At 43.9% G+C, this 72089-nt stretch overlaps 1 protein-coding gene across 1 annotated transcript; it reads right to left on the bottom strand.

Annotated features, from left to right (window-relative positions):
- Positions 1 to 18861: 18861 nt before the first annotated feature.
- On the bottom strand, positions 18862 to 67508 carry LOC136628883 (uncharacterized). Its single transcript, XM_066604976.1, has 4 exons — positions 67319 to 67508; positions 27052 to 27132; positions 22163 to 22275; positions 18862 to 19344 (listed from the first exon to the last, which is right to left on the bottom strand). The coding sequence occupies exons 1-4, from the start codon at positions 67506 to 67508 to the stop codon at positions 18862 to 18864; spliced, it is 867 nt and encodes a 288-aa protein (XP_066461073.1).
- Positions 67509 to 72089: the final 4581 nt, after the last annotated feature.

Here is a 72089-nt window from a genome sequence, read left to right as displayed (position 1 = left end):
AGTATAAAACATACCTGATCAATGAGGAATTACATAGGAAAAAGGACAGGAATAACTCCTCCAGCTTGAAAAGCGTGCATGCGCCGCTCAGAGTTGGGGAACGCCACGGGCATGCGCCGCCTGGAATGAGCGGATGCAGGGAACACAGTGCTGTGCTCCAAACGGCGACCACGAATAAGCTTTCATGGTGGACTTCGCCTAGATAGAGAAAAGACAGAGACAAATCAGAGAAGACGCCACCTGTGATCACAGGAGATAACAGCACTGTAATTGCTATCGCTGTGTAGCGCTGGTACCAGACTGTTATATGGTGACTGCATTATTTAGCGCTATACTAGACCTGTGTAATATATACTGTACAGCACAGTGTAATATACAGTATAGTGTAGCGAATGGTATGCAAGTGGCAATCCTGGCTGCAAGCATGTAATCTAAAAGACTTGCAGCACTCCCAGAGTATTAGCAAAAATATTTTTATTCATGCAGTGTAACGTTTCAGTCAACTAAAAAAAACAGTAAATAGGCTGAAATATCAACCTGGGAAATGCTCTGGGAGTGCTGCGATCGCTTGGATTATTTAAATAGATATACATGTGTATTATTTTCTTTGTGAATGGGGGCAACAAAACATACATTTTAGGACTAGTGCCCCATATAGTTTAAGACTCTAGCAACACATGATATCATTGAATGGCTGTGAAGGGTTAAGCAAGCGTTGGCTCTCATTGGCTGACGGGGCGCTCGATTACCCAATCAGAGCATTATCTTCCTGGAGGTGGGGTATTCAAGCTCTGCTTCCAGGAAGAACTGCTCTGTCGGCATGAAGGAAGATGCAGCAGCCTGCAGCAGCGACAGAGACCAGCGTGAGGACTGAAACACCGGCGGTAGGTGAGTATTATTAGACCCCGCGAAAATAAGACAATAAAAGACTTTTGAGGCAAAAATTAATATAAGATGGTGTCTTATTTTCAGGGAAACACGGTATCTGTCTGGGATGATTTAGTGAATCCTGCACTGAGCAGGGGGTTGGACCTGATGACCCTGGAGGTCCCTTCCAACTCTACCATTCTATAATTTTACTTGAGACCCAATAATGCTGCATGAAGTTCTGAGTGGATTTCAGGCAGTCATGAAGATCGAGAGAGGAACCCAAGCTGAACTCTTTGCACCTGGGCCCATGGGCCTTCAGCTACACCCCTGTGCTATGGTGTTGATTTCAAAGCTACAGAACATATGCTGAGGGGAAAGAGTATTGCATGATAGATCTACAAGTGATCCCAAAGCTGATCCCTTTGAGATAAATAATGCCAGGAAACTGAACCAAAACCTTATGTAAATCTAAATTAAGAAGAAGACCTTGTCTATCCACACCCCTTCCCAATCTGAGCGCACTGCAGAGATGATTTCTATTACCTGTCTAGTCTGATCGGTAGCTTGACGCCTGGCATGAATCCTACTTAGTCAGGATGAATATACTGGCTAATTAAAGTATTAAGCCTAATAGCCAATATTTTAGTAAGACTTTTTAAATCATTATTAATTAAAGAGATAGGGCAATAGTTTTGCATTAGATATGGGCTTTATTAGGTTTGGGGATAACTTGGATATAAGACCGGTTAGCTGTAGGGAGAGATGTGGCTCCCAACGAGGGAAATGAAAAAGCCTATTAGAGGTATACCTAGGGCTGAAAAGGATATTTATTTAGGCAGTTTAATTGCTTCCCTTGCTTCTTCTATCATAATTTCCCTTTCAAGGAGCTCAAGAGGAGATGTGATCAGGGTGATTATGCAAAAAGAAATCCTCAATGGTGCGGAGGACCTAAATGTATATATATTTTTTAATAAGAAGGTACTGATTCAAGCACCAATATCTTGTAGGGGTACGAGTTGCGAAATATGCAAATGAGATTACGTTTTTTGCCTGATTTACTTTGGGGGTCAATTTGGTTCAAGTAAAAACCTGATCAATTCTTATGTACACATTATTTTGTGATCACTTTTTGTTACATTTTTCTGGGTTGCGCGGTAAAAAAAATTTGCAGTTCTGGCATTACAGCTTTTCTTTTCTTATAGCATTCACCATGCAGGAAAAATAATGCAATATTTTAATAGTTTACACTTACAGTTTTTTCATATTTTCATTTGTTTTATTAAATTTATGCTTCACTTTTTTTCCCCATAGGAAACATGAACCTGTGATCATCTGATTGCTTGTATTATATACTGCAGTATAATAGTGCAGTATATTGTACTTGTAAATTCAGCCTACAGGGGTTAACCAGCCTTTAAAACTTGATAGTCCTCAATATCTGATCAATGGTGATCCTATTGAGTTGATTGAAGGGACCGAAGCATTCTTGGAAGTGCCACAGTCTCTTCAATTTACATCCATCTGAGCACAATTCTGTTCATACTCAGAATGCCGTATTATTTATAGGAGCTGTTCTGAGTACTACAGACTTGTCCCATTGAAGTGAATAATTGGCAGGGATCCCAAGTGTTGGACCCAACCGATTAGATATTGATGGCACATCCTGAAAATAGGTCATCATTTTTTATAGGCTGGATAATCCCTTTAATAGGCTGAGATCCATAGCCAGCCCTAGACCCTTCACAAAAGTCCAGGCTGCCATGGAAACCCATCGGCATCCCTGGATCATGTTGCAGGGGAACCGATGGGGTACCGGTGGGGCCCCCACTCTTTGGCTAGCTCCTCATGCCGCAATCAGCCTTTACTGCGGCATCTAAACCAATAAGCAGCCATGTTTTGGAGCTTGCCAGCAGCTGTAAGTTGTATGAATCATCTAAAAGCTACTGGGTATAAAGCTGGCTCAACTCCTGAGTCCAATCCATACTGAACCTGCAGACCAATGATGTACATGCAGAACACTGGTTATTAAGGGAATAAAGAAGCCCCTCTCCTCTTACCACATATCATGCACCGTTCCTAGTAGACCACTTTTCAATGCAACTTTTGGTGGTCGTCACAATGAGGTTTCACTGCACATGGATTCAAAATAATTGTATTTATACTTCATACATAGACATAACCACTGATGTCTGCAGTCATCAGGGAAGGGGTTTTAACATCTTCAGGACCAAGGTATTTTCAGGCTTTAGGACCACACCAAATATTTCATTTTTGCATTCCTGAACTAATAACTTGATTTTTTTCATCAAAACAGCAATATTTCTAATTTCCTTTCTGGTGAATATATAAGTGGGACCTGATGGGGTGACAAGCAAATAGACTCATTCTGACATTTTCTTTTTTATGATGTGCGATTGCTGAACTCCGTGTAGTTATGTAACTGGTGCCCCCCTGCTGGCAATCGCTTGGGCATAGCGAGTTTACAGTTCATGTGCTGTTGTAATAGGTAGTATTAGTTGAAATAGTAGAATAGATTACATGATGATTTTTTTTGTAGACTAGCAGGGCAATATTTGTGCAAAGCACAAGTTCAATAGACTAAAATATGTTAGTAAATACTTTACTTTTCCAACTACATCTGTTACACTCTACATTAACATGTTTTGGCAATTAGTTGACAGTTACTGAATAAGAACATTGTCAACTGTAAAACACGCAATTCCATCTTATTATTCCCTCACTGCTTCTTCTCAAAGGGAGGGATATATTCTTGGCAGGAGTTGACTTACTTCCGAATAGTTACGTGAGCTGACTCAGCCAAGCCACTACCGCCTGACTATGTTTATGAAACCCACCAGTTTATGTTAATATGCTTCCAGACGTTATGCACTGACATCATTCATGCTTTCTTTTCTGTAGACTTGCTGTAAATCACGATTGATGTCCACTTTTGTGTGGAGTGAAGCATGTTTCATCCGATAAGTAAGCTGGGAAATGATTCTAAGCGTCTGATGACCTTACACAAAGCCAGATCTAAAGGACAAAGGGTTGCCAGTTTCCTTACTGATGTGTAATGCTATTAACACATTTCTTTTGTAGGCTATGAATCAAATATGAGCTTTCCACCAACTCTGTCTGATGTCCTTCCCTAATCTCTATCTCCACCGCATAAAATCGTGAACTGTTGGCTATTTTGGGCTACCATTTGACTGTTTAGTGTCAATCTGATGAACTGTATGCAGCTCCTATATGGAAGGACAAAAAGAGGCCCCTTGGTCCCTCTTATCTTCTTTACAGAGAGGCCATTGAGTACTCTCCTCTTAGTACCCTTGAGAAATCTAACCAGTGTGCAAATATCTCTGATTGAGAATCATTGGCACAGTCTTGTTAGCTTGTTCTTCCATATGGCACTTGTATAGTGTTCTTATAGCATAGTAGCATAGTATGTAAGGCCAAAAAAAAATTCCCTTCTCGACCCCAAATCTGACAATCAGAATAAATCACTAGATGAACAATCCTTCTGAAATAATCTAGTGGCTATAACATGTAATATTGTTACACTCAAGAAAGACGTCTAGACTCCTTTTGAGACCTTACAGTGAGCTCACCACTACCACCACATCCTCAGACAGTGAGTTCCATACTCTCACTGTTCTTACAGTAAAGAACCCCCTTCTATGTTGGTGATAAAACCTTCTTTTCTCTAGAGGCAGAGGGCGCCCCCTTGTTACAGTCACAGTTCTGGGTATAAATGGATCATGATAGAGAGATCCCTTTATTGAACTCTGATACATCTATACATAGTTATTTGGTTGCTCCTCAGCCTTCTTGTTTTCTAAATAAAATATCACCAATTTTGATAACCTCTCTGGGTATTGTAGTTCACCCATTCCATTTATTACTTCAGTTACCCATCTTTGTACCCGCTCAAGTTTTGGTATGTGCTTCTTGAGTACTAGAGCCCAAAACTTTACACAATGTTCCATGTGTGGTTTGATCAGTTATTTGAAAAGAGGAAGAACAATGTTCTCCTCATGTGCCCCTAGACCTCTTTTGATGCATCCCATGAACCTATTTGCCTTGGCAGCAGCTGCCTGACATGGTTGCTCCAGTTACATTTACAGTAATCTAAAATCTTCAAGCCCTTTTCCATGTCAGTTTTACCCAGTGGTTTCCTATTTAGCATGTAGTGATGACACATATTTTCCTTGCCCATATGCATATCCTTACATTTATCACTGTTAAACCTCATTTGCCACGTTTCTGCCGAAGACCCCAGCTTAGCCATAATCATCTGCAACCGTGTTCTGTCCGCTTGTGTTAATTACTTTACATAATTTTGTATCATCTTCAAATATTGATATTTCACTGGGCAATCCCTGCACAATGTCGTTAATAAATATAATAAAAAGAATAGGGCCCAGTACTGACCCCCATGGTACTCCACTAGGAGCGGTTACCCAATCAGCCCATGTATCATTAATAGCCACCCTCTGCTGTCTATCACCGAGCTAGTTACTTACCCACTTACACATATTTTCCCCCAGATGAAGAATTCTTATTTTATATACCAACCTTTTATGTGGCACAGTATCAAATGCTTTGAAAAAATTAAGCTATGTGAGAACTTACCTCCTTGTAGAAGCTAACCAGATTGGTTTGACAAGAGTGACCAGTCATAAACCCATGTTGATAGGGAGTTATACAGCTATTTTGAGATACTCCAGGATAGCATTTCTTAGAAACCCCTCAAATATTTTACCCACAATAGAAGTCAGACTTACCGGCCTTTAGTTTCTAGCTTCACTTTTTGACCACTTTTTGAACATTGGCACTTTATTTTCTATGCACCAATTTAATGGAATAGACTCCATCCTTAAATATATGAAACAATGGTCTATCTATCTTAATTCCATTAGAACTCGGAGGTGTATGCCATCAGGACCCAGTGATTTGTCTGATTTAAGTTCTTTAATCTGTTTATGGCATTTCTATGGCGTTTTTGATGTGCATGTTATCTGTTCATGTAAAGTTGATCCAATCTGTGCATTTTTGTTGAGCTCATTCAGAGCCAAGATACAAACAAATCACTGAAAATGGGGTCAAATCCATTCAAAAACCACTGAAAAGGCCATACTTACTGATACAAAAGTACATTGGTAGTGATTGTTCATCAGTATTTTGCATCTGTTCTCTCTTCCATATAGCATTTTGCCTGTTCTGCATACTACTGGGAATTGTATTTTGTAGCTGACCATGTACCTTTGTATCAGTAAGGGCTTTTTCACATGGGTGTATTATCCCTCATACGGACCCATTATAGCTTATGAGCCCATTCAAACAAGCGATTTCTCAGACAGACCAATGGTCTGTGTAAAAAAACAAAAAAACATTGTGTATTGTACTGGACAAGAATAGGACTTGCAATGTCCACTGTCCACGCCAATCAGACATTACACGAATGGGTGTCTGTTTGCTGTCTGATACAAGTTGCACCTCGGGCATAACTCACACATGGTTATCTGACTGAGGCCTAAGTTTGACCATTTTCAGAGCCCAGATACAGGAACAGCAAGAATCAAGAACAGGAACTACAAGCGGCAAAGCTACAGCCTCACAGTCATGGTACAAGGTATTGGCTGCAGAGTGTCAGAGTCAACCAGATACCAGAGCCACTGGTGGCAGGTAGAGCTCATCGAAGCTCAGGAACAGACATGCAACAAGCATTGCTGACTCACAACCCCATAACAGACATTCACAAAAAAAGGGCACCTGGTGTTTGCAGAGGCTAAATACAAGGCAAGGTAAAAGAAGTAATCTCCCAGATAAAAATGTTTATGTAACCCAAATTACGCAGTTGAGCTGTTCTGATCTTGTCATCAGTGTAATTAAAGGGGCTCGCTGTTGAATCATTATCACTATCCCAATAGCTGTTGTGAATAATGTAAAGACGGTTCCAGAAGTATATACAAAATGCACTTGAAGCCTGTTGTCACAGTTTAAATTCGTTTGCCATATTTGCTTGAGCAGATAAAGACTAAGGACTTGTTCACTCTTTCATGACAGCCCTGTGTTGTTCTGCTCCATCCTAGGAACTCAACAGTGGCAAAAGTGAAAGTGCCAGACCTAGCACATGCTGGACCCGAACTGTGCTGTATGGAATCCCTTGACTATAATGGGCTCCGTTCAGTACCATTATGCACCCCGGAATTTTTCTTCATGCAGCAATATTTTGTCTGGGACTTTTGTGGAAGCTCTAAATGGGGTCTTAAAGAGGTTGTCCCGCGAAAGCAAGTAGGGTTATACACTTCTGTATGGCCATATAAATGCACTTTGTAATATACATCGTACATTAAATATTGGCCATACAGAAGTTATACACTTACCCCCTCCGGTGCTGGCGTCCCCGTCTCCATGGCGCCGACCGAAGCCTTCTTCTGCCTGGATTAGACGCGCTTGCGCAGTCTGCTTCTTCTGTCCCGCTGAAGGGGCCGCTCCGGCGTGCTCGCGCCGCACAGGTCTGCTCATGCGCAGAAGACCTCTGCGGCGCGAGCACGCCGGAGCCGGACAGAAGAGGGCAGACTGCACAAGTGCGTCTAATCCAGGCAGAAGAAGGCTTTGGTTGGCGCCATGGAGACTGGGACGCCAACACCGGTGGGGGTAAGTGTATAACTTCTGTATGGCCAATCTTTAATGCACGATGTATATTACAAAGTGCATTAATATGGCCATACAGAAGTGCTTAACCCCACTTGCTTTCGCGGGACAATCCCTTTAAGTGTAACCACAGTTGTCTGTTTATCACCTCTCTAACTGCCCATTTCACAATCACATAGCAATCCTCTGTATGACCCCAAACTGTTTCAACTACAGCTTTTTGAATTGTAAATTATGTCTCAGATGTGTAAAGTTTTGCAAGTTTGGATTATTGAATATTTTTGTTTCTACAAAATTTGGATTTGCATAACAACATTGAATTGATAATCTAAGGCCTCATGTTCACTTACTGCTGAATCCCGCAGTAGAATCCGTGCGTGCCTGCGGCCATGGAGAGGGAAAATACATTTTTCTGACCTCTCTAGACGCTGTGGGACTCTCCTTTGTGCAGGCCGGATCTTCTTCCTCCTGGCTTGTGAATGTGCTTGGCACGCCGGCAGCGTACCACACGCATGCGCCGTGCACAGCTTTTTTTAAAAAAAATCTCCTGCTCTCCCGCGTATCCGCGGCACAGCACAAAAATGGCTGTGGCTGTGCAATGGATACGGACGGCTTCCATAGGCTTCATCCGCAGGAAAATGGAGCATGCTGTGATTTCTTCCCCTGTGTGCGACTAAAGCATCCCTATGGGCAGCAAGATGCACGGATCCCCTGTGTCGGGGCCACACGCTGATTTTATAAATAAAATGTGCACGTGGACATTGGGCCTAAGGCTGCTTTCACATCTGCATTAGGGTGACTACCCACTAGCGTCTGCGAATTTGCTACGTTTTTTTTTCCAGGTGTCTATGGAACTTTCTAATGTTAAAAATGCATTGCAGCAAAATCGCAATTTACCGCGAAATTGCAATTTTGCGTGATGTGATTTTAACATTAACTAGTCCCATAGACCCCTGGAGAAAAAAAAACGCTGCGAATTTCGCAGTGAAAAAGAACTGTATTGGGTAGTCACTAGAGATGAGTGAGCCTACTCAGTAAGGTAGTTACTCAAGCGAGCATCGCTCTTCTCGAGTAACTGCTTAGTGATCCGAGCAGGCTCGGGTGGGCTGCGGGGGGGGGGGGGGGGGGAGCCGAGCAGGAGGAAGAGTGAGAGAGATCGCCGGCCGCAGCATGTTCATTTTTTTTCTTCTTTCGCTGCGGCTACGGCTAAGTGCCGCGGGATTTGAAGCGTTTTTCCCAGCAGAAATCTCACGGTTTTTCGCTGCGGCCAAATCGCGAGATTTCTGCCGGGATTCTGGCGTGTGCGAGCCCAGCCTTACTGTTAGTCAAGGGCTTAGCAGGCATTGGAAAGACCTTTTATATGGTTTTAATTTTTACAGCTCTAAGCTTTATGATTTTCTAGATTCCATCTGCCCCCCAGTGGTAGTTTATTAAATCAGTTAATTGTTTACTTTTATAATTTTGGGACCTTATTGTGGATGTGTCTGGATTATAACCAAGGCTCTTTAACCCCTTAAGGACAGCTAGCGATGTTTCACTGCCAGGAAGCAATGAGGAGAGCTGTCAGGTCTCTGCGCTGAGCCAATCTGACAGATAGGCTCACCGCTGAGAATCGCGGAATGCCACAATTTGAATCCCGCGAGCGGAGAATCGCTATAATTCTCCGCTCGTGGACTTTGGGACTGCACTTTCCATAGCAACGTTATGGAAAAGCGTTCACTGCGTTACCTGCAGCCAGATTATCGCTGCGGATAACGCAATGAACTCTCGCCCGTGGGCAGGAGCCCTTCAGGAACAAACCTTATTTTTCAACTCTGACATCTGTCACTTTGGTGATAACTTTAGAATTTTTAAAACTGTAATCAGGAGGCTGGAACCGGCACACATCATGGGGCGGAGCTACGCGATGACGCGTACAAGGGGGCGGAGCCAAAACGCTGATGCTTCCAAGACCAGCCGAAGGGAGAAGATCCATCTGCGCAAGCGCGTCTAAAAAAGCAAGAAGACACCGAAGTTAGACGGAACCATGGCAACGGGGACGCTAGCAACGGAGCAGGTAAGTGAATAACTTCTGTATGGCTCATATTTAATGCACGATGTATATTACAAAGTGCATTAATATGGCCATACATAAGTGTATAGACCCACTTGCTTTCGTGAGACAACCCCTTTAATAGAGTCCACTTGCGGACCTAATATTGTGGTACGTATGTACATCTAAATAATACTAGGTAGTTCTGACCAGCTTTATTATGCAGATGTTCTATTTTGTTTGTGGGCATCAGTTCCGTCTTTCTGCCTTGTTTATTCTGTGCGCATGCGCCACCCCCTGATAATCTATTATTATAGAGTCGCCGTTTAGGTTCGGCACATAGTGGTGTAATTCATCTTCATTTTGTGCATGCACCAGATTTTTGTATGGTACACTGATATCTGAGCCTCGCAATAGTTCGGGCACTTCCCGTGCATGTACTATATTCATTGGGGATTCAGTCTCGGGCAGTGTGCCTGACTGAGGGAAAGCGCTCGCGATACGATTGTTAACCTCGCGTATGCGCATTTTGAACTACTGGCTTTGGTCTCCTCGGAAGCCCAGAGGAAGTGTTTTTTTTTCACACATGCGCAGTCAAATCATAAGACTCTATTGCACTTGGATGGGAGCCATTTTCGGGACGCCTCTCCATGGATACACTTGTGAGTTTTATTTGATTTGTAGTAATTGGTGTTTTTGTACTATTTAAGGGGTGTTTTATCTGTTAGTATAAGCTTGATAAAGACCATAAATAGATGGTCGAGACGTCGTCTGTGAATATGTCTGATGTCTGGAAATAAAGTATGGGATTTTCTCCAACTCCTGCTTGGTTAGTCCGCTGATTCCCTAGTGCTGCCTGCCCTCTTCTCTTTTGGACTGTACATTTGGGATCCTTTTGGTGTCCGGGTCCTGGACGAGGCATGCACAAGTTAAGTACTCCCAAACTTTATTAGTGTTTGCTATATGGTGCTGCTGAATTTCTATATTTTGGATTGTTCAGACCAGGTGTCTGCACATCTACGGAGACAGAGAAATCCCACCCAGAACTTCATGCATGCATATATACACCAAAACAAACATAGTTTAGGGCAGACTATCAGACATTATCCATCTGAAGGAGAAGAGACAAAGTGTCAGACATCACCCATCTGACAATGTAAAGGACATCCAATGTCTGAAACACCTGACAGAATAGTGAGGAAACAGGGGCCTTGCAAACCATTCTAAGGCCGGCTGCACACGACCATGATGGGCTCCGCCGCGGAATATTTCGTGGCGAAGCCCGGCACGGCGCCCCCAGAGACCCCATACTTACCAGCGGATCCGGCGTCCTGGGTCCCGCATGATGCTTCGGCGTGACGCACCGGCCACGTCACAAGACACGCCCACAGTGTCACGTGACGCGGCGGCGGTAGGCAGAGAGGCGATTTCACGCTAGCACAGCGGAAGATAGCGTGAACGGACGGCTTCCATTCACTGCAAGGCCTAAGGCCTCCTTCCCACGGACGGATTTTCGCCACATTGCCCGCAGCTATTAGGTTCTATTGAACCTAATAGCTCAATGCTCACGGTGCGGAATTCCATTGCGGAATTCCGCACCGTGAAATTGCCCGTCCCCACCCGCGGCATGCTCTATTTGCCGCGGGTGTACGTGCGGCCGGCTTCCATTGCAGTCGCCTCTTCGCCTACCGCCGCCGCGTCATATGACACGGCCGGCCGCATCATGTGACGCTGTGGGCGTGTCACGCCGAAGCGTCATGCGGGACCCAGGACCCCGGATCCGCTGGTAAGTATGGGGTCTCTGGGGGGCGCCGTGACGGGCTTCGCCACGGAATATTCCGCAGCAGAGTCCGTCACGGCCGTGTGCAGCCGGCCTAACAGGGGAATCAGGTGTCCAGACAGTCTTCAGAGAGTATAGGAGAATGACACAAACTAACCTTACAGTATGCATGACTCCAAACACCAAAGTTTTGTGAGGGAATGAATAATGACCAGCACCTTTTGGCAGGAGGGGCTGGTACTTATATATACAGACACATGGTGATTGGCTGGAAAACTCCACACCATCAGCCAGCCAAATCAATCTGACTTGCAGCAGTATGCTACTGGAAACCCATAGAGCTACAGGTTCCAGGAGCACAATGTGACTATGTGAGGTTTTACATCTCCAGGACATGTGCATGTAGATTAACACCACATGACCACAGTCATATTTTTTTCATTGATGTCAGGGAATCTTGAGTTCTGTGAAAGTTAGGAAGTGACACTTTTCGCAAAAGGAAGGAAATACTGTGCTACTTGCAATAGCTGTTAAAGAAATCACGTATTTGTTATGTCACATGTGGAAGAGCTAAAATTAAGTTCAAATACTTAAACATTTGGGCGCCTTTCACACATTTTCTATTTAATCTGCTGATACTAATTTTTTGAATGCAAATGAATTTTTTTGTAAAACATGGAACGTAATAGAGAAATATGAAACTTTCAATAATTATAGAGTCTTCACTATATTATTCCTTCCTTTTACATTGCAACTTTGCTTTTGAAATGGAAATGCCAACTAGTGCTGTAGGCCTCGTCATGACTCAAAGAATACTTGCATCAAAATTGGTGTTTCTTTCATCTCAGTGGAGTTGTTTTGGAGATTAAGGCCGCCTGCAGACGGCCGGGTCGGATCCCGCTGCGAGAATTCTCGCCGTGGGACCCAACCCGCGTCCCTGCAGGGAGTAGTGTGGCTCTTACCTCCTCCCACGGCTCTGGCTCTGTGATATGCCGATTGCCGGCCAACCAGCGCATGTGCAGAGCGGAGCCGGCCCGGCACTACTGAAATTTCTGTGCGAGCCTCTGCGAGACCCGCACAGAAATAGAACATGCCGCGATTTGTTTTCCGCGTGTGTTTTCACGTGGACAAATTGGGGCCATCTGCATAGTATTGCGTTTTGCAATGCAATCCTATGCAGGCGGGCACAGGCGGAAATTCTGTAGGAAATCCCGCCGCAGAATTTCTGCCCGTGTGCAGGGGGCCATAGGCATGCAAATGGATTTCTGTAAGCTCCATTTAGAGAAATTTCTAGAAAATTTTGAAACAAATCAGCAAGAGCCGCTAAAAAAATAAAGGTTCAAAACTAGAACTAAACCTTTACAATTTCTAATTACTGTTCACAGCAGAGAAAGAAATGTTTTTTCTTGCAATTTTCCTTGCATTTTTGTGATCTCACATATAACTGATTGTTCCTCTTTTAAGGGGTATTTTGTGACATTTTTAACTTTTTCTGTTGATGACTAACAGATCATTAATAGATGATCATTGGGGACCCGCCGCTTGGATCCCTGCTGATTTCTGGGGCCGCTGTCACTGTGGTCTGGGCAGAAAACATTGACCATAGCGCAGCGGCCCAGGTTGGTATTGCAGGTGCAGCTCCTGTTGAATTCAGTGCAGTACAACTGCGTTATGGTCAGCGTTTTCTGCATTCTGCACTGACCCACAGTGACAATGTCTCCAGGAATCAGCTGATTGGTGGGGTTCCAGGTAGCGAGTCGCCTGTCAGTTATCAATAAAAAAGTGTCCCAGAATATCCCTTCAGGCTGGATTCACACAAAGATATGCATATTTGCGAATCCCATGCTTTCACATAAGAGTTAATTCACATGTGCGATGTTTTGTAGTATGCGACATCCCGACACAAAAACCTTGCGGGTCCGGCGATATGCATGTGACTCGTGAGGTTTTGTAGCCCATGTTATTTTCGTGCAGTGCAATGCAACTTTGACAGTAGGAAATCCTACTGTCATAGCCATAACCTAAGCCCTAGCTGCAGGTAAAAATAAAAATATAAAAAGTATACATCAACCTTAGAAGAGCTGTCAGCCCGTCCGCATCTTCTCCCCGGCACTATTCTCCTTCATCTCTTCTGGCCAGGGTTTGAAAAATCCCTGCCTCCTGGAAGCACTGCCTCTGATTGACTGATGCTTAGGCAATCACAGCCAGTGCTCGATGAACCAATCACAGCCATTCATCAAGCACTGGCTCTGATTGGCTGAGTGTCAGCCAATCACAGCCAGCGCTTCCAGGAGGCGGAAGATGCAGTAGAGCCCCAGACAGTGCTTTTAAGGTGATGTATTCTTTTTTAAAATTATTTTTTCTGCAGCTAGGGTTAATTTTTGGGGTAGGGCTTATATCTCAAGCCCCCCCCCCTGAAAATCCTCATGACTTCGTAACGCCGCATGCGACTTTGCAGTGCTGCAAAATCACCGCACATGGACCAGCAACGATTTTCTCGCAGTGATGCCGTGTCGCCCGTGTGAACGAGGCCTTAACAATCGCACTGCTTTTAGCTGCCTTGCATGGTGGCGGTGTTTTAGTTACATCTCATCCAAAATGTTTCAGTTTTATCCCATTGCTGCCGGGGGCCCCATTGAAAGTAATGGCCTACCAGCAATCCCTGCAGTGATTTTCGGGGAAGGGCTTTAAATATTAGCCGTTCCCTGAAAATCATCTTTAGCTGTAGTAAAAAATATATATATATCCACCTGTTCACCGCTGCTGGTGCTCAGGCGTGTCTAGCTGCTGCTTGTTCTCCAAGCATTTTTAATCCCCGCCTGCTGAAAAGCTTTAGAGCAGTGCAGGAAGAACAAGTGGCGGCTAGACGCGCCTAAGCCCCGGCAGACAGATAAGTATGTTTATTTTTTTACTACAGCTAGGGATGATTTTCAACCAGGGGTGCCGGTGTCCTATTGCTTTCAATGGGGCAACGCCATCCCCATTGAAATCATTGGGAGAGTTTCATGTTCAGATTAATATCTTTTCCATTCATTTCAAAGGGGAACATTTTTTTAAATTATGAGTGTTTTGGGTTAAAAGCTCTGTCACGGAACAAATTAAACTCTTAACCCAAGGCACCACTGTATACCCAAGTCTTTTTCACATGTGCTGCTGCTTAGCCCAATTCCTCCCATTCTGTATGTGCTTTTTTCATTCTTCTTGCTTAGATGTAGGACTTTGTATTTCTCCTTGTTAAATACCATTCTGTTAGTCGCCGCCCACTGTTCAAGCTTTTCTAGAGCTTTTTGAATACTCTGTCTTTCCTAGTGTTAACTATCCCTCCTAGCTTTGTGTCGTCGGCAAATTTGATCAGTTTCCCCTCATTTCCCTCCTCCAAATCATTTATTAAAATGTTGAACACCACTGGGCCTAGGACAGAGCCTTGTGGTACCCCACTTGATACATTCTTCCACTTGGATGTGCAGCTACAATAATTGTTCCCAAATGAAGTAAGGCAATAATTTAGGAAAACTCAATATGATTTATTTGGTGCAAATTGTTTAAATTAAATAATCCAAATATAATAAATAATTAGATAAGTTGAAAATAATAAGAATGTATTCCTATGATAAATACTATATTACATCACAGTACATAATTCGAAATCGTAACATAAAAGGGATAATTTATAATATAAATAATAGTAATTGAAATACAGTACATATTACTAAATTCTAATATAAAAAGCTACATGTATAATTTAAATAATAGGAATCACAATTACATCAGGTAAAACTAAATACATTCAATTATGTCCAAGAATTATCTCAAGCAGTATCACAAATAGTTGCCTAAGGGCTCGTTCACACGAGCGTGATTGTAGTGCAGAATAGGCGCGTGAGAAGATAGTGGCTATACTGCACTAAAAATCATGTGAACAGGCGATTACCAGCTATTAAGTCTGGAGCTTAATTTGCAGTGAAATTGCACACGCATGCTCTATCTTTGTTAGGTGCGAGTTTTATGCGCGTCTAAAATTCCTTTATGTGAACGTTTCCATGGGAAAGCATTGGTTCTCATACACGTTATCTTTTCACATGCCTATTCTTTGCTAAAATCACGCTCGTCTGAACGAGCTCTGATGCCACTGTCTCATGGGCACCTACGTGCGCAAAAATCACGCGCCTAAAAAACTTGGAACCAATGGTTTCCTATGGGAACGTTCAGATGAAGGAAAAAATCTGACTGTTCCCACAGGAAACCATTGGTTGTAATAGGGGCAAGTTTTTTTTACATGCGTGATTTTTGCGTGCGTAGGTCCTGTTGGGAAAGAGGCTTAAAGAATTTATTTAAAAAGTGATTAATACAGTCACTATCAATTCTTTGCAATAGGACTAAAAACTTTAGAGCTAATTGCTAGTATAGAAATATAGTAACAATCTGTGATTTTCCATGAAACAGCATTATGCAACCAAGATAAAGTCCAATTCTATAGATTTGAATCATGAAATATTGGGTCCTATTTAGCTTCCAGGAGGATGTATAGGCATAGAGATGATCGAGTATACTCGCTAAGGGCAATTGCTCGAGCGAGCATTGCCCTTAGCGAATACCAGCCCGCTCGAGACAGAAGGTTCGGGTGCCGGCGCGGGGGAGCGGTGAATAGCGGCAGTCACCAGGGGGGAGCGGGGGGGAGAGAGGGAGAGAGAGATCTCCCCTCCGTTCCTCCCCGCTCTCCCCCGCAGCTCCCTGCCCGCCGCCGGCACCCGAACCTTCTGTCTCGAGCGGCAGGTACTCGCTAAGGGCAATGCTCGCTCGAGCAATTGCCCTTAGCGAGTATACTCGCTCATCACTAATAGGCATCTATGTCCTTAGCTAGCCATATGGCTAGCCAGTGTAGTTGGTTTTCAAATCAATCAGGTAAAAAAGGCAAATAATCCCCTTTTTATGCCAAGTTTTGAGTATTGCTCAAGGACTACGGCTGAGAACTGCAGGCACCAGAACTCTGTTTCTGCTAGATAGGATTGGCATCTGCTACAAATCTGGAAGCACTGTAGAGAGAAGGAAATGGGTCAAGCTACACAACCAGCTTGAGCCCACGGAGGAACTGCGCAAATATTTTTCTGCCAGTAGATTCTATTTTAAATTTTATATATTTAAATTGCAAGATTTTCTACAGATAGGACATGTCACAGATTATAATACCTGGATCCCAGAAGGATGTATTGTGAAATATATTGGAACATGGTTTGTACACTAATAAAGTTCATAGTAACTTTTACAAATCAGACAAAACTGGGTGCTCCAGAGAGATTCAGAGGTACTATCTTCTATAGACCAATTCTTCATCGTTGAGTTCCTCTTCAGTATGACTTCCTTATAAAGAAAATTCTGGGAACAACTATCGGATGTCTATACTATTGCAACACTATCTCATCCGTTAATGCATTGCCCAGCAAGACCTATTTACAAAATAATACTCATCAAAGAATTCAAACCGTTGCAGATACATGGCTTATGAAGCTTCAAGGTTAAATAAAATATCCATTATCCATGGCTGCATACATATTAGAAAAAAGGCCTAACTAATAGCACGACTTGCACAGGCAAAGGTAACCATTTTGTCGGATATACAACAAGCATATAGTCATTAAAAAAAAAATCTAGAAAAGGCATAAAAAACAATATTTAAAAATCCTAATACTTCCTCCATTAGTCTCCTCACTTAATTTAATTCTAATTTGTCTCATATTGCAATTAAAACTGAGACATATTTAAAAGGGAACCTGTTACCCAGGACAGGTATGTACAGCGCATCCATGTAAGTTTAATTCTGAAATGCTGCGCCATTTCAGAACATACATGCTTTGCAGTATGACTTGGAAGGGAGCTGGAACGGAACTTAAAGGGGTTGTCCCGCGAAAGCAAGTGGGGTTATACACTTCTGTATAGCCATATTAATGCACTTTGTAATATACATCGTGCATTAATTATGAGCCATACAGAAGTTATTCACTTACCTGTTCCGTTGCTAGCGTCCCCGTCTCCATGGTGCCGTCTAATTTTCAGCGTCTAATCGTCCGGTCTTCTCCGTGTTGAATGGGGCCGCTCGTGCTGGAGAGCTGCTCCTCGTAGCTCCGCCCCGTCACGTGTGCTGATTCCAGCCAATCAGGAGGCTGGAATCGGCAATGGACCGCACAGAAGACCTGCGGTCCACCGAGGGTGAAGATCCCGGCGGCCATCTTCGCAAGGTAAGTAAGAAGTCACCGGAGCGCGGGGATTCAGGTAAGCACTATCCGGTTTTATTTTTTAACCCCTGCATCAGGTTTGTCTCGCGCCGAACGGGGGGGCTATTGAAAAAAAAAAAAAAACCGTTTCGGTGCGGGACAACCCCTTTAAAGCCAAAGAAGCGGGCCTCTGCTTGCTCACAGAGTGCAGATTGACAGCTCTCTCCCTATACACAAAAGGAGAGAGAGCGGTCACTCTAGATCAGTGTTTCCCAACTCCAGTTCTCAGGGACCGCCAACAGGTCATGTTTTCAGGATTTCCTCAGTGTTACACAGATGATGTAATTATTGTCAGTGCCTCAGACATTGCCACAGGTGTTCTTACTATAGGATATCCTAAAACCATGACCTGCTGGGGGTCCCTGAGGACTGGAGTTGAGAAACACTGCTCTAAATGATTTGGGTAGGGAAAGGCTTTCACAGCCCACCCCTTCGACTCAATTCCAGCTCCCTTCTGAATCATATGGCAAAGTATGTTTATTCTGAAATGTTTCAGAATAAAACATACATAGACTCTGACAAGGGCTTCAGCTGGCTCGTTTTAGCAAAAGGTGGGAGTTTTAGCACCTGGACCCCCAGCGACCAAAACATTTGACATGTCCTTATGGCATACCAAAAGTTCTAGAAAGCGCAGTTACATGGGAAATAAATAAAAGTATAATAATTACCATGAAAAACGTTTTTCACATACAACTTACACATTGTGTACCAGGGAAACATTTAACTGGAAAGAGTAACGGTCTGCCGCATTGCTTCAAAGTAAATCTAGGTTAAATAAGTGACGGAAAGTATAACCATAAATAAATCCATAAAATATTTGCATTATGTTTCAGGCCAGTCTCACACAGGTGTTTGTAAAACGCACTATTTTACAGCGTTTTCGAATGGCATTTCAAATACGTTTAACAGCGTTTTTAACACACCCCATCGTTGCAATAGGTGAGCCCCTCTCTTTATACATGCTTGGCCATGTAGAGTGCTTATTAATATCCCCTACTTTGCCAGTATCACATGCCTCACGGTAAGTGCTTATAACTGTCATGTGATAGATTCAAGTCGACATGATTAGTACCTTTCTCTTGGCGCAGGTGCAATTATTCTGCACTTGTGCAGGGAGATAGAAAATCAGATTTGTTTCCATTTGTGGCCATTAATTCATTTTATAAGCCTTCAACATTTTTTGGCCTACTGCGCAAAATTTGTAGTTCCAGTTTTCAGAAACTTTGTTGTATAGATGTGCAAGTCTATATTTCTCAGTTATTTGTCAGGGGCATTAATTTCTTGTGTACGGTCATTTGCTGTTTGAAACATTTTTTGGATGTTCCTTTTTTTGAAATTTTCTCAATTATATAACGAACAACTTTCAAGAACTCCTTGTAAACATTTATCAGTTGACAGCATTCATACTTTTGTTCATACCGGTTTTCACTGTGCGGTAGGTCATATTTAGTACGCAGTACTCTCTGCATGTTTGAAGTCAGCACATCCTCCAGCGATTTATTACAGGATTTTAAAAAATTTAGCAACAAATACTGCAGTTCTTCAATCTGTTGTTTTGCTTCTTCTAGCTTCACTTTATGCTTGTACTCTGATGTATGACTGAGGAATAGCAGATTAAAGGCCTCCCTGAAATAAATTAGAGCTTCAATTGTTGCATTGAGTAAATTTTCTGAATTCTTGTGAGTACTGTTTGGGTGCCTTTTACATCGGTTCGCAAAAACTTCATGTTCCGTGACCTAAAATATAGATGTATTTATTATATCGTGCAGGTTATAAAATATGTTGGAGTAGATTTACTATTAAAATTTGACAGTTTTTGTCTTACAAGCTTTATCCCACATTTACTATGTGTTTTAAGAAACTTTACATTCTTTCCAACTCATACACAAGAGGGGCATGGCCTAAACTGTGCCAAAAATTGCTGCACAATTTTTGGCATAAACAAAGCCAACTAATAGGCAGCATAAACTTAGACTAGATAGTCTTAAAATTCAACTTACTTACCATCCAGCATGATGAATTTGGCACATATTAAGATTGTCTGTCTTAAGGGCCATTAGTACCTGCCCGCTCAAGAGAAAAGGTTCGGGTGACAGGTGAGTTGCGGCAGTGAGCAGGGGGGGGGGGGGGGAGAGGGAAAGAGAGAGAGAGATCTCCCCTCCGTTCCTACCCGCTCTCCCCCGCCGCTCCCTGCCCGCCGCCGGCAGCCGAACCTTTTCTCTCGAGCAGGCAGGTACTCGCTAAGGGCAATGCTCGCTTGTGCAATTGTCCTTAGCGAGTATGCTCTTCTAAATGTAAAGCCATCATTTACTATTCATTTACTTTTCCCTTGTCACTTACTTTTAATCAGAATTTAAAAAATCATCGCTGGTTCTTTCACTTCTCGATGCGTCTAAACTCTCCTCACTCAGCATTTCACATAGGATGTGAAGCGCTGAGCAAGAAGTCAGCAACAAGTGAGTGACAATCAGCGGTGATCTGCCTGACTAAACGCTCTGCAAGATGACAAACAACTAGTGTTGTATTAGTAAATAACCCCTTTGTGTCAAATTCTATTATAATTATTTTCAGCATTTGGTATAAATCTAATATTTTTATGTTGAAAACAAATCACTGATGAATTTCTATTAAATTTGAATTCCCAAAATGGGTAAAAAAATTGACAATGTTATAAAAACAAGATCATTTGTCACTGCATGTGGTATTTTAATAAAAGCCTCCAATTGCAAAGACCTCTCTTTTTTTTACAAAGTAGTAAACTTTTTTATACACTGACATGCCAAAAGTCATGGGATCGGATAGCAATATGTAAATTGATTATGAAGTGCCATTACCTCAGTTTATGGCCTAGAATGCTCACACCCGTATATGTTGTGAGGTGTTATCTTGTAAGTTAAGTTGGCTTTGCTAGTGAGAGGCCTGAGATGGGGGTGAGAAACGCTATCTCTTCTCCTTAGGGAGAGTATCTAGACGGTGAGTGAGGAGACTCAAATTACCATGCACGCTTCTCTAGGTAATATGCAAATAAGGGAGATAGAATAATACCTCACAGTGCCACCTATTGGAAGGCAGCATTCCTTCAAGCCAAAATTACACTCTTTATACAAGCCTTGTAACAATGACTGGGAATTAAAAGCTGTCTGTACATGGAGTCTGGCTTTGCTTTTAATTCCTAGTCATTGTTACAAGGCTTGTATAAAGAGTCTAACTTTGACTTGAAGGAATGCTGCCTTACAATAGGTGGCACTGTGGAGGTATTAGTCCATCTCTCTTAGTTGAATATTAGCATAAATGGCCTTTTGAGTCTCCTCACTCACCATCTGGGTGCTCTCCCTAAGGAGAAAAGATAGCGTTTCTGACTGCTGTTTTCCCAGAAACAGTGCCATGTCTGCCCAGTAGCTCCTACCTGGTTTTGCAGTTTAAATCCATTCACTTGAAATGATGCTAATGGATAGCAATACCAGACATGGCACACGGAGAGATGTTGCACTGTTTCTGGAAACACAGTAGACCTTTTTCTAGTCCTGGACAAACCCTTTAAAGGGGTTGTCTCGCGGCAGCAAGTGGGGTTATACACTTCTGTATGGCCATATTAATGCACTTTGTAATATACATCGTGCATTAAATATGAGCCATACAGAAGTTATTCACTTACCTGCTCCGTTGCTAGCGTCCCCGTTGCCATGGTTCCGTCTAACTTCGGTGTCTTCTTGCTTTTTTAGACGCGCTTGCGCAGATGCATCTTCTCCCTTCGGCTGGTCTTGGAAGCATCGGCGTTTTGGCTCCGCCCCCTTGTACGCATCATCGCGTAGCTCCGCCCCCGTCACGTGCCGATTCCAGCCAATCAGGAGGCTGGAACCGGCACACGTCATGGGGCGGAGCTACGCGATGATGCGTACAAGGGGGCGGAGCCAAATCGCCGATGCTTCCAAGACCAGCCGAAGGGAGAAGATCCATCTGCGCAAGCGCGTCTAAAAAAGCAAGAAGACACCGAAGTTAGACGGAACCATGGCAACGGGGACGCTAGCAACGGAGCAGGTAAGTGAATAACTTCTGTATGGCTCATATTTAATGCACGATGTATATTACAAAGTGCATTAATATGGCCATACAGAAGTGTATAGACCCACTTGCTTTCGCGAGACAACCCCTTTAAGTCTTCAGAGTTTTTTTGTCCCAATAAATAAGAATAATTAAGGAATTCGTGTAATCTATTCTCCCATATGTCTTATTCAAAAGGAGGATGGGCTTGTGACATAAGGAAATATTACCTAAGGATATTTAAAACAGTTTTTCCACCTTGCTTGGTGTCAAGATCTGTTTCTATGGTGAAAAAAGAAATGCACAGGAGTACTGCTTTACAGAACATGGTGCAAAAGATGCTGCAACCTATTATGAATTTGGGGAAGTATGCTTTTTTTTATTAGAGCTGTCAGTTGCCTTTTCCTCACAGAATTGTAAAAATGTTCTAAAGGAAACAGTACAAGTCACATAGCTAAACTAGTATAGCATTCAAACATACAATAAACAGAATATGAACATAATGATACTTACTGATTCATTAAAGAGTATTTCTGCTTGATGTTGCATTTCTTTGGTCAGCTCAAGGACATCACCATTGCAATTAGCAGCTAAAGTAAGCAACAGTAACATTCCATATAGGAAACCTAGGTACAAACAATACAGTGTTTAATTCAAGGCTGAAGTTTAAACTTAAAGAAGTTCTGTCATTAATAAAATAAAGTTCTATACTCCCCTATTCCTCCCCAGGGAGCCTTCTTACCAGATCTTCACCTCACGGATCTGCTCCTGGCTCCTCCAGTCCCCCAGGGTCCCGTCACCTTCAGCCGTCCGGATCCTCTTCTTCCTGTGACGAAGCGTGCATTCCTGGCATTCTGCTTCCTGCAGGGCAATGTATGCTACATCACTAGTGACGTAGCATTCACTGACTAGTCCGCGACTGCGTGATAAAGCAGGCTGCTGAGGATCGGCATTCCCTGCTAGGCAGTGAATGCTGCGTCACTCATAGCGTTCATTGTCCTGCAGGTAGTGAACTGCAACTAATAGATGCTCCAAAACAGGAGGAAGAGGGTCTGGCCGGCTGGTGGTGAGGTGACCTGGTGGGACTGGAGGAGCCACGAGAAGACCAGCGAGGAGAAGATGCGGTAAGAAGACTGATGGGGGAGAAATAGGTAAGTATTTTTATTTTTTTTCTAATGACAAAACCCGTTTAACACCATTCTACTGATATCTGCATAATTAGCTAGCTTCCATTCATGGTTGGAAGAAGAAAATTGTACTGTAGATTCTAATATTTACTATACTATTTCAAGCTAATGTAGCGGCCCAGAGTTGGGGCCCCTCCAGCACTGGATCTGTTTGTCTTTATGTTTGTCTTATGTCACTGTTGAGAGTGTTGTTTGGTGCAGTGTTATCTGTATTAACGTAAACAGGACATAAAAGAGTTCATGTCTGGGAATTGTATCAGTCTAGTCTGGTTATGTGTATTGTCTGTCCTACCTTGTGTGTGCTGTGGAGTGCATCAGATGTTAGGGCGAGGAGTTAGGGAGAGAGAGGAGTTGAGAGGAAGATGAGAGAGTGAGAGGTTGAGAGAATGGAGATGGAGGAGAGATAGGCTGCTCCTGTCGGGGCTGAGCCAGGACCATGTCTCTCCTTGTGAGAGGTTTATCCCCTCCAGGGATTGGAATGCATGAAATGCAGGGAAGGAGTTGGTGCGAGAGTGCAAGTACGGCCCGCTCCCCCGCTGAACCGCAACTCAAAGAAACCAGTGAGAAACTAATTGCAGTTAGCAACAGATGTGAATGTGTTTGAAAGGCCGTGAAGCTTAAGACTGTTTGCCCCAAGAGAAGTATCCATCAAATAAGAACAACTGAGGATATGTGCGCCTTGGGAAAAGAACTGTTCGTTAATTGAATGAGCCAAGAGATGTAAATCTAAAAGTTATTCTGAAGTATTGAATGCCATATTTTGCAAAACGCAAGCAATTGTCTGTAACTGAAAAATTACCAAGTTAATCATGAGTAAAAGGAAAGCGCGTTTTGAAAAGTATTTTGTTTGTGGACTGATCTTTATTCAGGGCGGGTGATTCGTCACTTGTCTAGGGACACTAGAGTCATGACAACACTCAGGAACTACTCTGTGGTAACCAAGTTACACACCCTTATCTCCCCTGCCGGTGGCTGGCCTAGGTTACTCTTTGGCCATTTGGGAAAGAAGATGGTAGAGCCACCGTGAACTAGTGCCATATTGTACCCTGCCGTCCCCTCGGCTGAAGGCCTGGTTCCCGGTTGCTGAACTAAGTAGCTTCAAAAGTCTGCTCACCTCTCTGGCCTTCCTGGGGATTGCTTTATATGTTCAACTAAGGCAAATATGCATGGTAAAATCTGAATATCACCTGTGTTATTTGCCAGACAAGCTAAAACATTAGCTGCTTCACAGCATTGCTATGACCCTGCACATACATAAGCATGATAACTTCAAACTAGTTCTATCATAAGTTTATGTTGCATTAAAAGTTACTTAAAAAGTTGGGAAAGTTTGTAAACAAAATTAATGACATTTACTGATCTTATGTTACAGCCTGTGTTATAACTCAAGGCTGCATGTACAATTGTGTGTCTGGTAGCGGCTTATTTCTCTTGCAGTAAACATATATGCTTGACATGCTGGGTATATTTGAAAGCTTATTGTGGAGTCAGGGTAGATAACTAACATAGTTATTACTTTTTCCTTTCTAATGTATCATGTGAGATCAGCTATAATAGAGCATATAGACAGGGGGTCTCTTTTTGTAAACAATCCTTCTAAGGCTTCTTTTCCACAAGCGTATGTCACGGCCGGCCGATATACGCTGTGATCTGATGCATTGGATCCCATATTCTCGTGACATAAAAGGGCCCAGCCGACCAATATAGCGCTGGGCGTTTTTACATCGGGCCCAAAAGATAGTCCTGGAACTATCTTTTGGGCCGGAGGTGGGAGGGAGTTTAGCAGCGCGGCTGCAAAACTCCCTCCCTCTGCTCTCCTCCACGCTTGCTCTTTGCAATAGAAGGGAGCGGGACAGGGGCAGAGCTAGGAGGGGAAAGGGGTGACGGCATGGTAGCCTCGGCCTATATGCGCCAGGGCCCATGCCATGTGAACGAACGCATAAACATTAGATTTGTGCGTCCGTTCATAAGCTTTAGCGCCACAGATGGTAGCGTATATTGGCCGACCGTGAAAAGACAGCCAATATACGCTCGTGGGAAAGAAGCCTAAGGCTATACGCACAGAACTTGCACGGATATGAACTCCATTCTTTTGAATGGAGTCATTCACCCGAGCAATTTTTTTTAAAGCGATGCTGCAAGGTTAAAAAAGATCACTGCATGTACTATTTTTTCACATTTCCTCGGAACACATCGCCCATTGTTTTCAACGGGATAGTCATATACATCGCAAGTGTGATGTGATGTTTGTCATTGAAATCAATAGGAAACACTTGCTGATCCTCTGACACATGTGATAGATGCACTGGAGGATCACAATTTGACAGAGGTGATGCGAGCCATTTTTGAATGAAAAATGTCCCACATCCACATGTAAAACGCATGTTGGAAAGCGAGATATTGGGTCGAGTTTCTCAGCCCGATATTGCGCTCGCCCGTGTGAATGTAGCCTAAGGCCTTATTCACACAGACAATTTTAAGATCCAAATATTGTCGAAGTTTGAAAATTACAGAACCTGAACCCACTTCTTCAGGAATTGATGGTCCATGTAAAAAAATAAATAAATCGCAGCATGTTATAAAATGGTGCAATTCTTGGACCAGAATCATCCATTCAAGTCAAAAAAGCGGAATGCACTCACGTGGCATGCATGTGTGCTCCATTTTTTATGCAGTCACTGTTATGCTGTCACAGCCATATTAAAGTTTATTGTATTTTTTCATGGCACTTTTTAAACTTTTTTTTGTCTAGGCAATTTGAACATGCAATCGTTTTGTTTGATGATTTGCCTAATACCCTGCAATGCTTCTGTATTGCAGTGTATTCTGCTGAGAGTGTTATTCTATGACGCTCTGCCTCTGACAGGGTGTAAAATGGGCTAGGATGGCAGACATGGGGGCCCTCAGCTGCCATGACAACCCCTGGTCACCCCATGATTATGTCACGAGGAGGGCTGATAAAATGACAAAGGGAGTGTCTAACGGTTTAGATGCAACTGTATCTAATGGTTTAAATAGCCAGGATGAGAGTTACTTCTGAACCCAGTAATTGTACTCATCATATGTCATGTCAGGAAGGGGTTAAAATATATTTTTCAAGGTGATGGAAGATTCATAAGAGAATAAGGTTAAGAGGAGATGTAGAAAGAGCTAGAGAGTATGAGTCAACAACTTCCTTGCATGTTACAAAATGTTAACGTGAAACTTCAAAGTTATTGTTTCTCCTCTTGCACCAATCTGATCTTTGAGCTACATAGCTATATTGTGAGTTTTGAGGCAGTTGGTCAGGTGGGGATGTGAATAGAAGAAAGAGTTTAAAAAAAAAGGGGATCAGGCTTTAAGGATAATATATGACCTGCAAGTAATCACCGGCACAACTCCTTTTCATATCTGTTAGGTCATATAGACACCTAATGGGAAGGGGTTTCTCTGCTAAGACCCCCTTCTATAGACCAAAGCTGAGGACCACTCAAAAGCGACTCCAACTCTAGTGTTCTTTGCACAAGGATATATAATATGTTGTACATGGTCGCCCATACATTTTCCACTCAGGATGAATCATGTGGCTTCTCCCTTGATAACAGCTGATTGCCAGGCATTAGAGAAGCCAGTCCTTTACACTGGTAGCATTTATGGCTGCTGTAGTCTTCTACATTTTAGAATTGTTCTTTGGTTATCCTACTAGGTTTTTCAAATTCGGTTTAACTCAGGAAAACCACAAAACCAATACGGTTTTTACATGTAAGACTATAACACTGGAGGTTTTCCACTTTGCACCTTTAGAGAGGGGTTTTTGTTCTGAAAACACTTCCAGTAAAAAAAATGCACATATTTTAGAGACTCGGTGTCTTTAACGGACTAAACTAAAAGGGTTATATATAACTCATGAAAAAACCCTGTGACTCAGTGGTAGCAATCAGTGCAGATTGTTTTAAATAGATCTTTAAAGTTCCGAGAAGACAATTTTTTTCCTTTATACACCTTTAAGTTCCCTTCCCTTCTAGATCTCTAGTTATAAAATACCCGTATGTCTCTTGAAGGTGGCAGGATGCACATTTACAGCACTTTAACACGTGTCATGTGAAGTGGCTTTTGCCAGGCATTCACACATTTAAGAAACTCTTCTAGCGTCGCAAGATACTTACCGTAGGTTACATATGGCACTTAGAGATTACAGCAGAGATACTATGCACAAACCAAAGAAGCAAGACTTACCTGAAAACTTTTCACACTTTCTAAATCTCCCCACCATGCTAAGGAACACAAGACAGTCCTCTACTTCTGCGTGTGCTATCACTGTCTCAGAAAGAAGAAGTTGTCTTTTTATGGTGCATGTCATCTCCTCCTATCTTTTTCAATCGCATGGAAAATATACACTAATACTGTGATTGCCACCAGTGAGTCTTCCGCAAAATAGGAAGTGACGCTTGTGTGTGTGTGTGTGTGTGTGTTTTTTTCTTTACATCAGATGCAAAGATTCTGGAGTAAACCTTGACTGAAAAGGCTATGTACAGGTGACACCAAAGAACTGCGCGGTCCTCTGATGACATTGCGGTTATGACATTTCCATAAGCAACTCTCTAAATTACTGGTGATTTAAGCTGCAACTGTAAGGGTCCTTTTACATGAGACAATCACTGGGCGCTTCATTGCCCGACAGTTGCGCCAGCGATAATCGCTCCTGTGCTTTCACGTTAGCCAGAATATGGTTGGTATTCTCACTCTAGCCCTATCCACAAATTTCTCCTCCATTTACCACCTCAAGGCTGTCATACATATACACTTTTAAGTTGTGCATGTCCCTAATAAATTTGGAGCACATTACAACTTATCTAAGTCACATCCTTTGTTCTAGACTCTTTTCGAAACAGTTACAAAGAATTTAGAAAACTTTTTAGGTATGTGCACAATATGTGTAAAGCATATAACTTAGTAGATCTCCCCACTACAATTTTGTTTGTGCCATTACTGATCCCCATTGCATTTCTTCTAAAGTGCAGTAAGTTCCATAAATGGTGTCTGCTTTAGACCTGATCAATAATTCCGACTGCCTGTGTGACTTGTTGTACTTTCTGGAGCATCATATATCCTTATGATGCTGTGAGTTTAGGTCAGTAGACCTGTGGTTGGGTCTGGACGCAAGGCACGCCCATAATACGCTTGTCTGAAAGTGGCCTTAGAATGTGTGAAGGAGGCAGAGAGAGGTGGAAGCTCAGTTCCTGCTCCTGGCTCTTCCAGCCTCCCCACCTGCAGATGAGGACATCGTATATCGTCTCAGTGTGAAAACCGAGCTGATATACGTTCGTCTGAATCCAGCCTAAGGCCTCCTTCCCACGAGCGTGACGGGGTCCGCCGCGTAATATTACGCAGTGAAGCCCGTCACGGCGCCCCCCAGAGCCCCTATACTTACCTGCGGGAGATAGCGTGAAATCGCTTCCCCGCCCACCGCCGCCGCGTCACCGCCCGTCACCGCCCACCACCGCCGCGTCACCTGCCGTGTCACGTGCACGGCCGGCCGTGTCACGTGACGCGGCCGGCCGCGTCATATGGCGTCATATGACGCGCGGCGGTGGGCGGGAAAGCGTTTTTTCACGCTATCTCCCGCTGGTTACAGCGGGAGATAGCGTGAACGGACGGCTTCCATTGACTGCAATGGAAGCCGTCAGTGCGTACAGCCCGTCCTCACCCGCAAAAAATAGAGCATGCTGCGGGTGAGGACGGGAGAAATCGCGGTGCGTAATTCCGCGGTGGAATTACGCATCGTGAGCATTGTGCTATTAGGTTCAATAGAACCTAATAGCTGCGGGCAACGCAGCGGATTTTCGCCGCGAATTACGCGGCGGAAATCCGTTCGTGGGAAGGAGGCCTAAGGCTGGTATCATAGTGTTTTTCTTTTTCCGGAACATGGCAGTTTTTGTAAATTTGACCCTGACATTCTTTGCCACTTGCAGCAAAAAAGTTACATTCAGATATTAGCTGTAGATAAATAGGGAATTATTAAACACATTACAAACTGTGCATTTCTTGTGACACTGCTCTTAAACTTTTAGTGCATGGCATTTTTCAAAATTGCAGCATAATCTAGGTCTGGCACTTTTTCTGGCATTTTTTCATAGATTTCTCCATAGGAAAAAAACAACAACAAAAAAAACTTTGACCAAAGAAACACAAAAGAGTTTAATAAAAGCAAGCACATAAATTAAATGGCTTTTTGTTACAAATCCCCCCCCCCCCCCAAAAAATGCCAGAATGTGTGCAAGAAGCTTTTAGAGGGGTTTCACATATAGCTTTTAAGAGCTTATTCAGACGACCGTATATCGGCTGGGTTTTTACGCAGAGCCAATATATGGTGTCCCCCTCTTCAGGAACTGAGCTCCCGCCCCCTCTCCACCCCTTGACACTATTTGCAATAGGAGAGGCGGGCCTGGGGCAGAGCTAAGTGATACTGCTTAGCTCCGCCCCTCCCCTACCATTGCAAATAGTGGCGAGGGGCAGGGAAGGGGCGGGAGCTCAGTTCCTGCTCCTGGCTCTATCACCCTCCCCTCCCTGCAGATAAGGACACCGAATATCGGCTCAGCGTGAAACCGCAGCCGATATACGGTCATCTAAATAAGCCCTAAGGAAAATAAAATATTTTTGCTTGGTGTATGGCATTTTTTCTGGCATTCTTCCAATAAGCTTTTTTGTAGGACTTGAAAAACACGAGAAAACACGTATTTGACAAATGTAACAAAAAATCACCACCAATATTTGTTTTAAAAAAAAGCGTTCAACTGGTGTTATTTTTTGTAGGCATTTGAAAATGCAGCTGAGTTACGGTTCTCGATCTTGGACTTGAACATGCAGTTGCTGCTGATTAGATCTGGATTAGCCCTTTTTCAATAGGACTAGTCCATCTGTGGATTTCCCGACGCAGATTCCTTGTGTGGATTCCCGTTAAAATGTACGGGCCACTTATTTGCATGGAGTTTGCCACAGATTACACACAGATTCCGCATCTAATCGGTGGTGAATAGTGCCCTGTGAACAGTGGTGCAGAATATGGCCTCCTGTGGAATATTCAGCACAGAAATCTGCTCTGCTAACGTGTGGATTTTGATGCGGAAATGAAAATAGCAGAATTCTACTTGCAATTCTGCATTAAAATCCAGGTAGCCATGTGGCTTTTGGTGCAGAATTCCAGGACGGCATATTCTGCAACACTGTTGCAAAATATTCTGTCCCATGTGAAGAGTCCCAAAATGAGGCTAATCTGCATAGAAATCTGCAGCAGCTGTAGTAGAAAGCTGCTGCAGAAATCTGCACTTAGGGCTCCTTCATACTGCCGTTTTGCGAACGCAAAATCGGCAAGTGCTAAACATAGAGAATAGAACCCATTGATTTCAATGGGTTCATTCTCATAAGTTCATGAGCAAAAAATTAGGACCTGATCTATTTTCGTGAGTTTTGTGCAGCAATGGCCCATAGAAGTTTATGGGAGATGGGCAAATACGCAAGGGGAAGGGTGAAACACTGCGCAAAACACTGAAAAAGAGGACAGCTGGACCTTATTAGACTATGATAGCCAATTCCACAGAAAGGGAGCATCATGTACAAATACACTGTGTTGCAGCGAGCATTTTTGTGTTATAGCTTGTCTAAAGGAGGCCATAAACAGATTAATTTCTGCTATAGATATTCCAATGCAAACCAGGTCAGATTTTTCCAATGTGAATTATTTCCATATGAGCGTACCTTTATGTCACGTTCATACTGGGCGCAACGCACGCCATTCTGTTTCCACACCGTACAAATGGGAAAACTGACCCTGCTTACCCCTGGGAAAGTTCCCTACCTAAAAACATAGACCACTCTGAAAAGTGCGGACCTGCTAAACGCCTTTCGGCCTGCGACCTGGGCCTAACAGGGGTAAGGGAGAATACTGGACCACAGTATAAATAACTCAGCCATTGGGAAACAAACTGTAACTGAACTGCTAACACCAGCAGGACTTGGACACCACTCCAAGCACCACGACCAAGTGAACTGAAAACAGGACTTGTGAGCAGGCATCCAACAGCGACTGACAAATGCCAAAACACTTACTTAGAATACCAACATGCATGGGCAGATGGAAGAGCTAAAGTACATACTTAGTATGCATGGTTAGTATTTTGGCCAAGATATTCGAAGACCACAAGCCCATGATAAGGGTCCTCATTGTCTCGTGAGTCCCTACTCTAACAACACAACTTAAACCATAGGAAGTCCTGCCTGTACGTGGGGCGTTCATACCAATGAGGTGAACAAGGCTTTACGCCGATACGCGTTCCTGTACTTGTAAAACCATGTACCTGTGAAACCATGTACCTGACTATGCAAGCCTGATATGGAAATAAAGCAAAGGAAAAATTTTATCCATGTGTCCGGATTCCCACACCTTTTTTTGCCAATAGGGACAGCCCCACACTGGAACCTAGAGGCCTGGCTCACCCTAGATGGTAAACAGCATACAAGCAGAACTGGACACTGTTCACACCAACAGACCCAGAAGCTCATGCATACAGCAACACCAAGCAAACCATGCATGACTCCAAGCACCAGGGTGGTGAGCGGGAATGAGGAGAAAGATAAATGACCAGCACCCTCTAGCAAGAGCGGCCGGTATTTATGTGCAGCAGACTGATAGAGATTAGCCAACTGGAGCAATGCACACCCGGCCGACTCAATCATCCCACACCTGTGGAAGTGTACTCCTGGAAACCCACAATGTGACACCTTCATTAAAATACAATTGATTTCATAGTGCTGCTACTGCCAACATAGCTAAAATAAACCTGTCTTTTTGGTGATTTGAACAAAAACTGTTCAGAATATGAGTCTTGTGGTTTTTAATGAAATTGCTTCATTTGTGTTAACAATCTCATCCGTTACGGCAGTTTCACACTGGCGTATTTGTACAGATTTCAGTGGGTTCATTTGCATTTTCTTTTTTGAGCATGCTAAAAAATAGAACCTGCTCTATTTCTGCCCTAATAGAAGTCTATGGGATGTGCGCAAATGCGTGCACAATACGCAAGGGAGTGCATGAAACACAGCGCAAAATCGTGAGAAAAGAACACATCTGGACTTCATTAGGCTAAATAGCTTTTTAACTCAGAGCGCGGGGGTGCTGTTTGTGAATATGAACAGGCCCCGTGTGTGCAATAAAGTACAGCACTATGTGCAGACACGCACGAAATCAACCTCAATACTTTGCACTGAAGTGTGCATGATTCCGTATATGCTCGGGTGAAGCCGCCCTTAGTTGTGCGAGCAGGTCAAGTATCGATCAGCTGATTTTCAATTTCTGAATGTAACTAACAATTTTTCCTTCCGGTGGCAGCAAGCAGAGGTATTAAAATGCTGAGGAGATGAAATACAAAGTGAGGGCACATTCAGACGACCGTATATTTGCCGGGTATTCACGCCGGCCGATATACGGCGTCTCTCTCTGCAGGGGAAGGAGGCTGGAAGATCCGGGAGCAGTGCTCTGAGCTCCCGCCCTCTCTCTGCCTCCTCTCCACCCTCCTGCACTATTTTTAATGAGGAGAGGCGGGACAGGGGTGGAGCTAATTCCCAGAACTTAGCCCTGCCTTGTCCTGCCTACTCTCATTGCAAATAGTGCAGAGGGGCGGAAAGGGAGTGGAGAGGAGGCAGAGAGGGGGCGGGAGCTCAGAGCACTGCTCCCGACTCTTCCAGCCTCCTCCCCCTGCAGGGAGAGACACCATATATCGGCCGGCATGAATACCCAGCCTATATACGGTCGTCTGAATGCACCCTAAGGCCACCTGCAGACGGGTGGAAATTCCGTGGTGGGATTTCCCGCAGAATTGCCGCCAGTGGAAGCTGCCAAAACAAATCACGGCATGCTCTATTTCTGTCACTCCCCGGACGTTGGCTCCGCTCTGTGCATACGCTGGCTGGGCGGCAGCCGGCACATCACAAAGCCAGAGCCGTGGAAGCAGGTGAGTGCCACGCTGGTCTCTGCAGGGGCTCGGCTCGGGTCCCGCTGCGAGAATTCTCACAGCGGGATCCGACCCGGCCGTCTGCAGGTGGCCTATGACAACATTTCATTCTAAAAGCTGGACAAGCCCTTAATATGGCAACAGTTCTGTTTGGCCAGCCAGCTACTTCTTGCCTGTAAAGAGTTGAGGGAGGATGAATGTGAAGCACAAACTAGACTGTTACTTCACATAAGGATTCAGGAACAAAGTCAAGGGGTCAAAAGTATCTGCAGGTGGAGTTAGTGCAATGAGGTTAGTTGTCATTCCTCAAGAAGCATACTATGGTAAGTACATACGTCATCCCTTGTGACCAGTGATGGAGAGGAAGTAATTACAGCTGAAAGATGTTGTTTCCGCTGTCTACTATTTGGAGGCAGATCAGCTATTTTGCAAAGATCACATTATGAACATTTTGGCTTAAGGTCAATGAAGCTGTTTCATAATATTGCTTGTCATTGCTTTCTTCAGACGGGCGTATTTTATCCCTGTGTGTTGTACATGTTTTATACAGACAATCCCATTATAGCCTATGAGGCTATTCACATAGGCGAGTTTTTACAAGGACTGATGGTCTGTGTGAAATAAATCATTGCATGTCACACTCTGGTCCTTAGGGCTTAAACAGATGGACACATGCGCTAATACACTCGCCGCTCCAAAACATATTAGCGCATGAACCAGGCTTTTTCTTTTATGACTCTTCAAACTTGGTGCTATTGTGCGTGAGTTTGAAAAAAAAAAAAGGGGGAAGGCAGGTCCTGCCCTATCTTTTTTCGTGCGTAGTATTAACGTGCGAGAATCCAGAACAAAACGGGACAAAATTACGCCCATGTGTTTAAGCCCTTATCATGGATGAGAGTGGGACATGGAATCCGCAGTCTGATGTTAGTTGTGCTGTCTGAACGAGGCCCTAGGGCTTATTCAGATGAGCGTATTTGCACATGGACGAGGCTTGGAGGGGGTATAATCAGGGGTTTGTGTGCATGTCTGCGCATATTACTGTAATTATTTCCTGCGCAGGGCCCGTTCACACATGCAGGTGACACACACTTTCCGTGCAATTGAATGGCTATTAAAGCCTGATAAGGGCCAGCTGGTTTTTTTCCTGCGTTTTTCACAGTGTCACACCCTTCTCCTTGCATTCTTCGAACCTGCAAAATGCAGAAAGATAGGTCAGGACCTATTCTTTTGTACACACGTGGAATACACTTATGAGAATGAACCGACTGAAATTAATGGGTTCTATTCTGTATGTTAAGCGTGTGCAGATTTTGCGTGTGCAAATACCTACAAAAACACGCTCATGTGAAGAAGCCCTTACAGTGCGGATAAGGTATGAAGTGATACAACTGTGCATTCTGATATTAAAGGGGTATTCCCATCTTCTACATGTATGGCATATCCACAGGATATTGCATAATGTCTTATAGATAGACGATCCACAAAACTCTAGAATGGAGTTTCCCTGCACCCAGACCACGGCTGAATGGAAAGGCAGTCAGGATTACAGAAACAGCTGAGTTGACTATGCTACGTTGTTTCCCTAAGGCCTTCTTCAGACGACCATTTGTGCAATTGTGCACGCTTAATAGAAATGTTTTTGCAGTGAACGAGGTAGCTTTGGGGGGGGGGGGGGTCGGTGCATAGTTATGTTTTGTTCGCTGTGCGTTGCACACGTATATTTTACGCCCGCAAATACGAGCATCTTAAGAAGCTCTAACTCCCATGGAAGTGAATCTGAGTTACAGAAATAGCTTACATAGCATAGTGGCAGATGAGACAGGTTTGGGGTATTTTTGTTGTAGAGATAGGAGAGACCCATCTCTATCAGACATTTATGATATGTCCTCTGATCAGCTGCTTGCCATTGCAGTAAGGAAGCTTAGTAGAGATGAGCGAGCATGCTCGTTCGAGCAGTAGCATACTCGAAGGTGCTCATTACTCGAGCGAGCACCACGCTGTGCTTGAGAAAATGTCATGCCCCCTCTCCACATGTTTAGCGCCATTTTTTTAGCATAAACATGCAGGGAAGGCTTTACCACTTTCTGCTGTGACGTGCCAACCCTATGCACCTCTATACCAGTGACTGGCTGGGCTGATCAGGTGACCTCCAAGTATTCAAACTCCGGTCACCTGAGGCTCGCCTCACATGCATACTGCATGAGCTGAGGGATAGAGCTGCTGCTATAGGGAAAGCGATAGTGTAGGGTACAGGTTGCGGTTAGGCAGGGATCCTTACTCCAAGAACCCAACAGTCCTTTCTAGGGCTACAACTCCTGTCATTGTGTGCATCAGCAGTTTGGCTGGCTGGGAGCAGTAGTGCACACAAAGTATTCTCAAGCATCCTGGCCGTATACTGCATACTGTTACCGGTTTTATGCAGTATACTGCTAGTGGTGTAAAGAGATTAGATAGGAAGTAACAAAACTCCTATCATTTTTATTTTTTGGGTGGCTATAAGCATACGCTATATACCCCTGTGTGCGTCCTGTGAATCTACGCTATCTAACAACAGTATAAACACTTCAAATGTTATTTTTGCCTGCTGAAAGCATACGGTATACACCCGTGTCTGAGTGCTGCCAATTTACGCTATCTAACAACAGTATACACTGTTTAAATTTTTTTGGAGCCTGCCGAAAGCCCACGGTATATAACCGTGTCTGGGTGCTGCCAATCTACGCTATCTAACAACAGTATACACTGTTTATTGTGTTTATTTTGGCCTATAAGCGTACGCAAAGTAACTCACATTTTGCATAGCATTTTGTCCAAGTGCATTATCCAACATGATGAAGACTAGGGGTAAGGGTAGAGGTCGAGGTAGAGGACGTGGGCATCTGAATGAGGGTGTGGGCAGAGGCCGAGGTCCTGGGCAGGGTGAAACTGTGCCTGCTGCTGAGGGATTCATAGAACGCCACCTATCTACGCTCCCTAGCTTCATCTCACATTTTGCAGGTCCGCAAGGCAGACCATTATTAAAAGCACAACAGTGCGATCAGGTGATGACATGGATAGCGGATAATGCATGCAGTAATTTATCCAACACCCAGTTTTCCACCCAGTCCATTCATGCTAGCCAAGGCACTGGACCTCTGATTCCTCAGGCTGCTCCTCCTTCCCCCCAGCCTGGTCACTCCAGGAAAAGGAGAGATTCAGAACAGGCAGACTCCCCGGAACTGTTCTCAAGTCCCTACTCTGAGTTGGAAAAAATGGTTCGTCATCAGCCACCTGAGGAGTTTGTTGTGACCGATGCCCAAAATTTGGACCTTTCACAGACTCGGGGTGCTAAGGGTGGGGACTTCCAAGTAGTGTCTCAAGAGCTATTTGTGGATGATCATGATGAGACACAGTTGAATGTCAGTGAGGTTGTTGTTAGGGCAGTAAGTCTGAGGGAGGAGCAGACTGAGGATTCAGAGGAAGAGCTGCTGGACGATGAGCTGACTGACCCCACCTAGGTTGCTAAGCCTACTGAAGACAGGGCTTCAGAGGGGAAGGCAAGTGCAGCAGCAGAACATGTTGGAAGAGGCAGTGGGTGGCCAGGGGGAGAGGCAGGGCCAGAGCAAATAATTCCCCAACTGTTCCCCACAGCACCTCCTCGCCGCAAGCCTCCGTGCAGAGGGCTAGGTGTTTGAAGGTCTGGAGGTTTTTTATTGAGAGCGAGGATGACCGACAAACAGTGGTGTGCAACCTGTGCTGCACCAAGATCAGCAGGGGATCCACCATTACCAGCCTGACAACAACCAGCTTGCGCTGGTATATGATGGCTAAGCACCCGATGAAGTGGAACAAAGGCCATTCACCGCCTGTGGGTCACACCACTGCCTCTTCCCCTGTGTCACATCCTGGCACTGAGATGCAATCCCCCTCCCAGGATGCAGGCACGAGCGTTTCCCGGCCTGCACCCACACCTTCACCTCCACGGTCCTCCACTGCCTCCACCAATGTGTTCCAGTGCAGCGTTCAGCTGTCGATAACCCAAGTATTGAACCGCAAGGGGAAATATGCTGCCACCCACCCGCATGCACAATCACTAAACATGCATATTTCCAAACTTCTCAGCCTGGAGATGCTGCCATATAGGTTGGTAGAAACAGAGGCTTTCCGCAACCTCATGGCGGGGGCTGTCCCTCGGTACTCAGTCCCCAGTTGCCACTATTTTTCCCGCTTCGCCATCCCCGCCCTACACCAGCACATGTCACGGAATATAAGCCATGCCCTCACCAACGCGGTTACTGGGAACCTTGTGGAGGCTGGGACCGAGTCTGACACTGGGTCCGCTCACGTGCTACCCACACTGAGGATTGTGGGTCCTACCTCGGTTATGGTTTCTCCGGCTTATTATGCCACCTCCTCCAAACCCCCACCCTCCTCCTCCACCTCTCAATTACCATGTGTGAGCACGTTGCCTTCAGTCGGTAGCTCAAGACTCTGCAGCACTGCGGTGGGGAAGCGTCAACATGCCGTGCTGAAACTCCTGAGTTTGGGTGACAAGAGGGACACTGCCCAAAAGCTGTCACAGGGTTTGACGGAGCAGACAGATCTGTGGCTTTCGCCGCTGAACCTCCAACCAGGCATGGTGGTGTGTGACAATGGGCATAACCTGGTGGCAGCTCTGCAGCTTGGCAGACTAACACACATGCGATGCCTGGCCCATGTGTTCAATCTGGTGGTTCAGCGCTTTCTTAAAAACTACCCCAATTTGTCTGAGCTGCTTAGCAAGGTGCGTCGTGTGTGCGCACATTTCCGAGAGTCCATCACAGATGCTGTCACCCTCAGGACACTGCAACATTGCTTCCAGCTGCCAGTTCACCAACTGTTGTGCGACGTGCCCACGCGCTGGAATTATATGTTGCACATGTTGGCCAGGGTTTACGAGCAGCATAGAGCCATTGTTGAATACCAGCTGCAACATTGCCGTCAGAGTGGTAGTCAGCCTCCGCAGTTCTTCACAGAGGAGTGGGCATGGATGTCTGACATCTGTCAGGTGTTAGGAAACTTTGAGGAGTCTACACAAATGGTGAGCGGCGATGCGGCCATTATCAGCGTAACCATCCCGCTGCTTTGCCTGCTAAGAAGGTCGCTGCTAAGCATTAAGGCCGAGGCTTTGCGGATAGAACAGGAGATGGGGATGACAATACGTCACTTGATAGCCAGACCACCCTCACGTCTGTCTCTCAGCGTGTATTGGAGGAGGAGGGGGAAGAGACTGCTGCCCACACTGCAGAGGGTACCCATGCTACTTCCTTCACATCTGTTCAGCATGTATGGGCTGAAGAGGAGGAGGAGGAGGAGACTGAGAGTCATCCTCCTAGTGAGGAAAGCAATGTGTTGCGTACTGGGACTCTGGCACACATGGCTGACTTCATGTTAAGCTGCCTTTCCCGTGACCCTCGCGTTAGACGCATTCTGGTCAACACGGATTACTGAGTGTTCACCCTTCTCGACCCATGGTATAAGGAGAACCATTGCACTCTCATTCCCAAAGAGGAAAGGAGTACGAGACTGATGCAATACCACAATGCCCTGGTGAAAAATCTGATAGTAAAGTTCCCATCTAACAACGCTAGTGGTAGAGGACGTAGTTCAGTGGGCCAACTAGCAGGGGAGATGTGGGGAAGAGGCAGCATGTCCAGAGCAGGCGGGGAAACACTCTCCAAGGCCTTTGCCAGTTTTATGGCTTCCCAGCCAGACTGTGTCACCACTCCCCAGTCTAGGCTGAGTAGGAGGGAACACTGTAAAAAGATGGTGAGGGAGTACATAGCCGACCATACCAATGTCCTCTGTGATCCCTCTGCTCCATACAACTATTGGGTGTCAAAGCTGGACACGTGGCACGAACTAGCGCTGTATGCCTTTGGAGGTGCTGACCTGCCCTGAAACTAGCATCTTATCAGAGAGGGTGTTATGTGCTGCTGGGGCGATTATCACGGATAAGCGTACCCGCCTGTCAACTGACAGCGCCGACAGACTTACACTCATTAAGATGAACAAAGCCTGGATTTCCCCTGACTTCTCTTCTCCACCGGTGGAAAGCAGAGTAACATAAAGATTCTTTAAGCTGGAACAGAAGAACCATGCACCCTGTATCACCCCAAAAAAGGGGAGAAGTAGCTTGGTCTATCCTTCTCTGATCTTCCTCCTCCTAGACCAGCATGTCAACATGTGGAACAGCCAATTCTTCAGAGGGCCAAAGGCTCCGTAAAAACTAATTTTTTCGGAGGGCTGCCTCCAAGCTCTGTTAGCAAATTAAGCAAGTACGAGCTGTATTTAAAAACAAATTTCTGGGTTTCACCTGCACTCTGGGTAAACACATTTTTCAGGGGTACACCTATACTCTTGGTACACAAAATTTTCCGGGGTTCGCCTATACTCTTAACAAACAATTTTTTGAGAGGTTCGACTATACTCTTAGTAAACCAATTTTTCAGGGGTTCGCCTATACTCTTGGTATACAAATGTTTCAGGGGTTCACCTATACTCTTTCTTGGTACACAAATGTTTCAGGGGTTCGCCTATACTCTTGGTATACAAATGTTTCAGGGGTTCACCTGCACTCCCGGTACAAAAATCTTTTGTTGTAGAAGGGGTTGTTGAATTGTGCAGATGGTTAGAAGTACTGGCATCTGAGTCCCCTTTATGGCCACGTTTGTGGCTCCTGACAATTTTGTGACGGAGGTGGCATGGGATTGGAATTATTGGAACCCAACAGTCCTTTCTAGGACTATAACTCCTTTCATTGTGTGCATCATCAGTTTGGCTGCTTGGGACCAGAAGTGCACACAAAGCATTCACAAGCATCGTGGCTGTATACTGCATACTGTTCCCGCTTCTATATAGTATACTGCTACTGGTGTACGCAGTCTATATAGCAACTAACAAAACTCCTAATTTTTCATTCTTTTATTTGTTTTGTGCTGAAAGCATCTGCATAATAGGCCCAAGTGTGTGTCCTGTTGATAGAAGTAGCTTGGTCTATCCTTCTCTGATCTTCCTCCTCCTCCTCCTCCTCCTCCTCCTCCTCCTAAACCAGCATGTCAGCATGCTGAACAGCCAATTCTTCAGAGTGCCCCATAGGCTCTTTAAAAACATTTTTTTTTTACCAGGGCTGCCTCCAGCCTCTGTCAAAACAATTTTTTCAGAGGGCTGCCCCCAGGTTCTCGCCACCAATTTTGAAGAGGTTCACCACTATAGTTCAGAAAACGTGCTGGTTCCAGCATCTTACGCCCGCAGAGTCCACAAATGTATCCCAGCAGTGTCCAGCTATCTGACACCTAGACCGAATGAATTGTCCTGCTTTGTCCACTCCAATTTCTTCATGTGTCCCACTGTCCTTGTAGCGATCAAAGGAAGCATAACTGATTTCATGAGACATTGACAGTTTCACTGTATGCCTGTAGTGGCAACGTTTGTGACACCTCCTGCTTAAAACCAATCTTTGGTTTTAGAATGCGTTGTTGAATTGTGCATATGGTTAGAAGTACTGGCATCTGAGTCCCCTTTATGGCCATGTTTGTGACTCCTGGCAATTTTGTGACAGAGGTGGCACGGGCATTGGAATTCTGATCAGCACTGTATAGCAAGAAAGAACTCATTGTACACCTTTTTTGTTATATTTTGTTCACTTTTATACAACATTTAGTTCTATTGGTTTTCTTCACTGGTGTAACTATAGGGGATGCAGTTGTACCCGGGCCCAGGACCCTTAGGGGGCCCATAAGGCCTCTCTTCTCCATATAGGGAGCCCAGTACTATGAAGAAAACATTATACTTGGGGGCCCTGCTACAGGTTTTGCATTGGGGCCCAGGAGCTTCAAGTTACGCCTCTGGTTCTCTTTATTCATTTTCTAAAATCTTTATGTTAGAGATTAGCTAACTATTACATGTCCCATTGGTCTCCGGTCTTGGCCGGGCACTAAACTTAGGTATGCATAATTTGTGCTAGGGAGAGTGCGCTTGCGCCCCCTATACTAGTGCTGTTATTACATCTGTTTATTGAATCGATGTGTCTTATGGCGCTTTCTGCATTGCTACTCTGCACATGCCTCAATCTTCAGCCTTCATGATTGTGACATGATTGTGTTTATGTCAGTGGTCAGGTGTACCGCTGCTCCCTAGGATGTCGGGGTTCATGGAGTCTGAGTGCATGCTCACTCTTGCCTGTTAACAGGACCAGCAGCTATTCACTATTGTTCATTAGTCAGACAGGTATTTATATGGACGCTTTGGTTACTTTTTCTTTACCCCTGAGGAAGCCGTGGTTTTGTGGCGATACGCATGGGGATTTGTTTCCCCTGGGACCTTCTTTGATAGTTATTGCTACAGCTCGCTCTCTGCCTTACTTTATGCTTCATAGATGAATCAGCGGGATAGATTCATTGTTGTTGATTTTTGTGTAATTGGATGCCTGCTATTATGGTCTTTCCACCTTATATCCCATCACTACTCTGCGTTCTGTTTCAGGGCATTTAGTGGGCCATTATTTGGATTCTATTCATGCAACATTTCACTACCTGCTTCTATACGAGCTGTCCTCTTTTGTTATTTACTAATGCTATTTTATGAGGGATGGTCTCTTTAGCATTATCCCTACACTAGATATATACAGCCTTTGTAAAAAAAAAATCAAGCACCAAGGAGTAGTTGTCGTTTTGATGCAAATTCTTGGCATGCAGTTACGTCTCAGGCAGATATGTAAATTATTAGTGCTGTGGCATGATTAGATGAACAGTCTTGCCAACTGAGGCCCTATATTTTTTTAAATATGTTACTCTGTATTAAAGGGGCACTCCCAACAATATGCCATAAATATCTGATAGAAGTGGGTTTCACTTTCTAGATCCACACCTATGTAGAGAATGGGAGTCCTTAACCCAGATCTGCTGCCCACCACAACCAGAGACTGACCATAGATGTGAGCATCTCACTTAATTTACTTCTATGGGACTTACAAAAACAGAAAAATAATTATTTTTGCAAAAATAAACTTACCGGTAAGTGCAATAATTGTGTTTTTTGGAATAGTAATTTTTCAGTATGGATGAATGGCATGGGTACTGTGAGAGCACTATATGTAGGGGTACCTTAATTGAAAACATTGATATTTGGGACACTCTGATATCCCTGGACGTGAGGCACTACCACTGCACAATATATATGAACAATCTATCAGCCATGTCTTTGCAGGCACTCCTGACTGATAGGACTATCACGGGCAACACTATTATGAGGGCATTCTGATTGGCAGCACTATTATAGCTGCACTTTACTATATGATATTTCATTGTTGCTGTCCATTCTTATCTAGTACAGTGGTACAATAGAGATCCCATCTATCATTATGACCCCCTCCATAATGCAACTGATATAATTTTACTGGTTCTACCCATTCTGCACCGCAAAACTGATAATGCAAAAGCCAAGTGAGCTACAGGAAATGTCAGCATGTTGTATGTGCTCGATCTAGTAACTAATGTCAAAACTGTGGATTTTTTTTATTACATAGAAAAATGAATTAAAAACCTAGCACATAAAATATTGTGCCTATTCTAACACATTTTGTATTAAACATCCATATTATATGTACAGTTATGACTCATATCCAGTATTGGTTAGCATTTAGAAGAACTTGGGTCATCAGTCACAAAGTCCTTTCAGTAGCTGTATAGTCACTAAGGTGTGGCACTTTGTACTGTATTTTATCAGACTCCTACACACTCATCCCACCTTCTCCTATTTCCCTAATATATATAATACTGTCTGCATAAATTTAGCTCGGCCCAATATAGCGCCGGGCGCTTTTACGTCAGGCCCAAAAGATAGTACTGCAACTATCTTTTGGGCCGGAATACTTCGGCTGCTGCATGGGATCCTATAGGAGCCAATGACAGCGGACGGAGAAGGGAGGTAGGAGGGAGATTAGCAGTGTGCCTGCTAAACTGCCTCCCTCTTCTCTCCTTCCTTCCAGCTGATTGCAATGGGAGGGGCGGAGCTAAGTCCAGCCCTGTTCCACCTCCTCCTATTGCTGGCTGCGGACAAGGAGTGGGATGGAGCTAAGCTCCAGACCCTCACCTCGTCCACAGCCACAATGGGAGGAGGCGGGACCGGGCTGCACTTAGCTTCACCTCTGTCCCGTCCCCTCCCATTGCAATCAGTCGGAGGTGAGCCGGCGAGGGGGAGGGAAGGGGCCAGGCATTGCGGCTCTGCGTATATGCGCCGGGGCCCATGCCGTCTGAATGGGTGCACAAATGTTAGATTTGTGCACCCGTTCACAAGTTTTTACTCCTCACTTCGTAGCGTATATCGGCCAACTGCAAAAAGGGAGGCTGATATACGCTTGAGTGAAAGAGCCTTCAGGCTGAGGGACAGGGATCACCCTGTATACAGAAATCAAATCCTACTGACAATTCCTTATTGTAGAGACTTCCTAACTGGGAAGCAACCTGGCTCCCGATTCTCCTAGGAGAGAAGAAAAAAATGCACTAACTCTAGGTCCTCTGCCTTGATTTATAGGGTAGGCTAATTGATTATTTGGTTAACTAATTAAAGGGATTGTCCTCTACATCTAGAAGAAAGCAGGTTTCATCACCAGCACAGAAAGGGGTTCTTTACTGTAAGTGCAGTGTGAATGTGGAACTCTCTGCCTGAGGACGTGGTGATGGCAAAATCCATAGAGGAATTTAAGAGGGGACTAGATGTCTTTCTAGAGCACTATGATATTACATTATATAGACATTAGGTGTCCAGCAGGGTTGTCGATCTCAAATGTTGATCCAGGGCTGCCATTATGGAGTCAGGAAGGAATTTTTCCTCCAAATCAGCTAAATTGGCTCGTTGCTTTTTTTTGCCTTCCTCTGGACCAACAAGAAGGATGGGGGGTTAAACAGGCTGAATTAAATGGACATTGTGTTCATTCAGCCTAACATACTATGATACTATGTTACGCAGGCGCATCCAGAAAGATGTGTCTACTATTGTGTTGGATGAGTGGGATGATTGTCTTGGTAAAACACTTCATTGGCTTTGCATTTTTTGTGTTTTCATCAAGGGAGACCAATGGTCTTAGAGATGGATAGTCATATGGATCAGCACTTTTGTAGTGTCAATCTTGTTGACTATTATTCGAGATTTTATTATTTATGTGTTATTGTTTTGTGGACAGTGGGAGTAGCTGAGGAAGGGAGGAGAGATTTATGAGGGTTAGAGGTGATGAGACCACAACATCTATTTGTTTTCCCTCTTCCTCTCTTCTTTCCTTCCCTTTTTTTCCTTTTTTATTTCCTCTTTTATTCATTTTCCTTTTTTGTTATATTTTGTTCACTTTTATACAACGTTTAGTTCTATGGGTTCTCTTCACTGGTGTAACTATAGGAGATGCAGTTGCACCCGGGCCCAGGACCCTTAGGGGGCCCATAGGGCCTCTCCATATAGGGAGCCCAGTGCTATGAATAAAGCATTATAGTTGGGGGCCCTGTTACAGGTTTTGCATTGGGGCCCAGGAGCTTCAAGTTACGCCTCTGGTTCTCGTTATTCATTTTGCAAAATCTTTATGTTAGGGATTAGCTAACTATTACATGTCCCATTGGTCTCTGGTCTTGGCCGGGCACTGAACTTAGGTATGCATCATTTGTGCTAGGGAGAGTGCGCTCGCGCCCCCTATACAGCTTGCTCTCTGCCATAGGCCCCCTGCACATGGATGGAAATTCTGCGGCGGAATTTCTGCCCGTGGAAGCTGCCATAGGATTGCGTTAGAAAACACAATCCTAGGCAGATGGCCGCGATTTGTCCGCACTGAAATCACGCGCAGGAAAACAAATCGCGGCATGCTCTATTTCTGTGCGGTGCTCGAAATGTCCCTCCCCGGCCACTGGCTCCGCTCTGCACATGCGCCGGCTGGCCGGCAGCCGGCACATCAAAGAGCCGGAGCCGCGGGAGAGGTGAGTGCTGAGCTGGTCCCTGCAGGGGCTCGGGTCGGGTCCCGCTGCGAGAATTCTCGCAGCGGGATCCGACCCGGCCGTCTGTAGGCGGTCTTACTTTATGCTTCATAGAGGAATCAGCGGGATATATTCATTGTTGTTGATTTTTCTGTGATTGGATGCCTGCTATTAGGGCCTTTCTTTCTTATATCCAATCACTACTCTGCGTTCTGTTTCAGGGCATTTAGTGGGCCATTATTTGAATTCTATTCATGCAACATTTCACTACCTGCTTCTATACGAGCTGTCCTCTTTTGTTATTTACTGATGCTATTTTATGAGGGATGGTCTGTTTAGCATTATCCCTACACTGGGTATATACAACCTTTGTAAAAAAAACAAAACAAAACCATCAAGGAGTAGTTGTTGTTTTGATGCAAATTCTTGGCCTGCAGTTACATCTCAGGCAGATATGTAAATTATTAGTGCTGTGGCATGATTAGATGAACGATCTTGCCACCTGAGGCCCTAAAAGTGGTTCCACCCTTGACCTATAAAAATGGCTCTCGGAGGTTACTTGTGCGTAGTGGGCATCTTTTTCCACTTGTGTAGAGCTTGTTGACCACTAGAAGCCTCTACAACACAATTGAAGACGCCCTCAACAGACCACCAGTACAGAGGATTGTCTGTTCATCCGACAAGCATGAACAGCTCCAACTGTTTTGTTGTCCGCCATCCATAGACAGGTGGCACCATTGTTACAGGACCATTTCCAAGCACCTGGTTAAAGATCATTTGGTCTTATGGCACCCCTTGTGTGTACTACCCTTGACACCCACCCTCGCCTCTGTTTGCAGTAGTGTCATGAACAACAAAACTAAACTGGCACGGAGTGGAACCGGGTTGGTCTTCAGCAACTGATCCAGGTTTAGTTTGGCTATTAAAAATGGCTGTGTTCATGTCTGGAGACCTAGGGGTGAGCACCTTAATCCTGCCTTTGCAGTGGACAGCTCAGTGATATGTTCAGGACATCCTGCAGTCACATGTGTTCGTCTCATGACGGCTTCCAAAAGGCGTTTCCCAGCAGGATAATGCTCAGCCGCACACAGCAAAGGTGTCACAGGAATACTTCCACAACATTGCCACACTTCTGTGGCTGGCCGGTCACCAGATTTATCTCCAATAGAATATACATGGGATCACTGGCGTAACTATAGGGATGCAGGGAATGCAGTTGCATTCAGGCCCAGGACCCTTAGAGGGCCCATAATACCTCTCTTCTCCATATAGGGAGCCCATTACTATGAATAAAGCATTATAGTTGGGAGCCCTGTTACAGGTTTTGCATTGGAGACCAGGAGCTTCAAGTGACGCCTCTGTTTTAAGCGGTTAAGAGACGTTGGGGGGCCCCAAGATAAACTTTAGCTACGCCCCTGTATGGGACCACGTGGGACGTCAACTTTGACAGCCTATGAGTTTGTAAAATCTAGAGGCTCAGTTACATCAAATGTGGAGCGATAATGTATGCCTCCATGCCCGCCCGTATCACATCTTGTATCCAAGCTAGAGGCAGTACAACAGGGCACTAGAGCCTCCCTTCAAGTGTTCAGTTATCTGCAATACATTATCCTTTTAGTCTGATATTGTAATCACTTTTATCAACGTTACAATCACACAGAGAAAGTTTCATCTGATTCTGTCAACTTTTTCTAAGGGCGGGATTTTTTTTGGACAATGAGTGTATATTTTGGTATATTCACTGTATTACCATTTGGATACTATTTGTACTATATGTTGACCTTTACTGTGGCATGACCTAGAGTTCTGGCATTCCCTTATTATGGGACTGATGGTAGTTCTGTTGTTTTAAATATTTTTATTGTATGTACTTTGGTTTAATTTTTGTCATTCTTAGTATTTTTCTAAACAAGGATTGTTCTATATATTTTGTGTATACATCTGAGTGTGCACATCTTTGCTTATGGGTATTCTCTTTTCTGGGTGATTAACGTTATGAAAAAAAACAATGGCAGAATTTTATGGGGTTTTTTTCTCCCTGTGCTCCCAAAAACCTTTTCTTCCGAGCGGGCAGGTACTCGCTAAGGACAATGCTCGATCGAGTAATTGCCCTTAGCGAGTATGCTCGGTCATCTCTACTATTTACTGCATTCAAAGTATTGCAGTATATAGTACAGGCGATCAAATGATTGCAGGTGCAAGTCCCCTGTGGTGATAAAATAAAAGTGTAAGAAAAAATTCAATAAAGTTATTAAACCAGTAAAAAAAAAAAAAAATTTAAATTTTCAAAAACACACTTTACCCCATAAAAATCTTAACAATTAATATTGTTGTAATATGCTCCACATATTTGGTATCACCATGTACGGTAAAAACTGAACTATTAAAATATGACAATATTTATCCTGCACGGTGAAGGCTATAAAAGAAAAGTTGCAATTTTTTTTCAGAGTTGCAATTTTATTTTTTTGCTATCCCAGCTCCAAAAACTGTGAATAAAAAGTGATTAAAAAAATGTATGTTTCCCAAAATGGTACTAGTAAAATATACAGTTCACCTTGCAAAAATCAAGCTCTCACACAGCCCAATGGACGAAAACATTTAAAAGTCATGGGTGTCAGAATATGGCAATTTAAAGCAATTTTAAAAAATTATTACTCTTGAAAATGGAACACATTAAAACATTAAAAAACTGTATAAATTTGGTATCACCGTAATCGTACAGACCCAGAGAACAAAGTTCATATGTCATTTGTACTGCATTGTGAACGCTGTAAAAACTAAGCCTCGCAAAAAAGTTTTGCAATTGTATTACTTTTTTTATTTCTCCCCACTTAAAATTTTTGTAAAAGTTTTTCCATTAATTATCTGGTACATTAAATGATACCATTAAAAAACAGAACTTGGCCCACAAAAAAACAAGCCCTCATACAGCTATATCAATAGAAAAATTAAAAGGTTATGACTCTTGTAAAGTGGGGACGAAAAAAAAAACAAAACAAAAAAATAAAAAATCTCCGATCCTGAAGGGGTTAAAGAAACTTGATAAAAAGTTTCCTTTTTTTGCCTTTTTTTTATATACATAAATGAAAATTTCATATTTAATATACAGTTGGAACTACAGTTCAATTCAGCTGGGTGGCCTGTTCACAAGTTTCTGTGTATTCCTCTATTCATGTTAACCACTGATATCTCGCATCATAAACTCGTGTTCAATTTCCTTTCCATGATAAATTCAGTATTCATGCACTTACAGGTCTGCAGGCTCCACATTGTCTTCATAAAATGTGCTTCGTTCCTTCAAGAGATGATGTCTTAATCCATTGTTTTGTATTTTGGGAAATGTTTCATAGGAAAACTTCTGCACAAATACCACTTGATATAGAAACTCCCAATTACTGAGCACAGGGTAATGATCAACCTTCTCAACTGCAATCAGGTTTCGTTATTGGTATGTTATGTAGTCATATAGGCGATAACCGCACAACTTAATATCTCATTTTCTAGCTAAATTTATGCAACCAGTATTATATATATATATATTAGGGAAATAGGAGAAGGTGGGACGAACGTGTAGGAGTCTGGTAAAATACAGTAGAAAGTGCCACACCTTAGTGACTATACAGCTACTGAAAGGACCTTGTGACTGATGACCCAAGTTCTTCTAAATGCTAACCAATACTGGATATGTGTCATAACTGTGCATATAATATGAATGTTTAATACAAAATGTGTTAGAACAGTATACACAATATTTCATGCGCTAGGTTTTTAATTCATTTTTCTATGTAATAAAAAAAATCCACAGTTTTGACACTAGTTACGAGGGGCTGCAGATAAGTCTTTGACTTTACCCAGAATGAAACAAGATAGGCAGATGAAACTTTACATTTATTTCACATACTCTCGACTGATGTCAACACACTTCTTACATCGATATTCCAAGTTCTGTAAACCTTACAAAAAGAAGGATTTCGAGTGTGCCTCAAACCAGTCATCCGTAGCAGCCATGGCATCAGAAATGGTGTAAAATTTGGTACCCTTGAGGTGTTTCTTCAGGTTTGGAAACAGATGATAGTCGGAAGGAGCTAGATCTGGTGAATAAGGTGAGTGGTCAACCAGCTGGAAGCCTAGCTCCACCAGTTTTGCCGTGGTCGCTTGTGCAGTGTGAGCAGAGGCGTTGTCTTGCAGTAACAAGATTCCTTTGGACAGCTTGTCGCGCCTTTTGGCCTTCAGGGCTGCCTTCAATTGGTCCAAAAGTTCAATGAACTATCTTGCATTGATGGTGGAACCATTTTGAAGGTAGTCCACTAGCAGCACGCCCTCCTTATCCCAGAACACAGACTCCATCACCTTAGTGGCTGAACTTTGGGCGAGGAGAACCACTGTGCCTCCACTCTTTTGACTACGCCTTGGTTTTAGGGTCATACAAATAAATCCAGGTCTCATCCATAGTGACCAGTCGATCCAGGAAGTTCTTATCAGTCCGGAAACGCTGACAAATAGACCGGGAGGTTTTCACTCGCTTTTCTGATCTGTTATCAAACATTTGGTGACCCACTTTGCAGATAGCTTCTTCATTTTCAAATGTTCATGGATAATGTTCACGAGGAATCCCCATGATGTCTGCTATTCCTTTAGCTGAAATTGGCCGATGCTCCAGTATGAGGTTGTGCACAGCATCGACGATCTTCGGAACAACAACCTCTCTCGGTCGTCCAGGACGTTCCTCATCATTGGTGCTGAAGTGGCCCGTTTTAAATTTGGCAACCCAGTTCTTATCTGTAGAATATGAAGGGCATTGATCCCCCAATGTCTACGACATATCACCATGAATATCCTTCACGGACTTTCCTTGCAGAAACAAGAATTTTATCACTCCTCTGCTGTCATTTGCTGTGAATATCGCCTTAGACTCCGCCATTTTGTTTTCCCGCGTGCCTAGATCACTGTTGCTATAAGCTACAAACACAAAATTTTGAAACCATATTTTAGACCCATAAGGCTTTCATGTGATGTAACATTTGTTAGAAACAAAAAAAGAACACAAAGCCAAAGACTTATCAGCAGCCCTTCGTACTAGATAGAGCACATACAACATGCTGACATTTCCTGTAGCTCACTTGGCTTTTGCATAATTAGTTTTGTGGTGCAGAATGGGCAGAATCAGTAAAATGATATTAGTTGCCTTATGGGGGGTAGGGGTGTGTCATGAGGATAGATGGCATCTCTATTGTTCCACTGTACTAGATAAGACAGGATAGCAACAATGAAATATCATATAGTAAAGTGCGGCTATAATAGTGCTGCCAGTCAGAATGCCCTCATAATAGTGTTGCCCGTCATAGTCCTATCAGTCAGGAGTGCCTGCAAAGACATGGCTGATAGATCGTTCATAGAGACTGTGCAGTGGTAGTGCCTCACATCCAGTGATATCAGAGTGTCCCAAATAATCAATGTTCTCAGATAAGGTACCCCCTACATATAGTGCTGTCACAATACCCATGCCATTCATTCATACTGAAAAATTACTATTCCAAAAAACACAATTATTGTACTTAAGTTTATTTTCACGAAAATAATTATTTTTAACGCCCACAGAAGTAAATTAAGTGAGATGCTCACATAGATGGCCAGTCTCTGTTTGTGGTGGGCAGCAGGTCTGGGTTAAGGACTCCCATTCCCTACATAGTTGTGGATCCAGATAGTGAAACCCACATCTATCAGATATTTATGGCATATTGTTGGGAGTGCCCCTTTAATACAGAGTAACATATTTAAAAAAAGTATATATTTATGAAAATTGTGTGTTCATGAGCCTTGAAGATGCACTTCATTAGGCTAATGTATGACTGAGAATTTTTGTACATATCTGATATATTTTGAAATGCTAAGGGTGAAATGTACTGCCAATCCAAACCAAAATGGATTTTGATGTGGACCTGTCCTATAGTCCGCCATGAAAATGACATCCCATATGGTGGTTACCTAGTGGAGGAGCATACTTGGAAAGAGAAAAAAACAGTTCTGCAGGGTGAGGGTTCATTCACATCTGCATTGGAAGCTCCGTTTACAGCCTCAGACACAAATTGAAAATGCCAGTTGGAATACCAGAAGCTGGATGGGCTCTACTATAGTCAGTAGGGTGCATTTAGCGTTGCTTCGGTCCAGCAGATGCTTAATCCTGCAGTTTTTGTATTTTCGTTGTATAGCTCCAAGGACAGAGCCAAGCATTAGTAATAGACTAAATCTGCAGGGTGCATTTGTAAATGGGACCTACCATTGTTTTCGCACCTTTCCTAGATAAAGGCCTATTTACACACACAGATATCTTTCAAAAGATTGAAAGATCAGTGATCATTTTGCATAAAGTAATAATAGGCACTAATTGCTCTTAGTACTTTATTAGCTTCATTTGCATGCAAATGAGCTCGTGGGAGCTGTTACAGAACTCAGCAAAAGGTCTGAGCTCTGTAATTAGCTCCATTGTTCAGCCATGGGCTGCTAAGAGAAAACTATGTAATCTCTAGCTCCCTGTGGAGAATTCAGCACAATGGACAGCAGACTCAGTGTGCAGTTCTGCTTAGCAGCTGTTCTTCCTGCGGGGCTGGTAGCTGAGATAAAGATATCAGCTGTTATCAGCTCTCCCCTGACAGAACACAGAGTGCAGTCCTGCTTATCAGCTGTTCAGTCCCATCTTTCAGTCCCAAATGTGCCCATCTTTCAGTCATTCGGCCGAACAGTGAAAGATGGGCACATTTAGACACAACGATTATCACTCAAAAGATTGATTTGGAACAAATTTTGAGCGATAATCGTTGTGTCTAAATGGGCCTTAACACAGCTGTGAGTAACTGGGGTAGGATAAGAAGCAGTAGGTACTGGGGGATTCTTCTGCTGTGTGTTGTACAGAGGATGTGATGGGTCAGGATGTATCTTTCTATCTGCAAGATTCATTACAGTAATGTTGCCGACCATGGAGGATCAGTGTGAGAGTTATAACTGCAACTTGGTCGGGTTGCACAACTGAAGAGCTGACGACGAGGCGACGCGATCTGCATGAAAGCTCGAGCTGCAGCTATAACTCCTCACACTCCTCAACTACAGCTGCCAACATTATAACAATGACTCCTACAGATAGTGAGATGACCGCACCCTGACCCTATCCATTCTTCTATAGCTTCTCTCACTGCTGGGTATAAGCTGTAAGCCACAACATTATACTAGGAGCACCCTGGTAGCTTTCTCATTCTCCTCGTCTTCAGCACTAGCAGATCGTCCATAATAAAAGCAAATATTTATTGACTTTCAATAAAATTATAACACAAAAATTGAATGTCATTGATTATCTTTGTATGTGTTTCGGGTAACAAAAGTGTTCTTACTCATAGCAGGATGGTAAAAAAAACTGGAAATCGATTGAAATGGCCACTCGGATGATTTTTTTAAAACAAATTCAGCTCCCCCGTATATACAAATGAACTAGTGTTACCATGGTTAGTTATTTCTTTCTCTCTGAAACTCCTCTTCAGATGATCATGTGATCTTGATTCTGACCAGCTCAGATCTGCTTGGGGTTATGATCTCAGAAACTATTCAGATTCTCAGTTTGTGTGATGCTGTTACATGGATCTACCACAGGAATTGCTTAAATGGGGGGCATGTGCACTCCTGTCACAGTCACTGATGATGATCAGACAACTTCTGTCACACAGTTATAATAGAGGAGATCACATTTCATCCTCCAAATTGTATACTTATGGTTTGTAGCTTATTTAGGTCAATATAAAAGGTAATGATAATTTTACTGTTCTCCTGCAGGCACAAATGGTATAGCCTCAGCTAATGTTGTGCTTCTGCATTATAATATGATGTTTGAGATGACATTGTTGAAATAGAGAGATCCTTAGCCGTCTCTGACATTTCAGTTGTAACATTCACCATTTCTGAACTAAAACTTACCCTATGTTTAATTTTGTATCTCTTACATCGTCCATTTTTATTTTTACCTGTTTTTCAAGATCAAATTTATAGGTAAACAAGACTCTCGGCGACCCCATTCATTAACCTGATCATTGGCGTAGTCATACGCATCTCTTTGAAATGACATTTTTTTAAAATCATATCAACCTTACATTTTTAGACATTAAATGATCAAATAATTTATTATAAGATGGAATTTCCGTACATCATTTCAAACCCAACTTTAGAGATTGCATCTCCCCTTTGATGTCAGCAAGTTTCTTTTGCTCATTGTGTATAAGAGTCATTAACTGTACGTTAGAATCCTTCAAATTGTGATTCCATGCAGCTACAAAAAGGTTAAGAGTAAATATGTCAGAATCCCTTTAATCCTAAAGCTTCTAGGCACCATATTTGTATTAGTATAGTTTTCCAATGCTGTAAGGTCCCACTAAATGCGGGTCTCTTGAATCAATTTTTCCAATGCATTCATCTTTCTAATATATTCAGATTTGAGAAACGTCCGTGCCCACATCATCTGTAAATACAATAGCCGCCTTTTCTTGGCGTCTGCATTCCAAATCCAAATTCATTTTCAACGTTTTTAACAGTTCATGTATGAATCACAATGACACTCACTGTCAGACATTAGACCATATATGGAAGTCCACTTAGCAGCAAACAGGCAGCGGGCAAGGAAAATTGTAACATGTAGGAATTGAGTGTCATTGAATAATCCACTTACGCGTTTCAGACGAAAGTATCATTACTCATAGAATGATGGGAAGAGAAAACTGGTATCAATTTAAAGAGTTCCAAACCAATAGGATTTAACATTGCATGCATTTAATTAACCAATTACAATCCATGTTAAAATCAATGGATGCAACTCAAGAAGGCTGAAGGTCTGTTTCTTAGAGCATTTAGCGGATATTAACAATTTGGACAAATGCAGCGTTTCTGGTGTGGCCTGCCATTTCCTTAATGGACATAATGGTGGAGTTAAATCATTAGCAATGTTTGATATTGAAAGCCTTAAGCAGTTGAGGAGGGGTGGTGACCGTAGGCATGATTTGAAAAGGCAAGATGCTTTTTGGATATTACAACTATAATCTGTTGTGCCTCTGCCTTTGGATATGAAAAAACAATTGATCTTTCATTAGTAATGTCGATACAGTTCATGTATAGGTGTTCTTAAAGGGGTTGCCCCACGAAAGCAAGTGGGGGTATACACTTCTGTATGGCCATATTAATGCACTTTGTAATATACATCGTGCATTAATTATGAGCCATACAGAAGTTATTCACTTACCTGTTCCGTTGCTGGCGTCCCCGTCTCCATGGTGCCGTCTAATCTCCCGATTAGACGCGCTTGCGCAGTCTGGTCTTCTCCCTGGTGAATGGGGCCGCTCGTGCTGGAGAGCTGCTCCTCGTAGCTCCGCCCCGTCACGTGTGCCGATTCCAGCCAATCAGGAGGCTGGAATCGGCAATGGAACGCACAGAGCCCACGGTGCACCATGGGAGAAGACCTGCGGTCCACCGTGGGTGAAGATCCCGGCGGCCATCTTCGCAAGGTAAGTAAGAAGTCACCGGAGCGCGGGGATTCAGGTAAGTACTATCCGGTTTTTGTTTTTTTTAAACCCCTGCATCGGGTTTGTCTCGCGCCGAACGGGGGGGCTATTGAAAAAAAACAAAACCCGTTTCGGCGCGGGACAACCCCTTTAAATGTTTAAGTTTGGTTGATTTTAACATGGATTGTAATTGGTTTATCATATTATGTGATGTCAAATCTTATTGGTTTGGACTCTTTAAAATGATCCAAGTTTTTTCTTACCATCATGCTATTTGAACGATTTGTTGGCCTGTGTAAAAGGGCCCTAGAGACACTGTTGTTGCCTGAAACAGATAAAAGGATTATCCAATGACACTCAATTTCTGTATTTTATTGGCAGTCGATAAATATCTGCTTTTATCATGGAAAATCTGTGAGTGCCGGACTTGTTTGGTATCCTTTGATGTCTTCTGCAATCAACCCTATCCGCTCATTGGAGAGGCCTTTGCCTGAAAAGCAGTGACCTGGATTTTGTGCCTATTCCCCCTCATCTTTAACTGCCCTGCGGCCTACTCTCAGCTCCGAGTCCCTGCTATCCTATGGTGCTGCTACTACCTCTGCTCAGTACAGATATTAGCCTCGCCGATGGGGGAGGGGCTAATATCAATTTCACAATTCAGAGCAAACTCTGATTTGCACTTGATTGAAATGTTGAATTTAATTAATTGCTCAGCACTATTTAACTGAAGTAATTGTATGCTGCCCTGCTCTTTCTTTAGCTGCCACAATTGCTGGTTTAGCAGTATAACTGATTTCTTTTGGGCTTATTTTAATGTTTACTGGGTTCAGCAGACAAATTTTAAGATAAATTGGGGTCATTTTAAAAATGCTGTCATGGCCTGTAGTAGGGCTAAGTGATATGGCCTAAAATTGAAATCTTGATTCCCCTTCCTACGCAAAAAAAAATAAAAAATCTATTTTTTAATCTGTCCTTTCTTGTTTATTTGCTAAAAGAAGTCAAAGAATACCAAAGGGCATTTCTTACATAAGGGAATATAGCATGTACAGCAGTTTCAATATATGTATATTGATTATCTGAATTGTAAAGGACACTGTCAGTACCTACTATGCTAAAGAGAGAGGATACCCTTCCTAATCCATGTCCTAGGCCTCTCACTAGCAAAGCCAGAAACCTACTGCACACTGATGAGGGGCAAAACCCCTGAAAAAGCTGTACGTGTATGGTTTTCTGTCTCTTGGTCAATTTCTAATCATTGTTATAAAGACTTGTATAAATGGTCTGACATTGATTTGCAGGAATGCTGCCATCCAATAGGTGGCGCTGCAGAGCTATTGTTCCATCTTCCTGATTTGCATATTTACCAGAAGAGCAACATGGCCTTATAAGTCTCCTCACTCACCCCCTAGGAGTCTCCACACACCTTCTAGCTGCTCTCCCTAAGGAGAGAGGATGCCCTTCCTGACCCACATATATAGGCCTCTCACTAACCAAGCTAGAAACTTACTGCACACTGATGAGGGGCAAAAACCATGAAAAAGCTGTATGTGTGTAGTTTTCAGGTATTGATCAATTCTCGATCATTGTTATAAAGACTCGTATAAAAGAAGCCGACATTGATTTGCAGGTGTACTGCCAACCAATAGGTGGAGCTGCAAAGGCATTGTTCCATCTTCCTTATTTACATAAGCATATGATCCACACCAAAATCTGCAGGGTGAAATGTGGATTTTGATGCAGAATTGCAAGCAAAGTTAACCTCTTTCACTTCTGCATCAAAGCCAATGCAGTAGCCATGCAGGTTTGGAGCAGACTTTTTCATAGGACTCCAAATTCCGCCTGTGTGAAAGTATCCCAAGTATACAGTCAGAGAGTGCAGTTGGGATGCGATAAAACTGTAGCATAAAGCTGCATGCATTTTTACTGTGGTTAGAGGGGATTTCTGGGCAAATGCTATTAGAATAGGTCACTAATAATTTATCAGCTGGCATCTGTTGATGGACCCCGGCTGATCATGTGCCTGCTGTCAGCACCAGAACAGAGGGTACAGAGTGGAAGCTGCTGCTCCTAACCCAATGACGTGGCCGTTACCAGCGCCAGTCATTATACAGCGGTCAGAGCTAATGGCTTTCACTCCATAGCTTGTATTGTGGCACGGACAGTGGGCACCCGATCAGCTGGGGTGCCAAGCGGCGGGCCCTAGACTATCAACTATTAATAACCGATCCTGAGGATATTTCATCATTCGTTTTCGTCCAGAAAACCCCTTTAGCCACGCTGTTGCGGCAGCTGCAAAGAAAATGCTGCAATTCACAGTAGAAATGCATGCGGTTTTTGCTGTGCTGCTTTTAGTATGATTTTGATTGCACCATAAAATATATTAAATAAACGAATACAAATTATGTTAAAATGTTTGAAGGTAAAATGCTTTATTAGCTGAAAAATCTGAACTACACTGCATGTCCAGCAGTCATACAGACATATTGCTTACATGGAAAATATCCACAGAGAGAGCCTCTTTTTTTTTTGGTTCATTTGATGGGGCCTTCTTCACTATGCCAGCTCACTTGGGAAAGGGACCTCCTCCTCCTCTGTGCCAGCACCCCTTGGGTGAAGGGCCTCCTCCTCTGTGCCGGTCCCCACAGGTTGGAGGCCTCCTCTCCACTAGCTCCCTTAGATGGGATGGTGGGGGCTCCTTGCCTGTGCTAGTCTGCTTTCAGTGGATATTGCATGGTTATTTTTTCCTTCAGGAGAAGATTCTGGCTTTCCATTCATTGTTACTAAGTCCGTTTTGAAAGGTCTGACATTGACTTGCAGGACTGCTGCCTTCCACTATGTGGTGCTGTAGAGGAATTGTTCCATCTTCCTATTTGCATAATTCCCAGAGAAGCATGCATGCATGGCCTTATAAGTGTTCTCAGAATTTCTAACTGCTCTTCCTAAGGAGAAGCCATACCCTTCCTAACTTTATCTTTTTTTTAAATTAAATGTATTTTTTATTGAGCTTTTTCCACCTTTTACATATCTTTATAGCATTTTTGTATACAACTGTTTCCCCTCCCACCCCCACCCCCCCTGAGGTCTCTCTCTCAACATTTAGTCCTTTAAATGACAGGTCTCTGCGTATTCACAGTCCTTCAACATGAACAATAGTAACGGTTCCTGGAACAAGCGTTTATTCTTTAGTCTTCCTGTTGCTTGTCTTTTGTTTTCTTTTTCTGTCATCTTTTTTGGTTCAGGGGTAGTTGTTTTTGCTGCTTACAAGGGGCAGCCACATACCTTTGCTCATTGTTTGGCCTCTCTCTCTCCAATCCATCCTTTCCTATCCTGCCCCGTTAATCCTTTCCAGTTTATTTTTCAGCATAGCAATCTTGTAAATGACTCTATCTTATTTAATAATTTTATATATACCAAGTACGTGTTTCGTTATGTCTTTTTTATTTCTGCTCCTCTCCCACAGTAAGTCCCCAGTTTACAGGTGCCAACCCACACGGCTCCCCACTCCACCCCCTATATGCTTGGTCTATCATTTCTTGTTTGGCTCTGGGCATGTATCCATCTCAGCCATATATCCTGGTATTTTTGGCTGGTCTTGCGCTTAGTATATATACTCTTTTCCCACGGTAAAATTTGGTTGACCTTGTTTTTAAATTCTAGCGTGGGTGGTTCTTCATCTAACCAGCGCTGGGCTATTGTCTTTCTAGCTATGTACAATAATCTGGATACTGCCAGTTTTTCATGATCATCTAGCGCTAGGTCGTGTGTATATCCCAGAATGCACACGTATGGTGTAAAGTCCATACGTATGCCGAATGCCTCATTTATTGCATCTCGTATTTCCACCCAGTATCTATGCAATTTCGGACATCTCCATAGCATGTGGATTAGGTCCGCCGTGTGGGTTTTGCATCTCGCACACACCGGAGAGGTTCTTATTCCTATGTTGTACAAGAAGGCCGGAGTACGATACACTCTGTGTATTAGGAATATTTGCGATACTCTGTGCGATTCACTTAGAGATAGTTTGGGCGTCATTTGTAGGATTTCCTCCCAGTGCGACTCCTCAATGGGCCCTATGTCTGCCTCCCATTTTGCTTTTGTTGGTATCAGGTTGCATGCATTGATCGTGTCCTGTATGTGATAGTATAATATAGATATTTTCCCCGCTGTGGTGGTGGCGTTACCTATTATGTCCGCCACTATATTCACTGTCACTGTTATTTCCGCCAAATTCTTTTACGCTTGTATAGCGTGTCTAAGCTGTAGGTATTTATAGAAGTCACTATTGGGGATGCCATAGTTCTGTCTTAGCTGTTCAAGGGTTTTCAGCTCTCCCCCCCTCCAGTATCTGGATCACTCTCCTGACTCCCCTGTCTTTCCACCCTTGGAAACCTTGTAGTTTGCTGATTTCTGGTAGATATGAGTTATTCCATATGGGGGTATACTGTGTACAGCTTGTTATACCGAGCATATTTCTGGTCTTCCACCATACTTTATGCATCAGTAGTAACGTGGGAGCATTCTGACCGTTGTTTTTAAATGCTCCGCATTCCAGTGTTTCAAACAAGTGTGACGCGGCAAAGAGGTTTTTGAGGATTCTGAAACTGGCGTCTTAAGTCTCCTCTGTCTCCCATCCCCTGAGGTGTTGCAGCTGTGAGGCCATGAAGTACGAAAACAGGTTGGGCAAAGCTAGTCCACCCTTTTCCTTTGGATTGTATAGCAATTCCAGTTTTATCCTAGGTGTCTTCCCTCCCCATATGAGTTCTCTAAATAGTCCCTTGGCCTTGTGGAAGAATTTTTGTGTTATCCAGTGTGGGGAATTGTGTGTTAGATATAGCAATTATGGCATCCATATCATTTTTATAAGGTTCACCCTTCCTATAATTGTCATGGGTAGCTAGCGCCATATGTGAAGTTTTTGTTTCCATTTTTCCATGAGTGGTTCTAGGTTTATTTTCCCATACTCACTAACCTTTCTCGTGATTTTAACTCCTAGGTATTTAATTATTGGGGTGCATTTCAGGGTTATTTCTCTATTAACGATTTGTGTTTCGGGGGTGTCTATTGGTAATATTTCGGATTTAGTCCAGTTTTCCTAACTCTTATCTGATAACCTAGGATCACAAGAAAGTTTATTTCTTGTGATCATAAATTAGCTGATAAAAAGTGCAAGAGAGGAGAGATAATTAGCTAATTAGTACAGTTTTAAGGCCCTTTTAGACTGGACGAATGTCTGGCAAACTATGCCCAACACTTGTCCCCGCACATGCTAGCTGCCGTGCTGCTGCACAGGAGCTAGTATCGTTAGCTCTCAGGGAGGAGGCTGGAGAATTCTCTGCTCGCTCCCCCGCCCCTCTCCATTAACTTAATATAGCAGCCGTTCAATACTAAATGGCAGCTATTTACACTGATCATTCATGTCCAGTGTAAATAGCAGCCGTTCAGTATTGAACAGCCGCTATGTTAAGTCAATAGAGAGGGGGCGGGGGAGCGAGAGGAAAGAAATCTCCCGCAGCCGCCCCACCCCCCTGCTGGCCGCTCTGAGTTAGCCAGCTATACTAGCTCCCGTGTGACAGCACAGGAGTGATGGCATGCGGGGATGAGTGTTGGGCATTGTTTGCCCGACAAATGTCCAGTCTAAATGGACCCTTACTGACAGATCTCCTACTGTGACTAGAGGCGCACTTACAGGCAACGATTATCGCACAAACTTCGTTCAAACTATGAGTGATTATCGTTGCATGTAAATGCAGCCATCATTCACTTTGTCTGAACGATGATTATAAGGTGAACTTAAAATCTATCGTTCAGCTGGAAAGAGATAACAAGGATCGCACGCTGTATTCTCAGCGGGAGGTGGGAAGTAACATTGTATTCTGCCGACAGCCCATGTGAGAAGCATATACCTGTGTTCAGAGCCCAGCCCACATGCTGGGCTCTGCAAACAGCTCCCGGCGTCACTTTTAGATGCAAATGAAGCTGATAAAGTGTTAATGGTCACTAAAACTGTCAATCTTTCAATCGTTTGATAGAGTGTCCCATGTAAAAGAGCCCGAAAGTCCAGTTTACACGCAAAGACAATGGTCAGGCGCAGTCACTCCTAGCGATTATCAGTCCTGTGTTTTTTACATAGGCTATCAGTATTTGATTTTTATGCCTGTATAATCTGAACACCGAGTAAATTGTCAGTTATCCTTCAGATCATGCAGGCATTTACACTGAACAATTCTCATTCAGATTCCTGTGATCCAGTGAGAATCTGAACGATAATTGTTCAGTGTAAAAGCACTCTTAGACAGTAGTTTCTATATACAGTGATATGTAGAAGCTGTAGAAGACAAACACTGCAAAATTCTTAATTCAACCCTATTGCAGAAATTGTCAGCCTCAAATGCATGCATTTCAGTGAAATTTTTTTGGCCTTGGCCCTCCTTCCCAAAAGGTGCCCATAGCCTTTAAAACTAATTGAACCCTTACCAATCCAGTGTTGGTCCCTTTCCGGATGAGGTCTGACACATTTCTAACATGATGCAGAAGAGAGCTCCGACCTCTCTTCTACATATGTATATTACACGAGGTTGGAGCTCTCTTATGCATAGTGTGATCTATATGCACAGAAGGGAACCATATGTTAGACACATTGTATGCGGTTATAGGAGGTCTCTGTATTACAGTGCTATCTATCATTAGAGAAATTAGAAATGATTTTAGATGACATAAATGTGTGTTATATCAATATTAGAGATGAGCGAGCGTACTCGGAAAAGCACTACTCGCTCGAGTAATGTGCTTTATCCGAGTATCGCAGTGCTCATCCCTGAAGATTCGGGTGCCGCTGCGGCTGACAGGTGAGTCGCAGCGGGGAGCAGGGGAGAGCGGGTGGGAGAGAGGGAGAGAGAGATCTTACCTCCGTTCCTCCCCGCTCTCCCCTGCAGCTCCCCGCTCCGTGCCGGCACCTGAATCTTCAGGGACGAGCACAGCGATACTCGGATAAAGCAAATTACTCGAGCGAGTAGTGCTTTTCAGAGTACGCTCGCTCATCTCTAATCAATATACATATATTTACAGGATGATTACATATTATTTTCCAGATATAAAATACTCCACTCACGATTAATATTCAAAAAATTGCTAATAAAATCATCATGACAGTTCATTTTTACGTATTTGTTGTGGTTTACTTGGAATTACTCAATGGGCTTTCCCACCCAAAATAAATAAGCGATGAGGGATTATGCGGGTGGCAGGGAAATTGGAGTGGAAAGGGTTAAAGACTTCAATTGCAGATGCTGAGCACGCCTTAGCGGAAGACCGAAGAGCAAGACGCCGGGTCAGGCTGAATGTGGAGCAGCTTTATTTCAGGATACTTTATTCAGACTTCGTGCAAGTATAAAGTTTTAGCGTTGTATGAACTGGTTGAAAGTCCCGATCATGAGCAATACTGTCTGGAATGTATCTGCAGTCCTTCAATCCACATACAAAAATAGATTGGAGGCTTTGAATGACGTGAATTATGAATTATGAGTTATACAGTAAGACCCAGACACGGTTTAGAGAAGCTCACGGCAGGCGTTACTTTTATTTCTACTATCAAAAATAAAATTCTGCTGCTTAAAATAGGAAAAACTTGATTTCTTCCTTAAGTTACTCAACAGATGTAAAACAAGAGTACAATGGAAGTTATGCAACTTATCAAAAAAAGCAGCAAAACTATCAAATACTTCATGTATATTTGATGTGCTGCTGAATTAATCACCCCCTGCTAAGGCACATGAGATTAACCCCTTCTTTACTGAGTCATCATAAACTCTCTCTCTATGAAATACTAGAGGTTAACCCTCTCATCTCCGATCCACTCCTCTTAAAATGCCTTCACATCAGCTATTGTAAAGTAGTATAGGTTTGATAACACCTTTTTAGCTTTCTCAATAAATCATCAGGGACTTTAATGGTTCAGCAATGGATTACACAAGAATCCTCCCTCACTGAAACGCATACTATAAGGCCTCATGTCCACGGGCCCGTACGGTTTCCCCGTGCAGAATCCCACAATGGATTCCACCTGGTCCACAGACATGAGGCCAAAAAATACATTATACTCACCTGTCCGGACGCTGCAGAGCTCTCCTCCGACACGGCCGGATCTTCTTTTTTCTGCATAGCTTTCCCGCTGTCCGCAGCATGGACGCAGTGACAGCTGCAGACATGCCATAGATCCGAATGGCTTCCATTGGTGCAGTGGAAGCCGCGGGAGCCATCCGTGCGGGAAAACGTCATAAAAATGGAGTGTGCTGCAGTTGTTTTTCCGTGCGTGCGATCCGAACGCCGGAGGAAAGTGACATCTGCAGGTATTTAATTACCTGTGAGTGCCCAATGATTCCCATTCCCAGTGCCAAATTTATGCCATGAACATTGGGGCCTCAGTGTGGATTTACACAGGACATAGTTTTATGCCCAAAATTCTGCATGCAAATTTGTCTTGGAATTGCTGTGGATTAATGATGTTTATTAGCGAACGAGCAAATGAAGATTATGCTTGCATTAAATGAATAGTGAGCAGCAAGCAAATTATCGCTTGTTTAAATGATTTTTTAAACAATAATTGTTCCGTGTTAAAGCGCCTGTTCCCAGGAGCGGTTCTCTTTCTTGGGTGCCAAAACACCTCATCTTGATGTGGCGGAAGATAAACATCTCGAGGACTAAGGGTAATTTTACGCATAGCGATATAGTGGTTTGTGTGAGCAAACAAGCAAAGGTTTACAGTTTGCTCATTCGCTTAGGCATTTAGTTGAAAGCAAAAAGATAAATCGGTTTTTTTGTTCAGTTCGCTGTACCAGTAAATGAGAACTGAACGATTGGTTTATCAAACTGAACAATTAACAAACAAACCAACGATGATTTTCACGATGGCATGAAATGAACGAGAAGTGAACGAAAACAAAAACAATTTATCTTGTGTGTGTAAGCTGACGGCCCCAGTGAACTGTTTTATCGTTTGATCGGGTGAACAATAATAGTTCCATGTATAAGCACTGCCTCACACTCTGAAGGAGACCGGCAGGAGGCTCACTCTCCTCGCCTGAGGTTTATGCAAAGGGCCATGAACGGTGTATTTCACAAAATAAATGTGAACCCTCTACTGAGAAAAATGCTAATTGGAGCAATCTGGCCATGAAAACTAGCCATCATTCTGAGGGGTGTGCCTGATCCGGTAACTATTCCTGGCTTCCCAAAATTTCAACCCGAAATAAACTGTGATTCAGAATCCGATACACAACCCTCGGCTTCCTCAGAAAGAGGAAAATGAAGTGAAACACAAATATAGAGGGTTAGGCCGCCTGCACACGGGCGGAAATCCCGCGGCGGGATTTCCGCCACTGAAAGTTTGCATAGGAGTGCATTACAATACGCACTCCTATGCAGACGGCCGCGGTTTGGCCGCGCGAAATCTCGCGCGGCAAACAAACCGCGACATGTCCTATTTTTGTGTGGGGCACGCACTCACCCGGCCGCCGGCTCCGGTCTGCGCATGCGGCACATGAAAGAGCTGGGGCCGCCAGGCGCGGGAGAGTACGCGCTCGTCCCTGCAGGCTCTCGGGTCGGGTCCCGCGGCGAGAATTCTCGCTGCCGGATCCGACCCGCTTGTCTGCAGGCGGCCTTAGTCTGGCTGGTAAGACATCCCCCCCCCCCCACACACACAATTATTCTCTTAGAGATGGGTAATAACTTCATTTGAGGTTAAAGAATTCACCCACTTCCTTTTCTCCACTCTAGTAAAAGGAGAACAAGCTGGTTCTGAGGAACTTTATTGGCATACAAGCACTGCCAGTACCTGAAATTGACCCAGCCGCCCTTTCTACCACGGGGATAGCTGTCCAGAGTGATATTACTGGGCAGAGCCTCAAAAACGCCCAATTTAAGATTAATGATGGAGCAGGTCCATTACGGATTGTGCGGTTCAGGTCAAAGTTGAGAAGATCAAAAAAGCCCTTTAATTCAGAAAGTTGCACTAGAACTATAGAAGGTAAGCATCAGTTCTATTATGTAAGATGAAAAAAAAATAAAAAGGTATTTCAGACGCAGCTTGATCCATCAAAGGCATAGCAAAAAGTGCAGGGTGACTTAGCTTATTTTTCCTGTGGATCTTTCCCTTTGTTAATTCTTTCTTTCAAAATGTGTTTATTGGTTTTTCTTTAGACAATATATAACCGTACATAAAGTCAAATGAACAATAAATGAAACTTGCCAAACATAGTATCACGCCAGTGTCTCGTCTCACTATGAATCTTATGGCAAATCGCAATTATGTACCAATCTAGGGGTAGGCTATTGTGGACATTAGCTATCTGGTATTGGCACTTCTCATCCTATGGTAAGAACCTTGAATATTAAGCATTAGACATGCTACAATCTTGAAACTAGATATTGTAGTACAGTTCCACATGGCGAGGTATACTGTCTTAATCACTTGTGAGCGATGCGACCCACGGGCCCCCAGCGTTCCCTGTGGTCTTCCATTGACCCTATCTATGTTCGACTGTGCGACCTCACAGGCAATCTGAGAGATTACCCCCGTATTAAAGGGGTCGCAAGGGTAAGCTACGAGTTAAAGTTGTGTGTGTGTGTGTGTGTGTGTGTGTGTGTTTGGGGGGGGGGGGGGGGGCTGGGGGTCTGCCCGTCGCATATCCCGCTTACCTATATCGACCTACAAGAACCGTGTTAGAGTAAACCAAGAAGGATAGATGGGGGTGGGAAAGGGTGGGTATCGGCACCCATCTCGGCCCTAGGCCTAGTATTTTGAGTCTTGGAATTTGTGGTAAGGTCCCAGCTCAGGCCCAGGGAGAAGCCCACTGTAGGTTCTTATGTTGAGCCATCGCTAAGCCACTTGACGAAGGTGTCGGAGCTTTTATAGTCTAGCCACATCGTCCAGGTGTTAGAGAAGTTGACTGCCTCCCGGTCTCCCTCCACATCATTACTCCTGAGCTCCTCCATGTACCTGATGTGTTCTAGTGCCTCAGTCCACATGGCCCTAGTCAGCTCACCTCTCCGCTTCCAGTGCAGCCCTTTGTTAATTCTAAAGCTCAATACAGATAGTCATTTGATAACTGTCTGGACTTCTCTTAAAATATTCTATCATTGTTTTATCCCCTTTAAGTAATTCAAATAATTCCAACAATGAAGCCCCAAATAATATCCAGACTAGAATCCATTCATAGGATAATGTGATGCAAAATTACAAGCTCTCCTTCCAGGAGGAAGGAAAACTGCCTCTCTAGTGGCACCTATTGGAAGAAAGGATGGAATTTCTTACCAAAAATTCCTTTATTCCGAGTCATCATGACGGCAGTACATGGAGGTTGCCCTCTGACCTCGTAGGGACAGGAAGCAAGAGACTTGAAAAGACTCCTTCCTCCTTCAGTTCCTCAGTGTCTTCCACATTACTTACATGGACATATTTCGGTTTATCAAGGAAAATCTTATTTACTCAAAAAAAACCTCTTACGTTAGTTCACGTTAAACACATGTATCTCTTTTTCTTTACGTTCCAAAAAAAAATAAAATAAAGGGGTGACCTACCCGAACGTTAACGAGACTATTATACATTAGTACTGCATGTAGCGATAAACATAATTCTGAGGGAGGGAATGACTTGCCGTCATGATGACTCGGAAAAAAGAAATTTTCGGTAAGGAATTCTATCCTTTTCGCTGACGTCATCATGACGGCAGTACATGGAGTCATACCAAATTACTTCTCTAGAGTGGGACTATCGCCTGCAAAACCTTCCTACCAAACGATAAGTCAGAGGAATGATCCATATTTAGCCTGTAATGCTTCACAAATGTGAACTAGACCATGTTGCCGCCCTGCATATTTGATCTGGTGAAGCCATGGCCCTTTCTGCCCAAGAGCACGATACGGCTCTCGTCCAATGAGCCCTCAGTCCTTCTGGAATCATGTGGTTGCTGGAGGAGTAGGCTTGCTGGATCGCTGTTTTAATCCAGCGGCTAATGGATCTTTTAGAAGCCGCCTTTCCTCTGCCCGGCCCCTGAAATTGGATAAAAACATTTTCAGCTTTTCTAAAGGGAGATGTACATTCTAAATAATGCAGAATGGCTCTTTTTACATCTAGGTTATGATATTCTCTTTCTTTGTCATTTCGGGGATTTTGACAAAAGGAGGGAAGGATAACATCTATGAAATTTTCGAGACCACTTTAGGTAGGAAAAAGGGGTCCAATTTTAAGACAATTCTACCGTCCAGCACTAACAAATTGCAATTTACATGAAAAAGCCTGAATCTCATTAAAGGGGTTGTCCCGCGGCAACATAATTTTTTTTTTACACAGACCCCCAGTTAGTCCACAGTAATGCCCCATCCATGTGTTATTTAAAAAAAAAAATTCCTCTTACTGGATCCCCGTTCTGCAGCTTTGTCTTTTCTTCTTTCAAAGATGGCGCCGCTGGTCTTCTCCCACGGTGCACCGCGGGTCTTCTCCCATGGTGCACCGTGGATGTTCTTCTCCATCCTGCGTTCCACTGCCGATTACAGCCACCTCATTGGCTGATCGGCACCACGCGACGGAGGCGGAGCTACGATGACGCGGAGAAGAGGGAGGAGCCAGGACGCCGCTCGTGAGCCCGGACACAGCCAGCAGAGGATTCTTATCTGCGCAAGCGCCGACTGTTGCAGCGACCAGAGAAGAGGCTTCATCGTCGCCATGGAGACGGGGACGCCAGCGCCGGAGGGGGTAAGTGTATAACTTCTGTATGGCTCATATTTAATGCACGATGTATATTACAAAGTGCATTAATATGGCCATACAGAAGTGCATAACCCCACTTGCATTCACGGGACAACCCCTTTAACCGTCAACTGATCTAAAGGTTCAAAAGGGGGCCTACAAAGGCTTTTAAGCACTACATTTAAATCCCATGGAGGTACTGAGCTACGGATTACCGGCCTTATCCTCTCCGCCGCCTTTATGAACCTGCGAACTTGCGAACTAACTTATGTTCGGCTAACGGCTGATCTAAGAAACATGAAAGGGCTGAGATCTGAACTTCAAGGTTCCCCGGGCTTAGATTTTTGTCCAGGCCTTCCTGAAGGAAATCCAGAATCTCCATTATAGAGGTGTCAAAAAAACTTTCGACTTCCTCCAGGAAGCAAACTTCTTCCATACTTTATTTTAAATAGCGGTTGTTACCGATTTACGACTAACACAAAGTTGACACTACCCTGGCAGACAAACCTTGATCTAGTAACATCCGTTTCTCAATATCCAGGCGGTTAGGTTTAGCTTCTGTACATTGGGACACAGAACTGGGCCCTGCGACAGGAGATCTTCCCTGACCGAAAGCCGGATTGGATCTGCGATAGCTAGGTTCAGAAGGAGGGGGAACCATGTGCGTTTCTCCCAGTACGGAACGACTAGTATAATGGTCACCTGACTTCTCTGAATTTTTTGCAGGACCCTTGGAATAAAGGGGAATGGGAGGGAAAGGCGTAGGTCAGATCCATATCCCAAACTTGAGAAAAAACATCCATCCCCGAGGCTCTGTCTCTTGGGTTGAGGGAGAAGAATTTCTGACATTTTGCGTTTGACCTGCTCACAAAAAGGTCTATTTGCGGCGTGCCCCAGGCGTCCACAATATGTAGGAACTCTTCCTGGTTCAGAGACCATTCTCCTGGATTCAGGTGTTTCTAGCTGAGGTAGTCTGCCGTCACGTTCTGAGATCCTCTGAGGTGGACTGCTGTTAATGACCGCAACATGACCTTGGCCCACCAGAAGATTAGAGCTGTTAACTTTAGGAGATGGTAGTTCTTGGTACCTCCCTGATGACGAATAAGGGAGACAGCAGTAACGTTATCTGAAAGGATTTTAACATGTTTGCCTTTTAAAGGGTCTCGTGACCTGCGCAACGCTTCCCAGATAGCCATAAGTTCTCTGAAGTTTGAAGTCTGACTTAACTTCTGGGCCCCATTTTCCTTGTAACAAATGTTGTCCTATCTGTGCTCCCCGACCGAGCTGGCTAGCATCCGTAACTACGTTAATGAAGGGTTCAGGAACCCACTGGGATTCTTCATTTAGATTATGGGCCGCCAACCACCAGAGACCGAACTGATGGCGGCAGGAATACCTTGCTATCAAATGAGGTCAGCGCTCTATCCCAGTTATCAAGGACAACCTTTTGCAGCGTTCTTGAATGTGCTTGGGCCCACGGTATAATCTGTATGCATGATGTCATGAGGCCCAATAGTCTCATTCCTTCTCTTAATGTCATCTTTTTTTTTTTGCAAGTATTTACGGACTGTCTATCTTTGCCGCCGCTCAGAAAACAGAATTTAAGACAAAGTCTGAGACTCTGTCTATCTGAATGCCCAAAAATATTTTCCGAGTTTTCGGGAGAAGACTGGACTTTTGGAAGTTCACAATCCACCCTAGTTTCTGAAACAGAGCAACTGTACGAGTGACACTTTCCTTTAGGATTTTAACCGAGGGGGCTATCAGTAAAAAAATTGTCCAAATAAGGAACGATGTTAATGCCTGATGCATGAAGATATGCTACCATCTTGACTACAATTTTTGAGGAAACCCTTGGCGCGGTAGAAATGCCAAAGGGTAAGCATTGGAACTGGAAATGATGTACATAGTTCCCAATTTCTACCGCAAACCTCAAGTATTTATGATGTTCGGGAAGAATCGGGACATGATAGTAGGCATCCTTTAAGCCGATTGTACACATATAAATCGCCTATGTTAATTAAGGTCACTGCTGATCTAATAGTCTCCATCTTAAATTTTTTGTAGATTATATATTTGTTTAAGCCTTTAAGGTTCAAAATCATACGGTGGGAACCGTTTGGCTTTTTAATGAGAAAAAGAGGAGAATAGTACCCTAATTTCTGTTCTGAGGAGGGGACCTCCACTATTGCCCCCACGTGTAACAAGTTAACTATTTCTTCTCTAAAAATTTTTTGAAGAGCTGGGGATTGCGTGGTAGTTATGCTAAATCGATTAGGAGGCCGGACAAAAAAAAAATTCTATTCCATACCCTTTGGATACTATTTGGAGAGCCCACGGATTTTTTGTAATATCTTGCCATTCATGACAGAATCTCAGTAATCTACCTCCCACCATGGAATTCTTTACCGGGATAGCGACTTTCCCCGTCTTACCCGTGCCACCTTTAGGGTAAGACCAGCGGCCCATCTTTCCTTTTCCCCGATAAGGCTTTAAGGTAGGCTGACGCTTAAAGGGTTGCAGGATCCTCCCCAGGTCTGGAAATCCTTGGCTTCTATCTGCCGCTTTCTTCAGGATCTTGTCCAGCTCAGGCCCGAAAATGTTACACCATTTATTTTTGGATGTAGCATCCGCTTTCCAAGATTTTAGCCAGATCGCTCATCTGGCCATATTAGCACCGCATTTCTGGCTGAAAGTCTGATTGTCTCAGCTGAGGCATCAGCCAAAAATGCAGTTGCCGACTTTAACAGAGGTAGACGAGAGATGGATGCCCACACTTCCTCCCTAACCAGAGACCTTATGTCCTCCATAAATGCCGACTGCTCCTCAAGGACTTTAGCCGTGCATTCCGGGCAGAGATTTTTCATACGCATCTTCTAATTTTTTTTTAAGGCACATAGAACATTTCCTATGTCTCTTTTTGGGATCCTGTTTAAGTTTAACAGATTCCCTGTCCTGAAACGATATATGCGCAAAGATGCATAAATATACACATAATGCCCCAAACCAAACTTTGTACATATTGCACCTTTTTGGATTAAATGGAACACTCAGGGTTTGCAGTGCCTCCACATCAGTTTCTCTGCTAATCATGCTGGAAATCAACAGGCCAAAGGAGATATATGCTTCTGTGAAGGTGTCTACCTGCACAGGGGAGGCTGTCAGGGGTTTTAAATGCTGCGGGCTTTTCCTTCCTGGATCTCTGCCGGCGTGTGACGTCATCACGCCGTGACGCGCCAAGCCACACCCCCGTGTCGAGCGCGTGTCCTGAGAGCGCCACCCGCTGGATCCTGCTGCCGGCAGAGAGGAGGGTCTTAGGAACCTGTGACCTGCCGCTCTCTCCAATGCCCGCGGCTGAAGCAGGTAAGAGAGAAGGCAACCCCCCCACCCCCCGTCAATTCGTCCGGCTCCATGGAGGGAACCCTCTTGCTTGTCCTTGTAGAGACAGGAAGCACTAAGGAACTGAAAGAGGGAGGAGTCTTTTCAAGTCTCTTGCTTCCTGTCCCTATGAGGTCAGAGAGCAACCTCCATGTACTGCCGTCATGATGACGTTGGGGAAAAGCTTCCCTGTAAGTCAATTCCGTACCCTTTAAGGCGTCCTGCACAAAGGCGGGTCGGACCGCGCATGCAGGATTCCCGAAGAGGAGTTTGGCCAGGTGCCCCCTGCGTGCCTGTTCGGAGTCTTTTGTTCAGCGCTGCAGACGTGCCGTCCGGCACTCTGTCGTACCTGCGCAGTAGCCACTGGCGCTCTGTGATGACGCGGATGTTACAATAGTTTCGCAGTGCTTACTGCCGCAGGACAAATGTCTTCCATTGACTTCAATGGAAGGCGGCCGTACATAGCCCGCACAAAATCGCAGCATGCTGCGATTTCTCACCAAGCAGAAAATCGCAATTGATTTCTGCTTGTGGACAGGAAATTGCGGATTGTCATTGCATGCTGTGGACTGGATTTGCTGCAGAATACTGCTCTGGATTTTGCAATATAAGTTTGCCCGTGTGCAGGAGGCCTAATGCTCCATGATGTACAGGTACATTATGGAGTTTCAGTGGGCAGATCCCATTTCATACGATGGCACCTGCAACAGCTGCGATCAGCATTACCAATGATTATAGATGTTAATTAGAGATGAGCGAACGTACTCGGATAAGCACTACTCGTCCGAGTAATGTGCTTTATCCGAGTACCGCTGTACTCGTCTTGAAAGATTCGGGGCGCTCCGCTGCTGACAGGTGAGTCGCAGCGGGGAGCGGGGCAGAGCGGGCGGGAGAGAAGGAGAGAAAGATCTCCCCTCCGTTCTTCCCCGCTCTCCCCTGCAGCTCCCCGCTCCGCAGCGCGTCCCGAATCTTTCAGGACGAGCGGGGAGGTACTCGGATAAAGCACATTACTCGGACGAGTAGTGCTTATCCGAGTACGTTCGCTCATCTCTAATGTTAATCTTTAACCCCAACTCTGACAACGGCCTTTAAATGCCCTGATCGGTGTTTGGAGGTGCAGAATGGCCCCTACAAGAAGATTACATTCTGAAAGACCCCAGGTCTGTCATTGCCAATTGGCGACATTAAAATCTATCCTTCAGCTGGAGAGTAGATAACACAGATTGCAAGCTGTTTTCTGCAAGGAGCAGCTGATTACATTGTATTCAGCTGACAACCCAGTGTGAGAACAAAAAGGTGCGGATTGCAGAGCTCAGATTACCTGCTGTGCTCTGCAAGCAGCTCCTGGAGGCTCATTTATATGCAAATGAAGCTGATAAAGTGCTAATGGACATTAGTGCCACAAGTGTGGTTTTAGCTTGTGAAAAATTTTACACAGGACGAGAACTGCACAATTCTCGCTTGCCTGAACGAGCTGGTTCCATCATCACCAGCTTGCCTGCACTCAGGCAGCGTGTTTAGACAGGCAGATTCATCATTGAATGTGGAACACTGAACGCTCAGTTTTAAACGGCAGAATAAGTGTACGATTCGGCTCGTGCGTGGCTTGATAGACTGTCAGATCGCATTACCAAAGTAT

The sequence above is a fragment of the Eleutherodactylus coqui genome, chromosome 5 (assembly GCF_035609145.1).
Source record: "Eleutherodactylus coqui strain aEleCoq1 chromosome 5, aEleCoq1.hap1, whole genome shotgun sequence".
Classification (NCBI taxonomy): domain Eukaryota; kingdom Metazoa; phylum Chordata; class Amphibia; order Anura; family Eleutherodactylidae; genus Eleutherodactylus; species Eleutherodactylus coqui.
This window is presented reverse-complemented; position numbering and strand designations above follow the sequence as displayed.

Excerpts from the sequence above, each read along its gene's own strand:
- LOC136628883 (XM_066604976.1), bottom strand. The coding sequence starts at position 67,508 with ATGGAAGAAGTTTGCTTCCTGGAGGAAGTCGAAAGTTTTTTTGACACC. Across the intron at positions 22,276-27,051 it reads AAAGTGTGAAAAGTTTTCAG|GTTTCCTATATGGAATGTTA; the intron begins GTAAGTCTTGCT and ends GTTTGTACCTAG. Across the intron at positions 19,345-22,162 it reads AAATACTCTTTAATGAATCA|GTCACGGAACATGAAGTTTT; the intron begins GTAAGTATCATT and ends TCTATATTTTAG.